Genomic DNA, 69,750 nt, shown 5'->3' with positions numbered 1-69,750 from the left:
TCCAGGGCACTGTGAAACCGTACTGTAACCCCACCTGCCTTTACCGTTATGAATACAGTTGCTGCACCAGAGATTGCTTTAAATTTGCAGTAAATTGACCTAAAAGCTCAAGGCCACAGCAAGATATGATGTAGACTTGTGGCTGCCTGTCAGCGTGGGGAGCTCTCAATCCCACCTCATGTTTGTCTTCAACAAACTGCAGAAACACCTAGGATTTGCACATCTGCTCTTAGGCATGCAGCATTAATCAAAAAACATCCTGGAGATATCTTTCCTGTTGCCTCACATTCTCTCTAATGTAAAAAAAAAACAAGATCAACCCTTTTTTTTTTTTCTTTCTTTTTTTTTTTTTTATTTTTTCTGGTGAATTACAGCAAAGCCCTTCATTACCAAGAAAGGATGCACCATGAATACAGCTCAGGATGCCTTCCAGATGAGACCTCTCATTTCAGTGTAGCTGGTATGAATGTTGAGAGACAGACCAGGGCTGTGTCTGCACTGCAGGACAGAAGCACTCCGCATTTTCACCCCCAAAGACAGGAACAGCCAGGAGAGGAACTGAGAGGAGCAGCTGGGAGAGGTTGCGCTAGAGATGCAAGGGGTGAGTGTAAACAGCAGAGAGGAACAGAAATCCACTAAGGTTTCTGGAGCATGAAATTGGTATTTGAAAATAACAAAAATGTTCATGTTGGTGATCAGAAACTGCTGTGCAGCGCTGAGATCAGTGACACACTAGAACAGCATTTTGAAGTGAATGACCAATGCTTTCACAGCCCAGATGCTACACCAGTGGTAAATGATCCACAATAAATAGTCTGGGGCACAATCCACAAGGAATACACGAGTCTCCAGGGGGGACCAAGTGAGAAATTTGTGGACTCAAATCAAAACACCGTTATGAGACTGAGATTTCTTATTTCAACCTGGCTGTCATTGTTCTACGGAGATCTGGAGGGAGATATTTTGTTCATTAACAAATACCCCAAATACTTGGGGTATTTTCACTGTGGATGGGTTTGTAGACCCTTTCTCAGCACATTAAGTGAGTAGTATGGCATTCCAGGAAATATCCTAAAAACAAATAAAAGGAGGTTCTGTTCACACCTCTCACTGAACCCTAGCATGACTCTTGCAATAGATGAAAAAAGTGGAAAATTAGAAAAGTAGAAAAGAAGAACAGTATTATTATAAGGAGGAAAAAAAAAAAAAGAAGAAAAAAATTAAAGAAAAATTAAAAAGAGAACTAACAGTGCCAGGAAGAAGAATAGAACATGGAAGAGAGCTAGACATTCACAGCTGAAGGATATCTTCTACTGTGACACATGCACAAGTCCTTATGAGAACTAGGAGCCTCTGTGCTCCAGAGGAAATATGATTACTAGTCCAGTTCAGGAACACTTTGGCCCACCTTTTGAGGATAACTGTGTTTGTGTACTGTATAATTCACCACCCTAGTATATTAAAGAAGTCAGATCAACAAGACATCAGAAGCATCTCTTGAGTGGAAGTGTTTAATCCTCAGCAGTTGCGTTATGTTACAGCTGTACAGTTATGAACTGACAAGCGGTAATTAGGATTGTACCAATGGATGCTTGGGAGAGGAGCAGCATCTTTACGTGCTTGCCCTGTCACTGTGCTTCTTTTCCTGGCCATCACTTCTGGCCACTTTGTCCATCACTTGTGTTGGTTAAAACCGAGTAATCATTTGGCAGTTTTGGATCTGGAACGACAGACTTGGGTTGCTCCTGGAGCCCATCACCATGCTTGTTTCCTTAGTATGAAGGTATCTTTACATATGTCTAAAAGAGAATGAAAATGGGGGAATTGAATAGGTCTGATCCAACATATTTAAATTCTCACATATATAGTTCTGAAAAAACAAAATAAAAAAATCCAACCTCGCAGAATGTCTTCTAGCTCCTCATAATCATTTTGGTCTGACAAACCAGTCCTGCCAATGGTTGTTACCTCGCTGCAATTGGATGGCGGGCTTTTCACAGATATAGAAATTCTGTTCTGTACATGCTGTGTTATATATGACATCATAATAAGAATATGCACAGTGTTGAAAGGAATTTAGATTCTTTGTCCTAGGAAAGAAAAGTAATTATTTTTTCATCTCACCTCATCCTTGCCCCTTCCAAAAAGAGCTGTCTTTACTTTCACAAAGAATATATACCCCCAGCAAAGAAATAAAGCATTTAGTGACACTGTGTACCAACTCCTAGGAGGCTCACTCTGTCCTGATCATGCCAACAAACACTCCCAGCAGATACCAAGGGTGGATACTAAACCATTTCTTGTGCCTGACATCGTGCTAACTCCTGGGTACCAACTGGAGGGTGTCAGTGGCTGTTTCAACAGAAATGTAGAGGATACTGCCCAATAATGAAAAGGAAAATTGGCAAAGTAGGTTTGAAAGCAAGAAGAAAAATATACCTTATTTCTGAAATAACATGCTAAACCAAAGTGAAATGATTCTAGAGAATAAATAGAGTCTTATATAGAATTAAAAAAGTATAAAATCAAAAGCATGGACTGATACACCTTTCCACTGGAGTTTTCTCCTTGTGTCTTCACTGAAGACACAAGATGCGTTTCATCACAGTGAAACAAGATGTTAAACACAGGAGAAACATATGACATTTGTGGTCAGTCTGAAACTACATTGTGGAAATAAACTTTCCAGGTTTTGCCCAGTAATAGTGCCTAGATCACCCTCCAAGCAGTTCTGGGTAAGGCCAAAAAAAATCTGATATGAAAAAGTGAGACCTGGAATCCAGAGAAAGCTGGATAGAAGTTGGCTGTTCAGTGCACCCTTTGTGTCAGAGAAACTGGGATTTGCATGGGGGTGAGGACCAACTTTACGTACCGCGGGAAAGCTGCCCACTTACCAAGACTTTTGTTCTTCTGTAAGAACTGTGTTGTCTGCCCAATACCAGTTTCTCTGTCCACCTCTAAATGTTAATCCAATCCAGTATATTTTTCTATGAAACTTTTTTACCAATTCCTATGCAGAATAAGGACAATTCAAAACAGATATTTAGGAAAATATTAAAAATAAATATTCAGGCTCAGAAGTTGAAAGCATTGATGGAAATTGCTTAAAGTACATAAATAGCACAAATTGTTAGCCTTTCAGAACAAGTTCTGCAGTGAAAGGAAAAAACTAGTGTCAAAAGAGAAATGACAGTAAAGCTGTTTTTAATCGGAGAGAAGATACACCTCTCGCTCTGAAGAGCAATGTCACCCTCATCAACCTGATTTAAACCCTCTGGGTGAAACACTGGATTGTTTTTCCCTCTTTAGTCATGAATCTCTCCTCCCCCTTTACCCTGCCCTTAGCATTTGTCAACAGCGAAAGAGAAGCCTCTGCAGGGAGCTGTTGAGTTTGGTTTGTTGAACCTTTACACTTGGCTCTAGCATCATTAACTTATTCCCAAAAGCAAGTGGACCATGACGAGTAGAGGTCTTAAGCTTCAGCACTTAGCAATAGTCTGTCCTTAAAAAAGGCTCTGAGCAGAAAGGTAAGGATGTAAACTTTAACAATGCTGCCTTTTTCACTGCTGCTTGAGGGAATTTCTAAAGATTTGAATTCCCTTTTTCTGTTGTTCTCTTCCCTCCTTCACTTATCGTCGCTGCTCCCAGTGCACTTCTCTGTTTTATCTTTTTCCTCACAGCTCTCAGTGCTGTGATTAAGGCAGCGAGAACAGGCTGCCCCTCACAATCTTTGCTGTCATCAGTTTGGGAAGGTGAGAGTAAAGCCTCTCCCCTTTACTTCTGGGAGAAACGTTACGGCCTCAGTGAAAGGGAAACTGGCATTTGTCGAGTGCTGGAGAGCAGGCAGGACCAGCCACGACTGCCATCTCTTGGGTCATCTTTTCTGCCCTCAGTCTTCCAATATGTCTGCTGGCATCCAGAGGAAAAAGGATTATTTCTCCCTACACCTGGCATTTCCTCTTCCCACCTCAGTTTGTTTTAATTTACTAAAATTAGGCCATTTTTCAACAACTTGCTACCAGGCGTTTTAATTTTGATTGAAAAGATGAGATCAACTTTGGCAGAAGGAACTTCTACAATATGGGGAGGACTATGATTTGCCTATGGGGAGACCAGGTTAAAAGAGGTTTTTGCGCTAATATCCTACCAAATCCTTCTCCGGGTCTGTAATACTTGTTAAATAAGTGAAATCACTGCCCACAACAAAACAGCCATGAATGCGCTTTCACCAGTCATCCCAGCAAGTAGCTGGCCACAGCAAGCTAAGGCAAGATGGGCTGTCTCTGACCACCACCTGCTCAAAAAGGCTGCGCCTTATGTGACGACGACCAGTCCTATGCCTTACCGCTGCCCGGGTCACCTTAATCACTGTAGAAAAACTCCAGCTCACAGTGCCATTTAAGAAAATGATGTGTGGGGTCAGTAGCTGATAAGGTGCGTGAACTCCCATGAATGAGAACCAGAGTGAGAAACCAGTCCATACCAGCTTTGCTGCCTCTTTTATCAGAAGAAGAGTGGAATTTTGTGAGGAACAAAACTGGCGACTCTCTTTGAATGACATCTTTTGCTCGGAGTGGTAGTAACACATATCATCACCTTCCCACTTCCAGTTTGCCGGGCAGAGTACACAGTTCTGGCCTGGAAAAGGAAAACCATAGCCTCGTTTCTGTTCCCAGCCTGTCCCTCAAAGAACATCACTGTTGGCCTGTGACAACAGTATCCATAGGGACTGAGGACGTTTGAGACGGCCCTCATTTAGCCAAAATCCCACTGTGGTCCCAGAAGGTTCAGGTCATGACAGAGATGAAAATTGAATCACACCCCTATCTCTCCCATTCCTTTAGCAGCGGGAGGAGGTTCAGGTGTTGCAAATGGGATTTATTTAGCCGAATTTTAGGAGTCTTCAAAGGTGACATGAGCCAACCTATCTGGATTCCCATTTTAATCAACGAACAGCAGTAGGTGTGTCTCACACTTCAGGTGTCTGTCTTGTATCCTTGCACTACTTATTTCTCTTCATTGACTGAAAGGGAGACCTAGACAGTTATCTTGTCTGTGGAACTATACCCAGAGAAATGACAGCCACAGTAGGACCCCTTTGCCCGATGCCCCTACTCCTCAGAGCATAATTTCTGAAGATAACTATCACTCTGGCTGGCTCATTGTCAGATACCAGTTAAATAACTGAGCTGTGGCAAACTGATTTCAGAAACAACCCTGCACTGGACATGGTCAGGAGACAGGGAGTCTCCAGGGAGACCAAGCTAGGTGGGAGTGTTGATCTGCTTGAGGGTCAGAAGGCTCTACAGAGGGACCTGGACAGGTTGGATCGATGGGCCAAGGCCAATGGGATGAGGTTTAATAAGGGCAAAGTGCTGGGTCCTGCATTTGGGTCACAACAACCCCAGGCAACGCTACAGGCTTGGGGAAGAGTGGCTGGAAAGCTGCCCAGCAGAAAAGGACCTGGCGGTATTGGTGGACAGCCAGCTTAACATGAGCCAGCAGTGTGCCCAGGTGGCCAAGAAGGCCAACGGCATCCTGGCCTGGATCAGGAATAGCGTGGCCAGCAGGAGTAGGGCAGTGATGGTGCCTCTGTACTGGGCACTGGTGAGGCCTCACCTCGAGTGCTGTGTTCAGTTCTGGGCCCCTCACCACAAGAAGGACATTGAGCTGCTGGAGCGTGTCCAGAGGAGAGCCACCAAGCTGGTGAGGGGTCTGGAGAACAAGTCACATGAGGAGAGGCTGAGGGAACTGGGCATGTTTAGTTTGGAGAAGAGGAGGCTGAGGGGGGACCTCATTGCCCTCTACAACTCCCTGAAAGGAGGGTGTAGAGAGGTGGGTGTTGGCCTCTTCTCCCAAGGGAATAATGACAGGACCAGAGGAAATGGTCTGAAGTTGCGGCAGGGGAGGTTTAGATTAGATATTAGGAAGAATGACTTTACCGAGAGGGTGGTCAGGCACTGGAACAGCCTGCCCAGGGAGGTGGTGGAGTCGCCATCCCTGGAGGTATTTAAGAAACGTGTAGACATGGCACTTCAGGGCATGCTCTAGTGCCCAAGGTTGTTGGGTTGTGTCTGTTTGTGGGTGGGTGCGGTGTGGGGTTGTGGGTGTTTGTTTTGTTTTGGTTTTGGTGTTGTTGGTTTTTTTGTTGGTTTTTTTTTGTTGGTTGGACTCGATGATCTCAAAGGTCCCTTCCAACCAAGAAAATTCTGTGATTCTGTGAATTCTGTGAGTGAACTCCTAGGCTGGTTTAGCTATGCTTCACCACACATCACTTCGGACTTTAGGACATTCCTGTCTTACATGGGGTTGGTACTAGCACAGTGTCCTGTGTGTGGACTGCTGTTCACATAGAGCGCAGTAATTTGTTTAATTCTCAGGCACCACTGTAAAACTGTCCATTAGAGCATGTTGTGGAAATGCCTGAACTAGTGCTGACGGGAACTGGCATGTCCGGAAGGCATCCCACAGAACCCTTTTCTTACAGAAACTAAATCCTGAAACCCTGGTACCACCGCCAGGTCCCATGCCAGAGCACGTATGGCCAGGCTGGGCACCTCTCTCCAGGCACTGCATGCGGCAGACATGCTCATTGCCCACTTTCTAGGTAGCCACATCTGAGAAGATAAAAGCCCACCTGAGGAGACAGACCTGAGTAGACACAGAAGACACATTTCTTTCTCTTCCCTGCCACGTTGAAAAATAAGCTTTTGTCAAAACTTGTTGATTTACCATTATTTTTAAGGTTTTTGTCCCCTTCCAAGCACAGCTGATTTCCTATTGCTTGCAGTATATTTGAGAAATTTGCATGCAGCTCATTCTTTGTCATGTTGAGGTCTCTAAGTTGTGTCCTGTAGACCTTGGGAATCTGAAAAACTGAAATTCACAGTAAGACATTTTCCAGTGTTATCCTTCAGAAAGAGTGGGACGTAGATAGGGAATGTCTTAGCAGATCATTAAGCATAAATAAAACATTTGGGATAAATGTTATTCCTCCCTGAACAGTTGCATGTAAGGTCTGCTGAGATGGAGAACATTTGCATAGTGGATTTCTTATTATTTGGCTGTAAGTGAACAACAAAATTAAAGTGTTATTTTTTTATCATATATTTCCATTGTGTATCTTTTTATGTTGATTTCCAGGCTGTGCTTTTTTCCTAAAAATGTAAACTTCAGTTCTGGATGGCAGTGGAAATGTTGCAGATGGGAGGTAATGGGCACAACCTATTTACTGTGACACAAAGCTTTTCCCTCCCCTTCAGATCTGGCAATATCAAAGAGGAATTCACTCCATCGTTAGTCAATACAGTAGGGATGTGGATACAGTTTTTTAGGAGACCAGACAATGGCAGCCAGAGCAAGCAGTGGATCTCCTACTCCACTCCTTTCCAGCGCCCCTCCATGTTGCTCATTTCTAGCCTCATCACGTCAGGAAGAGGACAAAGATGCTCTGACAAGGGAAAATAGGTTTGCCTGGCTGCCTGTTCTCAGCTGAACCAGAAATTGCACCGAAAGGGCATGTCAGTCTGATACTATTCAGTAGCTTGAGCTCCCCAGCAAACAGAAATGCATTAGTACTTACACAAAACGGTGAGGGTCACCAGCGCCACCAGCAATGCCAGGCACAGCACCAACAAAATCAGGACTACTGGCCAGGGAGGGCGAGATGAAGCAGGAGGAGGCCCTGGGAGGAATTCAGTCATGAAATGACATTGCGATACTACAGGAATGGTGAACACATTACCTCACTATATTGAAGCCATCTTTGTGGTGCATTGGTCAATAAGTAATTGCTTTTACTTTATGGTTGTATATTCCTGCTGCAGAGTCTTTCCACACAGCAAAAGATGCCCAAACAAAGTAAGACAGTGAGAGATCACAGCAGCTCAGTGCAGAATGTGGACAGCCTTGGGCTTTTCAAAGGCCATAGACTGTGGCAGTAAAGATATTGAGAAAGCAAGGTATTGTAAAAATCTAGAAAGTTGATTGCCCAAAGCTGAAAACAAATTTGCACTGCAGAGTTGTGGTAATTCGTGATGTGCTGCACCTATCTGTGGTAATCTGTTTAATTTGAGAGCTACAGTAAACTCCTCTGGTACTTTATGGTAGTTTGAGACTTCTAGCCAGGAATTCATAGAGAATTTTTAGGTAATAAGGGTTACAGACTAGATACAGAAATGAGTGCCCAATGAGGAGAAAAAGGAATGATCTTTTCCTGAGTAAAGGAAATTTTAAGCATGTCGGTCATCCAAAAGAGACCCTGTTCATAGGAGCTGGAAGATTCCATAGGCTAAGATGCACTGAAAGAGGGAGAAAAAGCATTTAGTTTGCTAGGGAAGCACTAAATCTAAGGCGTATATTAAAGTTGCCACTATATGGGCTTTGTGGAGATCTGCAACCATTTTGACTTAATCCAATAAAGGCAGTAGAATGGCAATGTGAAGAGGAAATTGCTAGCCTAGAAAAGGGAAAGCAGTATTTAAAACTGGGGAGTGAATTCCTGAAGTAGAAACTGAAATTTAGCAAGTCGAGCTGAAGGAACAGGAATGGAAACTATGAAGTGTGCCTCTCCTACAAATAATCTGTGGTCAGCTTCTGTGGTGAAGTAAGCCTGGGCAGAATGTTGTACAAGACCTCACTCTGCAGAAACTCAAGTAGATGAATACTCAGGTGAAAGAAGATCAAGTGATGGATGTTGCCTTGAACTGGTACACAGATCACTGCTGGCTTATATTCAACCTCCCATTTACCATAAACCCCAGGACCTTTCCAGCCTCCCCAGCCAGCCTGCTCCCAGTCTGTACCACTGCCTGGGATTAGTCCAGCCTCAGTGTACAACAACTTGTGGAGCTTCATGGGGTTTCTGCTCACCCAGTCCTCAGGTTTCTCAAGGTTCCTCTGTTTTGAAGCTCAACCACTTGGTAGCATCAGCCACCACCCCTAGTTTAGTATCGTTATGACTTTGCACTCTGTGTCATTTTTCAGGTTGTTGATGAAGATATTAAGCAACACGGGCTCAGTAACAACCCCTGAGGGACCCCTGCAGGACTCTACCACTAAACAGATGTTAAGCCTGGTAGCCCAGCCAGTTCTCAATCCACCTAACAGTCCGCCATCCAGCCCATAAGTTCCTCAGTTTTAAAATGACAATACCGTAAGAGACACTGACAAAAGCCTTGCTAAATATATATTACATCTGCCATTCTCCCCGCACCTGCATTTCATCACAGACTGCAACCCCAGTCTAAGGAAGTACTCTAACTGTTTGGTATTGCAAAAAGAAATACTGTTTGGTATAAAAAAACTGTTTCGTATAAAAAAGAAATACCCAGGCCCTTCTGCATTATTTTCCAAAGTCTGATCTCACAGGCATACAACAGATATACTCAGAGATAAAGCCTGCACAGGAGAATCACATACCTTATAGACTTAAGGATGCATTGACTGCTGGGATGTGAATATTTTTAAGGTCAAAGTGCTTCTGTATATGCTCTGAAGCTGAATATTAGGTACCTGCCTTTCTATCACTTCAGTAACAGAAATTTGACTCCCTAAGGCAGGCTCTAAATAGACATATATAGATTGCAGTGAAAGGGCAAAAATAAATTGTTCCTACCCTTACAAAGTCACAGCCCCAAGCTGAAGATTGAAAGCATTATAGTCCACGCTTCCTGGAGCTTTTAGATGAGAAGAGAAAAAGATTTTGTAGTTTGAAAGTGTGATTTCATAAACAAATGCAAGATATTTTCTGGGCAGCAATATGAATGAAGACCAAGCAGTAGTTTTAGCTTTGGCTGTTTTAATTAAAGTATTTCCTTAAGAGTTTCTTTAGGTAGTGGTTCACTGTACTTTCTAACCTCACGCTGCTTCTGTTACACCTAGCACAGCTGAAGGGGCCTTGCACTGGGTCCTCCTTTCTGTACAGGACTCCCATTACTCTAGAATGGATATATTTATTCATTGAGCTTGTTCCAATTTCATGTTTGCGAAATAATGCACAGACTGTGCTGTGCGCTCTCAGAATGGTGCTTTCTCATCACAAAATATGCGTTGTCTACCCTGGGACGTAGAAGCAGGACATCTAGAGTCGTGTGAGGATACTGGTGTCATTGGACATTAAAGGAAAGGAAGCCCAGAGTTTAACACAAAGATTAACATTCACATTTTTACTTTTTTTTTTTTATTTTTTTTTTAGCCCCTGAATTATAATTTGGCAGTGCTCAAAACCATAACATAAAAATGTTCAAAAAACATATGTTCAAAAAGCATAACATATGTTCAAGAAGCATAACAGTGTCTGAAACCACTAAACCACTGCTCTTTGATACAGAATTCCCCAGAGAATTCCTTCTGAATCACAAGCAAGTTGTCCTCCTGTCTGTAAACCTCTGCTCCACAGCCTAACCCCACAAACAGCTAGCACTTTCTATGTTCTTTGTTCCCATGAGTTGCACCACTGAAATCTAGAGTTCACCTTCACAATTTATCACAAATTAAGCAAAATTAATTTAATTTTAAATTGGTAAAAATAGTAAATTACTATTAAAAATATAGAATTTAAAGTGCCTTCATCCCTTTAATAGATACAGCCATTTACAGTGCCTTAATTCAGGCTAGAGCTTCAGCAGTGAAATAAAGTGAGTCAGTTAAAGCTAATGCACTTCTAAGCTTGAGTGAAAATGCATGGAGACATTATAAGGAACCGATCCACTTAAAAAATTAGTTCAAGTTAACTCTTTTGAGGTTTAGACAATTAGGACTATTTGTGGAGCTTACTATAACTCTTAGTTATATGTTTTTCCAAGAAATAACAAGATCAGTATTTCAGGTATACCTTTCAAACTCTAAAAAAGTTCAGGCAGAAATGACAGTAACAAAAACCTGGATACATTTATAACTAGTATAACTTTTCTGATAGTAACAAAGCTAACAAAGGTCCCTTGGGCATATAATTAAAAGTATTTGCCGTCTTACCCACTTTAGCAAGAATAAATCATAAAAGCTTCATAGGTACTACACCTTTTCCCTTAGTATCTTCAGGCTCTGGGATATTATCCACTTCATAGATGTTTCCAAATTTCAGATTAGCATATGTTATTTCTTCTGTCATAGCTGGTAAAGAGAACAGCGTCAGAACAAAAAGGTAGAAAAAGATCTAGCATTTGTAGTTGGCTAGAAAAAGATCTAGCATTCAAGCTAGGAAGTTAATCTACCCCGTTGCGGGGTTTCCTTATATTGGCAGAGACAAATGAAGCGGCAGAGACATCAAGATACATCTGAGCTTCCTCAACCACAGCACTGCCAAAAAAAACGTTCCTCTCTCACTCACTGCTATATTCTCTTTCTTCCTCTTTACCTCACTTCTGCCCTCCCTGACTGGCATATATTTCTTTCTGCCATTACTGAAGGAAACGCAGCCACTTTTGCAGAACTCTTTTCATCAGAATCCTTCTTTTGGATAGATAATATTTAATTCCTGATTACATCAGGTTCAGGCTTGAAACACAGAATTGAATAAAATGTTTTACGGCTTTGAAGCTGTCTTTTAGTTTGGGCAGCTATGTTCAGTAGCAGACTTGTGATCACACCTCAGCTTCTCTTTCCTACCGGAATCTCTGGAAAGCAAACCAGAAGGTGGGCTTGCATCTTAAAGCTGGCAAAGGGTGCTCTCATCCAAAAGAAGTAAGCGCTTGTGCTCGAGGTTATCACCTCAGCCAGGACATGTCAGGGTGTTAGCTCTTGCCTTCTGTGCCACCTTCCCAAAGTGACCATTTGGCCTGGGAGCTCAAAGGCACCCAACTAGATGGACCTCTTGACAAGGGTGACATCTCGGAAGATATTTTCTTCCACTCAGTTTTCTGGCATTCGTGTTTTATTTCCATTTCTGCAATAATTTTTTTCATTCTTTGTTTCTTTTCCAGATCTATGGCATGAGGAAAAACGTACACTAACACTCAGATTTTGAGACTGCACAGTAAAGTGAGTCTTCAAGAAAATACAATTCATGTATCTCCCTCGCAGAGATGGACACAGCTGTAGAAACTACCTTTCTCTGAGGGGAACAAACAATCCTACAGAGTAAAAGAAATTATAGGGAGACCTAGTTAGCCAAGGAGGGAGTACATGTTTCATTGCATGAGACATTGGCCACCTGCTCTACTGCCGTGTCACTGCATTCTCTGGGGACAAGCAATTCTTTGTTACCCTGGTAGGTCAGTGCTTTGCTGGACTATTGCTATTATCCAAAGAGTACCCTAGGGCAAATTTTCTAACACGCAAGTAATTTTGTAAATGGCATAACTGACACCATGAAACAGGATCTTCTAGAGCAAGAACAAAACATTCAATTGATTCCGAAATATCAGTGATTTTATCTGGAGCAGAAAGGCAGACGGACACACTCCTTGATGAAAGAAGAAGCAAGAGAATAGATTATCTGAGGAGTTTTACACAGCTGTCACGATGTTTTTTAATGCTTCCACAGTTGTGAAACCTTAAATGTGCATGACAAAAGCAGGATGTCTGAAGTTTCTGGCACAACTTTTGCAATTTAAGAAAAGTGATGAACGGAATGGAAACAGATTAGGCATGCACATTGCCACCTGAGTGATTAGTGTAAGGCTTACGTACACTTACTCTGTGTTAGGAGAGTAAAGCATTCTGAAAATGAGCAGGAGTATGAACTAATCCTCCTTTGTATTTCCGGACCTGCGTAACTGAGACTTAGGCTTTCATTTTTTGCTTTCCCTGAGAAAATTAACCAAACATTATTCTTTATATCAATGCTAAAATCAAAATGACTAGTCTAAATTAATAAAATAAATTTGGATCATTAAAATACTGGAACAGCTATGTAGATGGAACATTAAAAAATACATTTAATACAAAATATCACAAAACCAGCAAAGGTTTCAATAAACCAAACTCTACTAAAAATCAACTTGACCTGTTTGGGGGTGGGGGGTTTGAGTTATTTTTTTGTTTTGTTGTTTTTTTCCCACAAGTGTGCATGTTTAGGGAAGTGTCATTGGTAAACCATGTTTATTTAAACCATGTTTATTTGTGAATACCTAAAATGATCCACCAGCTTTGTGCACCAAAATAAATCTGGAGCTTTTGAAAGTCCCACTCTACATCCTCTTTTAGGCACCAAGTTAAAGGATTTCAACTTTCAGAGGATCTTCATTAACTTAAAGGAGTCAAGCCAGAACCCAGCACCTCTGAACGCTGTAATGTTTTCATGTAGGCATTAAGAAAAATAAACATCTGTATAATTATATCCTTTTATTTATTTATCGCATATTGTAATTTAACATTTGACTATTGCTCCAGACAATCAGAAATTATAACCATTTAAAAAAAAACATACATAAGGTCAAAAATGAAGAAAGTAAATTAAGGCTCTAACGGAAAACCTGTTCAGTCATCCTATTGCAGTAAGACTACTTGTCAGCTGAGAAATGCTGTCTCTTCTCCATTTCTTAACTGACCCTTATACAGAGTGATGAAACTTCTGGCTGTTTGAAGTAATAAAATATTTTAAAATGGCATAAATGTGAGAATTTCAACATCTGCTTGATCTAAGCAGCTGACTCCAACAGACTTCTGGACTTACAGGAAGAAGCCCTTGCTGTTTATTTAGTTGATACATAATTTGTTGTGCTGCATCTCAAAATGTGAAGATCTGGAAGGCTACAAACATCATTTGGTAGTTGACAATGCTGAAGATAAATAGGAGAAAGATTTCTTGACTGAATCTAGAACACAGAGTGTTTCTAACTTGTAAGCAAATATGGCTACAGTTCATTCTCCAGCTCATTCTTAAGGAACAGAGAAACCAAAATGGGGTGAAATTCAATAATGCAAATGGTAAGGCCACATACATGGGAACTGGTAGCCAGAACTTTCTGAATCAGAAAGGGCTCAAAAAGTGAAGGATCTGAGTATAAGAGTATAATAATATTTCCTGTGAGTGAGAGTAAGAACTAGGAATATACTGTGGCTGTGAAGATCTCATACCAGTTGCATCAGAGGAAGTATCTAGAGCAAAGGTAGTGAAATTTAAGTGCTGGTACATAAAGCAGTAGTGGCACTACATCCAGAACACTCTGCAGCATTGTTCTGATCACCAAACTTTAAGAAGGATATGATCTGTTTGGAACAGGTGAAGAGAAGGACTATCTGTAAAAACAGTCAGATAATAGATTCTGTCATAATTCAGGAGACTACATGATCTTGGATTGTTCATCCTTGCTAGAAAAGACAAATAAAGTTATTGTACTCAAGTAAGGTCCTTGTGCTCAAGAATGTCTGCCTAAGAGAAAAGGATTATAGCCTAGTTTATATTTTAAATTAGAACAAAAATATCTTACACAGGATAAGTGAAATTCTGTAAGCAGCTTTCAGATGGGAATATTCATTATAATTCAACCCTCCAAGTAAGCTGATTTTTCACTTTCATATTCTGGTTTGGGAAAATATCCCTTTCCCAAAATACAGATTGATAGTCATACATAAGCTTCATTAGTTGCTACTGTACCCATAAAAACCAGTCAGATATCATGGGAAGGATCCATTCAATTATAAGGCACCCTTTTTTTTTAAACTAAATCAGAAGCCCACTATTACAAAAGTAAAAAAAAAAGCAAACAAGGGAACCAAAAGAATCCGCACCCCCCCCCCCCAAAAAAAAACACTACAGCAGAATTAGCTGCATCCCTAAATCTCACAGCTGGCTTATCTAGGCATGTAATATAGCACAGTTGAGGCAACATATGCCTTCAGAAGAGCTGGGGCAGTAAAAAAAGTGTATCAAATCTGCTGGAATACACTCAGGTCAGCAAGCTAGTGTGAATAAGATCAACTAATTGACTGTGCATAAGCACTTCTCCTAAGACTCAACAGAACAGAAAAATTCGACAGTGCAAAATAGAAGGGAAGCTGGGAAGACTAATAGCTGGGAAGACTAATAGCTAAAAATACTGTTTGGAACAATAAGTTAATCTGCTGTGAAAGCTGGTCACGGGATGTGTATGGACCATTTGCATCCTGTGAGCATGATAAACTTTGGTAAATGTGTTCCTAACAGAAACAGAGACAAGTTGGTACTCAGGCTCTGCTTCATATGGAGTCCCCTTATGGTTAAAGCATCTCTGGTCAGAGAGAGACCAAAACTAGAGCACAGAGAGCGGCTGTACTGGTGACAGGAATGGGAGGTCTCTCTTAGAGAAGGAAGTCTGAAAATTTTGTCTCATTTAGTTTGGTAGAATGCCATCTGGAAAAGGAAATGGTTGGCTTCTTATAGATAAAGAGGGACTAAACATCAGTGGGAAATGAGTCATTTAGATCTGTGTGATCTGACATATTCTACAAAGGCATTGACTGCAGCTGGAGGAGCAGGAGAGGACACCCTCAGCTCTTCTGCATCCTACTCACCATAAGGGCACCACAATGTCACATGAGCAGTTTACTAGAGAAAATAGAGCCACCATTATTTTTGGTTTATTCTATTGCATGGAAAATGGTAGAAAAAGTAGAAAGAGAGAATTTCAGTCCTTTCTGCTAAGGCTGGCCCTGTATTTCTGAACACTGCTGAACAGCAAGAACATACTTCCTGCTGCTCTTCAAGCAGAAACTTCAGCTAGTGTCAGACCCTGGTGCTATTTAAAGTAACCCTGGTGCAAATTATCAAATCGCATCATGACTTTCTGAGGTTCAAAAAGCTTGAAGTCACAGCTCTAATAATTCCTGAATCTGAGAAACCAACACTAACAATCAAAGGATTGGTCTTAATTGTTGGAAAGTTTGAGCGCTTCCAGCTCTGATGATCAACCCGTTGATTAACTGGTTCAGTTGATGTTCTCTCTTGTACATCTCCTCTATTAGATAATGCTGATCTGCTTATTATTTTTTTTTTCTCTTTCCCCATCTTTTTTCTTCTTTCTTTTGCTTCTTCTTAGTCTGGAATTCTGTTTCCCTTTGTCATCTCAAGACTTTTTTTTTCTCCAAACAAGTTACCACACCTCCCAGCGTACAAGTATGTATAATGTGTCGTATTTTGATAGAAACCTCTTCAGTGTTATTGAGTTCAAAGAACAAAAAAAAACACGGAAGTGGTATTTCACACAAGTTTCAGAGCAGCAGGGTAGGACAAATTTCTGATTATCATCTGCACAACTAAAGTCAAGAAATTAGTTCAAGATATTATACTTCTCAGAAGAGCAATGAGTTTCTGCAGTTCCCAACAGCTCTTCTTTGGGAAATGAGTTTTAAATTCCCTTTTCCCTCATTAAAACAAACCAAAAAAAAGAATTCAGGGAGACAAAGATCACAGCCAACAATGCCTAGAACACCTTTTATTAATTAACAGTTACTGATAGAGCCAAGCTGTTATTACGAAAAGCAGGTGGCTATTCACAAAACCCATTCTCTTCCTCTCCTCGTGCAGTTCACACACTCGTTCATAGCTACCTGGTCAGAGCAGCAGCCACAAGGCCGAGCACAGGAGGACACTCAGCAGCAAAAGGGTGTATTGACACACTGTTGGCTTCTAGGCAGGTGTTCAGAAAGTCCCTCAGAGGGCCCTGAGTTTTATCAGATATATGTACAACCTTGTAGCCTGCGTTGGAACAGTCTGGGTTATTCCGCATGTTGTAGGTGCTGGTGCATGCTGGTGGCAGAGATTTAGCAGGCTGTTGGTATTCTGGGCTGACCAGGTCTTGCAGCTCCAGCAGAACTCCTGGGATCCAGAACTTACCAGTCCTCGGGAGGTTTTTGCATAGTACCTCTCAGCACATACCCTCCTCCTCCTTGTCTTGCTGTTTTCTGGTAGCTTTTTCTCCATCAACAACCAGTACTTATGGGGTCCGTTCATACAAACACCCACAAAAGGCCATTTAGGGCCACCTATTGAATTTGTTTCTCTTGCTTTATTCTTCACCACTCTTTAAATTAAAAATTATAGTGTGGGTTACTAGGTAACATTCTTAGTAAACCTATAAGAGAATTTTACTTCCCTGAACCATGTGTACCAGAGAAGTACACAGCAGGGGGTGTGTCAATGTCAATGATGCAATAAAAGGATGAGCTGCTTCCTGCGCTTGAGTAACAAAGGCTACAGCTTCCCATTGGTTCCTGTCCGCCCAGTCAAAAGGGACATTTATCCCCTTATTTAAAGACAGACTCAATCACAAAAGAAGCCTTCAATGCCCAAGAGTTGCGTAAGTGAAGAAAGCATTTCACACATAAGTAAGAATGCCAGGCAGAGAGAAATGAGCTACCCTCTAAAAAAAAAAATTTTTAAGCAAATCAGTCACACCAGAAAACAAAGTCAGGAAAGATGGAAAAAACCACAAAACCCCCATCAATATAAGATAAAGGAAGTATGTTTACAGTGTACTATCTTGCAAAATGCTTGAAAAGGAGACAGGACATGAAACTGCCAAGAGAAAGAAGTGAAGACCAAAATGAGCTGCTCTTTCAGGGCTGGGCTGGCCTTCTCTGTGAGCCACAAAGGCAGGCAGTTGTGCAAAGGGAAACAGGGAGCATGTACTGGGGCTGAAGCCCCCATGTGCCTGGTTCCTGTGCTCCAGTACTTGACATATGAGACTGTAGGCATGAACAAGGAAATTTCAGAGCAGCACATTTCTCCATTGCATATTCTCCAGACTGCCAAAGACACTCGGAATCATAGAATCATAGAATGGTTAGAGTTGGAAGGGACCTTAAAGATCATCCAGTTCCAACCCCCCTGCCGTGGGCAGGGACACCTCCACTAGAGCAGGTTGCTCAAAGCAACTGAACTTAAGAAACTCCTCACAGGCATCACCATCTGCAAGGCAAGGACACACCAAAGAAAGAAGTCGGTTGCCTCACCTCTCAAGAAGAGGTATATTAAACAATCAATCAACCATAAGAAGGATTGCACATAGGAGTGTCACCTTCAAGTGAGACGAAAGCAAAAACTCTTGCCCCCATGCTGGCAAGGCAAGGGCTGTCCCATATGCAAGGTTCTTGCCAAATCCAGTGCTATGGTCTAAGGGTACAATAAAAGCCCTTGCAATGCCATGCTGGGCCTGAGGCATGTCTCGCAGGTTTTAGGCAGCAAAGCATAAAGAGGGAGGTCAGGAGACAGCAACTGCCTCTCACCCAGTGGGAGAAAGCACGGTGTCAATTGAGAGTTTTGTTTAAATGGTGACAACAGGCACTGCCCCAGCAGGGAAGAGTCTGTGGAGGGATTGCTCAAGGTCTCTGCATTTTGGTATTTGAACACATAAGCCCCAAAGCTGAAGCAAACCTCTTCTGCTCTTGGACTCCTGCAGTCTGTTCCGCCAGCTGGAAGGTCCTCTTTGGAGTCCTCCAAGTTGCAGTCCAGCTGCACCCCATAGAAGCCAGCTGCCCTGGACCTTGGGGGACAGGCAGGAGGAGGGAAGGCAGGATGGGACATGTGGGCAGGATGGACATCCTCCTCTCAGGTCAGTCAAGCTTGCCAGCCCTCCTTGGACCCTGGCTAGAGAGTGCTCTGTTAGCCACTTCATTTAGTGTTCATTCAGCATCAGATCCTCCACGGATCACTGTTGACAATGAGTGGGAATGCATCGGTGTATTCCTGAATACTCTGCACAAATTTCTGCAACATAGGTTGCTGGCATGGCATGTCATCAGGGTCTATAGTCACTCACCAGTTGTTATAAATCACCTCTTGCACAGCCAGTTCTCTCAGGTACTTAATACCTTTCTCCATGGTCGTCCATTTGCTCAGGTGGTGTCCTGGTTTGAGGCATTGGCATTCAATATCATCCTTAAAGGGATACCTGCACTTTCCAGCTGACAAAAGTCACCTCCAGAGACCAATAGTTTGTGGCTTTCTCCCAAGCATCTTGTCGATGCCTGTCTCTGGCCAGGTTTCCCAAATGCCTGGCTTCTTTACTGTCTACATCTATGGTATCAGCCCTACTGACATTGACAGGCTTGAGAGATGGGCCCATACCAACCTCATGAAGTTCAACAAGGCCAAGTGCAAGGTCCTCCACCTGGGTCAGGGCAATCTGAAGCACAAATACAGGCTGGGCGGAGAATGGATTGAGAGCAGCCCCAAGGAGAAGGACTGGGGGTGTTGGTTGATGAGAAGCTCAACATGAGCCAGTGTCCTGGTGTGAGCGATGCAGGATTAATATCTCTTTCAGTGATTTTACATTTCAGTAAGATCTTTTATAATACTAGGGAAAAGTGAATTTTTAGAAGACTCATGTGTCTGAATTTGTGAAAATATTTTCTTTATAGCCAGCTATGCTATGTGGGTTTCAAGGTCTCAGTGTTTTCAAACTAGCCAGGTGCAGGGATGAGGAGGAGCAAGACCCAGGCACTTGACTCAAGCTGGCCAACAGGATTATTTCATACCATGAATGTCACATTTGATATAAATTAGAAAGTTTGTTGAGGAGTTTCTGCTCTTCTATGATGGCTGTGATCCTGAGAACTTCTTGCCCCAGCACTGGACCCCTGAGGCCTTCCCTTCCTCCCAAAGCAGTAGCACTCACAGTGTCCGACATCTCTGGTCCAGTGGTAGGAGTGCACAGCTTCCTACTGACGTAATTGGCTGAGTATAATCCTCGTATATTTTATACTGGTGTCAGGATCACTATTGGTTATTTAGTATTATTAATGTTAATTATATAGTATTTTTCTGTTAAATTTGTTTATATTTCAACCCTTGGGTTTCCATGTTCTTTTCTGATTCCCTTTCCTGGGTGGGGAGGGGTCATGAGGTGATAGAATAATTGTCTAAACGACAATAAGTTGTTGTGGGTTCTTCAAACCATAACAGCCAGCAATGTGTGCTTGCAGCCCAGAAACCCAACCACATCCTGGGCTGCATCAAAAGAGACATGGACAGCAGGTGGAGGGAGGTGATTCTGCCACTCTCCTCTCATGAGACTCCACACCTGGATTACTGTGTCTGATTCTAGGGCCCCCAACATAAGAAGGACATGGACATGTTGGAATGGGTCCAGCGGAGGGCCACAAAGATGATCAGAGGGCTGGAGCACCTCTCCTGTGAAGACAGGCTGAGAGAGTTGGGTTGTTCAGGCTGGAGAAGAGAAGGCTCCGGGGAGACCTTATAGCAGCCTTCCAGTACCTGAAGGGGGCCTACAAGGAAGATAGAGAGGGGCTCTTTGTCAGGAAGCATAGTGATAAGATGAAGGGTAACAGTTTTAAACTGAAAGAGGGGAGATTTAGATTAGATATTAGGAAGAAATTCTTTACTGTGGGGGTGGTGAGGCACTGGAACAGGTTGCCCAGGGAAGTTGTGGATGCCCCATCCCTGGAGGTGTTCAAGGTCAGGCTGGATGGGGCTTTGAGCAACCTGGTGTAGTGGGAGGTGTCCCCACCTGTGGCAGGGGGGTTGGAACTTGATGATCTTTAAGGTCCTTTCCAACTCTAACCATTCTATGATTCCTGCGTCTTCCCCATCTGTCGACACTGCCTAAGTGTCGACAGACTCTTAGTGCCTAAGACTCTCTCCTGGATCTACTTTAGAAGGATCCTTTCCTTTATCTGCTTTAGAAGGACCTTCTCCTGGATCTTCATCAGAAGAATTCTCTCCTGTGTGTTCTGACTTGAGCTGGTCTTTGGTATAAGGGGCAGGGGAATGAACTGACCTCATTGTTTCCTGGTCACAGGAGTGACTTGTACTGGTACTGATGGAGTTTGAGTAGTGGCGGTACTTGTCAGAGCAGCTGGAATAGTGGCAGTACTCGTTGTCAAAGCTGGTGTAGCTTGTGCTGGTAGAGGTGTTGGGGTGACTAGTGCCAGTACAGGTGGTGGAGTGGCTCGTGGGGTCTGAGTAGCAGCAGTGCATGTCTTTCACCACCTATTCCTGCACCAAAGTATGATATAAAACCCCTGAAACACATTCAGGAGAGTCAATAATAAAATCATGATTTTGAGGAAGTAACAATAATTCCCGAAATCCCCACGCTCTAGTGGAGTCGGTTTGGGATAAAAAGAAGAGGTAAACTTTCCCAAAGGCAAAATTAAAGTGTAATTAGCAACAAAATCCACTAGGTGACGTCCGAGGCTGGCGGGCAAAATCACGACCCAGATTATTCTGGCATAAATTGCGGTTTAAAACCATAGCCAAATAGCAGCACTCCGAACCAAACCACCGCAAATAAACACAAAGAACAAATGAATAATAGCACAAGACATACAGCAGGTTAAGCAGCATTGTGTCAACTAATTTTAAGCAAAACTCTATAGAGACATGATATAGTATTTAGCTCAAGAACAACATGATGCAAGCTGTCTGTTTTAATTTCCAACCCCTTGAGACTCTCAAAGGAAAAAAATCTGAAACTCTCTCAACTGAACAAGCTGGAATTTGAACTATTCAGGCAACCTGTCAGAGCCCCGGTCGGGCCCCATGTTGGGCACCAATAAATCTGTTGTGTTTTAGGCTGGGCTGGCCACTAAATGAACAACAGATGCTCTCTTTTAACCTCTCTCTCCCTTCACAGAAGAGAAGGGAAAGAGAATAAGGGAGAGGGACTTATGGATTGAAAGGGAAACGAAAACTACTTTCATGAAATATTAATAATAAAGAGAAAATATTAGAATATTAATTAAAAAATAATGAAATATATACTCTATATATACAAAACCAGTACTGAGCTCCCGGGATGACAATCATGTCACTGGCAGGCACAGGGAAAGTTCCAGACTGGATTCAGCAACAGATGAGAACTGGATTCAGGAACTGGATTCGGGAATGCACAGATCGAGATCAAAGGCGGACAAACAGACAGAGTCTTCCCTGGACACAGGCCACTGAAGAAAAGAGGCTGACCGCTTTGATCCCTCAGCTTTTATACTGAGCATGATGCAGATGGGATGGGATACCCTGTTGGTCAGGTTTGGGTCACCTGTCCTGTCTGCTCCTCCACACAGGTGTGACACTTTTATGCTCTTCTGCTTCCGACCTTCCAACAGGGCGTATAACAAAGTTAGCTGACCTTGCTTGTTACAGTAGTAAGTATAAGCAAGAGCCTCTCTGCATACCATTCCTTGGTATTCACTATAAACATCAGACCTTATCACTGCCAGGAGCAGACACTGTCTGAAAAATGTGCCCTTAATTTCAGAAAGTGTAGTTAAGTAGAAGATACTTAGCAGAAAAGTAGAATTACTGAAAATTGGTTCTGTTCTATCTCAAACCAGGAGACAAGTCAATGACATCTTATAGCTGTGCCCAGGACACGGGGCCTTTTGTGCTGTGTGTTGGACTAGAGTCCCCTGGCTGGACAAGGACACACAGCTGGATATCGGGATAAAGCTCTGCAAAGGGATGCTGACAATCATATCACATTGTGAATATTGGCTATTAATTTTAAAGGTAGATTTTTACTTTCCAGTATGATAAAGAAAGCCGGGAAAATGGAATCCAACAGATTTGTAAAATACTGACACCCAAGTATTTATTCTATTAAGAATTTCCTCTTGTTTGAGAGAAGATCATGAATATCAGGAGCCTCAATTCGTGGGGTACGTGTAAGGAACAATAAGCAAAGGCAGCAGGGTTCATAAATATTAATTTGGATCTGTGATGCTTAGAGTGAGGCATTAAAAATCAGACTATATCGATGGTAAGAACTCTGGGGAAATTGGAAAGCGACAAGAATTTACTATTAATAACAGAAGACAAATAGAGTGCATTCCTGCTAGTGGTACGGGCATTTGGGAACACTCTATTTCTGAAAGGACCTCATGCAAGAAGGATATTCATCTTTCTGTCATCCCAGAAATGGTTCCAAAACTCCACAGCTACTCCCAGAACACCAGGAAAGACACATCTCTGGGTGCGAGAAATACTGCCCTTATACGAAGCAGCATGAGCTATCCCCTCCGCATGTCTACCAATGCTAACCAGGAGAAGAGGAAAGCAGCTCCAGCTGCCACCCTTGGACAGGCACAACCTCTGCATCTCATCAGGCTGCAACATACACTTACAAAGTCATCCCTGAATGACAGAGTATAAGAGCAAACAGTGGAAAACTCAAAAAGACATGGGAGGAAGATGGGGCAAGGGAGAAGATCTGGCTTTACCACTTGAGTTGAAAGTGTGAAACTACTTTGGGCAATGTGAGGTGAGAGTGGGCTTCAAAAGGGGAAGAAGAGAAGGAGGTATTGGAAGAAGGCGGCTTAGGAAAATGTGGGTTGAAGGCCTAAGGGAAGGGACAATGTGAAGCAGTGGCAGGGCAGGGGGGCAGGAGGAGGAGGCAGAGGAGAGGAGAGCCCTCGGCCTTGTAGCGGCTGCCCCCCTGCCAGGCGCTGGGAAAGCCTCCGCCACGGGAAAGGGGAGCGGAACTGAGGGGCAGAGCTGCTGCTGCTGAGGGGCCTGGAGCATCTCCCTTACGAGGAGAGGCTGAGGGACTTGGGTCTGTTTAGTCTGGAGAAGGCTGAGGGGGTATCTGATCAACGCTTATACATACTTAAAGGGAGGGTGTCAAGAGGACGGGGCCGGTCTTTTTTCACTGATGCCCAGGGACAGGACATGGGCACAAACTTGAATATAAGAAGTTCCACCTAACCATGAGGAGGAACTTCTTTGCTGTGAGGGTGGCAGAGCCCTGGAAGAGGCTGCCCAGGGAGGTGGTGGAGTCTCCTTCTCTGGAGACATTCAAACCCCCCTGGACACGTTCCTGTGGGACCTGCTCTGGGTGTTCCTGCTCTGGCAGGGGGTTGGACTGGATGATCTCCAGAGGTCCCTGCCAACCCCGTACCATTCTGTGGCTCTGTGATTCTGCTGCCTGAGATCAGCCAGAGGGGGCGGAGCCAGTGGTGATGATGTCACAATCAGAGAGATGAGGTCACAGGGGAAGTCCTTTCCTATTGGCCCGTGCCGCCCAAGAGGAGCCCTGGCTCCCGCTGCCCGGGAGAGCCAAGGGCCAGGGCCTGCGCAGGAGAGGGGCTGAGCCCGAGCCCTTCTTCTGAGGGGAGGCTGGGCCCAAGCGGCCTGCGACCAGGCCAGAGCACGTGGGGACAGCCTGCCAGGACAAGGCTTGGCCAGGCGCAGGCAGCGCCAGCCCGGGGTCAGGAACCAGGCGCCAGGGCCAGCAAGGGAAGCGAGGGCAGGCGGGCAAGGCAGGCAGGGCAGGGGAAGGCGCCGCCTGGGGAGAGCTGCGGGAGCAAGCTGCCGGCAGCATGTCGGGGGCAGAGGAGGTCTGCGCGGCGCCTGAGCAGGAGGGGCAGTTCCAGGCCCCCACGTGTTCTCGGGGCCCCTCGGAAGGCAGGGAAGCAAAGGCCAAGAAGAGCCGCTCCTCCCGCTCCTCCCGGGCCGGGCTGCTCTTCCCCGTGAGCCGCATCGACAGGCAGCTGCGCAGAGGCCTCTTTGCCCAGCGCTTTGCAGCCAGGGCCCCCGTCTATCTGGCTGCGGTGCTGCAGTGGGTGACGCACAAGATCGTGGACGCGGCTGCCGTGGTTTGCAAGAAGAGCAAGCAGAAGCGCATCTCTCCGTGGCACTTGCGGGCGGCGCTGCAGAAGTGCTCTGTGCTCCAGCAGCTCCTGCGAGGAGCTGCGGTGCCCAGGCCCCACGGCAGGGCTGTCCCCCAAGGAAGGCGCGTGGCCTCACCCTCCAAGAAGAAGACGACCAAGAGTAAGAAGAGATGCCCCGGGCGAAGGGCTGCGCCTGCCCGTGCCACTGCTGCTGCCCACTGAGAGGAAAGCAGAAGCTCTCGCCCCACCCTGGCGTGGAGAGGGCTGCGAGACGTGCAAGGATCTTGCCAAACCCAGCTGTGCGGTCTGAGGGCACAATAAAAGCTTTTGCGGTGCCGTGTGGGACATGGGGCCTTTTGCGCTGCGTGTTGGACTAGCGTCTCCCGGCTGGCCCAAGGCAAGGAGCTGGCTGCAGGCAGAAAGCTCTGCAAAGGGGGGCGGTAGCACAGCCCTTGATGGGAAGGGGGGCAGCAGCCTGCCTGGAGGTTGCCCTGGGCTGAGCTGTGAGCAGGGGATGTGGGCACAGGAATGCTCTGGCAGAGCAGAGGGACTCGGAGGGGGCATGTCCATACCTGCTGTCAGTGGCACTGGGCATTTTCAGAGCCTTCAAGGCACGCGAAAGGAGAGAAAATGGATGCAAAGGAAGAACTCAATGAGTGCAGAGAGACTGGAGTCGGCAATGGCTCAGAGCTGCAGGTTCAATATTTTGAACAAAAGGGGATCCTGGCGCTCTGGAGAGAATTATTAGGGGCAATATGGGAAAGCGAGAGAGGACAAAGTGGCATGTTTGCCGGGGAAAGACAGAGGAAGCGGTGGAGGCAGTGACTGGGAAGAGCCCTCTGTGTTAGACCTCTCACGCCTGAAGAAGTGAAATGGGGAAGGTTGGGTCTTTCCAAAAGGGTGGCCCTTGTTTCTTGATCCTGGTTGCAGTTTAGCAATCCCACCCACAGAAACACAGTTTTGGGTTCAGCGCAACACCAACACGGGCTGAGCTTTTACTCCCAACAAGCTGCCCTTGAACCAAATGTGTAGAAGCATTTGTGGTTGTGCCTACAAACAGGAGAAGGGTTCTATTTATTACGGACATGAGAGTGGACAAGGCAAGTGAGGAGGTGCGTTCCCCCAATGCACGGGTGGAACGAGCCACTGAGGGTCCCTGGCTGGGTAGGCAGGGGGAGTCACAGGTAAAGCCTGGAGCCACCTTCTGCCGTGGCAGAGGGGCAGAGCCGCAGAGCGGGTGGTGCTGGTTGCCCGTGGCCGAGGAAGGCAGAGTAGCAGAGGTCATCATCCGTCCTTGTCTTGGGGAGGAACGGTCTGTTGTTGCGTTGGCTTTGCTCACAGCCCTGGGGGCTTGGCCAAGTATTGTCTGGGGGCCCTGCACAGCCAGCCCCTAACATTGTCACCAGGAGGCATGTAAATGCCTTGCCAAAGAAGAACTCCTAACTTTTAACAAGTCCCCCTGTGGCCCATGTCGCAGCACAACAACGGCAGCGGGAATCACCTGTGCCACTTGCAGAAGCCCCATCAGACTTGTTATCATTAAACGCTGTCTCCTTAATGACGCCTTGTGCGGCTCCTCTGCAGGTGCCATGGAACCTTCTCCTGTGCCGTTTGGGCAGGCAGAGCCTGGGCCCAATGGCTCCGTTTTCCAGAGCAATGAGTAGGGTCTGGATAGTGGGGTCATGACTAGGGTCATGAGACCCGCAAGCTCAGTGCAGGCTCTGGCAGTGCATTGCCTTTGTGGGAATCGAAGAACCACCACTGCTGCTGTAGCACTTGTTGCTCGATCGCTGTCACATAAAATAAGGCATTTCACCCTTTACTTAGAACATGTTCAGTTCCCATTTCAGCCATTTCCTCCGGTCTTCTTCCATCCACTTCTCTGTCTATAGCTGCTTCCGGGAAGAGCCATTTTGTCCTGCTCCTCCCTTTCCTGTTGTGCTCTTCAGCTGTGCTGCTTCCCTTTGCGGTCTCAGGGATGAAGTGATTCCCATTGGATATTCCCGGTGAAACCCCTCTGCATTACCCAAACCCCAGAGGTTGTCCCCCAGGCCCAAAATCAGTAGACATTGCTGCTGAGAAAACCACAGTCAAGTGTGGGGAGGAGCTGGTGAAAAGGCATCTGATTGCACAGCATACCAAAAATGATCTGCAGTGTAGGGGTTTAGATGCCCTTGTGGACCCGGCCTTTGTGAAATCGTGAAAGGGGAATTTCCTGCAGTCCTGGCCTTTGATGGCAATGAAATGCAACGCCATTTCTTATGAAGGAAGGCCTGGAAGGAAAGGCACCCCCATCTTGTGTGCTCGGCTTGGGTCAGCCATAGGGAGTCCAGTGGAACATAGCAGTGGGGTGGAGCACATTTTCTGGCCAAAGGGAGACATATTGTCGAGGAACTAAGCTCAGGAGGGCTTAAGCTCAAGATAATTTCAAAAGCAAAATGTGTGAAAGATGCACTTCCTTGTAGTGATCCCTGTCACTGTCCTAATGATTCCAGGCGAGGTTGTGCAGCTTTCTTTAAAAAGGAATGGGCAAAATCTTGCAGGATGCTTGGCAGTCAGCGAAAGCGCGTGCTCTGAGCGAGTTATTCTGATGTGTTTTGCAATGTGGTTAGAAAGAAGGTGACTTTAGCAGGGCTTAGACTGCGTGTGTGCAGGATGGGAGAATATGAGATTCAAACACCACCATTCTCAGATGGGAAAAAAAGTGCTTCCATGCGCACTGAGTAACTTGGGGTTTGCCTCTGATCTCGCTGAATCTGACCGGGCAGGAAGAACTTGAAGTTTGAAGTGGAAGTAAGCCTCAGGCATGAGCAGGAAAAGTCCCAGCCCCAGAGCAAGATGTCGGATCTGCATCCTGCAGGTAGGTACATACTGCTCCCTCAGACTCTACTGTGGCTGTGTGCAGCCAGCCCAACCTTTGGGTATGGCCGTGTTTTGCAGGGAGGCGTGACTAGGGCAGATGCTTTAGACAGAGGAGAATCAGAAACAGATCTGCCCCCAGGCGGGACTTAACAGCAGCTTTGTCTCTCTCCCACCAAGATAACGGGTGCAAGACACAATAGCAAGAGCAAATCACAGTCACTGTTGTCCTCTCCTCTGGCAGCGCTTCAGGTTGATTGACTGTAGCCTGGTGACACAGAGTGGAAGGCTGTTTCCCTGCGTTCAGCAGCTGGGCTGAAGGAGACCCATATGTCATTAAATGGCTCTACCTACCTGGATTGTAAAGACAAGACCATTCTTCTTCCCTCTACAGGGTGGTACGAAATGAGGAATCAAATAATGTTCTTCAGGACCATAATGGTGATCTCAAGACCTGCCAAGAATGATGCAGTCGTGCAAGGGAGCGTGCGTCAGGAGGTTCCCTGCTTCAGAAATGGGTTACTGGGCAACGTGATGCCCAGAGTCCCCATCCAGCCTAACTTCTTCTATGAGTCTGTGTGTGCAGGAATTCTCTCTGGCTCTCTAGTGAAAGCCAATGTCTGGATAAGAAAGGACAATAAATGCCGTGCACCTCTCTTACAGACCAAGTTATCCAAATGTTGCAGGTAGTCCTTTACTCTTCAGTATATCTCAATGGTCTTTTCAGCTCTGTTACCAGCTCAAACTGTAAGCAACATAGCTGGCAGCGAGCAGTGGCTGCAGGTCAGCTTTTAGAAATGCAATTTCTCCTGTTAAAGATTATCATAGGATAATCAATGCTGATATGCATTATTATTCCAAATGGAGGTGCACCCTGCTTTTCCAGTGCCAAAGTACAAAAATAGCCATATAACTAAAGGGAGATCCCATTCACAACAGGACTTGAAGGAGCTTCCTTCACCTCATCCATGTGCACAATTTTCTGCCCAGGCATTTACGAAGGGCCAAATGCACATCCTTGTTCCTCAGGCTATAAACCACAGGGTTCAGCAAGGGAGTCACCACAGTGTAAGTGACAGAAATCAGAGTGTCCTCCTGTAGGCAATAGGTGGATTTGGGCCTTAAATAAATGATGGAGGCGCACCCAAAGTGCACAACAACCACAGTGAGATGGGAGGCACAAGTGGAAAAGGCTTTGCCTTTCCCCTCAGTAGAGGGGATCTTGAGGATGGTGTTGAAGATCAAAAAGTACGAGAGAAGAATCAACAAGAATGAGCCAAACACCACCACCATACAAAAAATAAAGATGACTGTCTCAATTCCGTTATTTTCTGTGCAAGCTGCCTGGATGACAGGAGCCATGTCACAGAAGAAGTGATTAATTTCCTTCCCTCCACAGAAAGGCAATGTGAATACAAAGTAGGTAACTATCAGGGACAAGGTGAAGCCGGTCCCCGTTGCAAAGGCCACTAGCTGACTACAGACTCTGTCGTTCATGAGGACTTTGTAATGTAAAGGTTTACATATAGCCACACAGCGGTCATACCCCATGGCTGTTAGAAGCATACAGTTAGTGGCTCCAAAGCCAATGAAGAAAAACATCTGAACAGCACATCCAGTGAAAGAAATGGCCTTTTCTTCTGTTACTAGATTTACCAGCATCTTGGGAATGAGAGCAAATGTATAGCAAGTTTCTGAAAAAGAGAGAATGGAAAGGAAGAAATACATAGGGATGTGAAGATGATGATGAAGCCTGATAATTGTCATTAGCAGGACGTTTCCAGTGAGGGTGACAAGGTAAGTCAGGAAAAAAAAGACAAATAATGGAATCTGCAGATCTGGAAACTCTGAAAATCCAATCAGGATGAACTCCATCACTTTGGTTTCATTCATCATAAAGCTTCTGGTCTAGAAAGAGATCATTGACAGAAAGAAATCTGACGTGAATGGTGAGAAAAGTAACAAAACCACTTCCCCTTCATAATCCCCAAAGCACTGTATAGCAGCAGGGAGTAGTGCTCTGTCACAAATGGACAGTATTTCTACAGTGAAGGAATAATAACAGTAAGCAAGAGAACTTTGTTTCCTTTTAATGTCCCTGCTTCTTTGCAAACTCCCCTTTCAGGTTAGGAATATTACTGAATGTAGTACGATAAAGCATTTATTTGCTGTTCCTTCAGTATGAAGTGAAATGGTAGGAAAACCAAGTTTGGTATCTTACCCTGAAGTCAGAGAAACAGCTCAGTGTAAACAGCACTGAACGTTCAGAGTAAAAATCCCTTGGGGCTTTTTTGAGGCTGAATTCCCAATGGTTTATCTCACTCCGTGATGAAATTTTGTATTCTGGGACTAGAGGGTCTAGAAGTGCAAGAGCATTCAAAACCAGGCAGTTCAAACACAGGGGAAGGAAAAGATGACTTTATGCTTGGACAATATCGTCCCTGTTCATCTAGCATTGCGAAATAAAATCCAGCAAGCCTTTCAACAGTGGAGCCATTTCTTCCTAGGGTTGGGTATTCAAAAGCTAGTAATGTTAGATAAAACGAGCCACTGATTCATTCAGTTTCATTATTCATGCCATTAGTGCCATATATTAACACATTTAAATGCATCTTAATGTTTTAAGTAAAACCTGACTATAATTAACAGCTTCGTCACAACACAGAGTCAACTATGAGGAAAGGCAGAACCAGGGAACTGTTTCTTTCAAACCAATAGTGCTATAAATGAGAGAAACAGGGCTAAATCCTTTATCACTGACACTAGTCGCACTGCTCTGGAAATCACTGGGAACTCTATAGATCTCAGGACCCTCTGGTTCAGCTTACCTGCATGTGTAATATCAGAAACCGAAGGCTGACATGCAGAAGTCAGCCTTCAGACTGTCTGCAATTCCTCACCTAGAGAAAGGTACCTGTGATGACAACTCTAAAATCCAGACTGATGCAGCCTTTGCTCGGTCTTGCCATTGATGTCTTTCCTGAGGTGTCGGTAGCAGTCTTTCCTGTCTCGCTGACAAGGACTGGAAGAAAAGGGGGATAGACATCGTAACTACATGCCAATTAAGAGAAAAACTAGCTGTTAGAAATGCAGGGTATAGAGCACGTCTTCTGAATACCTGCCATTCAAACAAGTCACACCTTTATACATCCTGTGAGACCTCTGGGGCACAGCTTTTGTGGTACCTCAAAACCTAGGACTAATTGGTAACAGTATCATCAAGGGGACATAACAAAATGCTATGAACTTCACCGCTTTAATTCATGAAGTAAAGAAAACAAGTGAAGGAAAGCTTCACTGCGATTATAATTAGAAGCTCTTCTCCCTAAAAAAGGGGAAGTTTTGTTCAAAGTTATCAAAAGTGTCTTTTTGAATATTATGACTGGAAAGCTGTTTCATTTTCAAGTGGAGGCTGAGGAAGATTCCTGCCACACAGTCTAATGCACAAACCCAAATAAATGCACGCTTTTCAAGACTATATTAACAATTCTTTGGAATTATTTGTAAATAGCAAAGTATATTAGCATGGTAAATTCTTGTTAGTCCAACTGGAGTTGTGAGTCACGAGGCAAACTGCTGGGTCAGGAAATCAACGAGTCAACCAAACGCAATATGGCATTGCGACATAAAACGGAAACCCGTGAATTAACTTTGTTGGAATTGTCATTGCAGAGTTCAGAAAATAAAGAAATACCATCTCTCAGACCTTGTTATTTAGATTTGTTTGATAGTTCACAATCTCAGCCTTCCCTGTAAGCTTAGACGTGGTTTCGTTAGTAAGTTCTTGGTTAAATTTTTAGCAAACTACATTTTTTCTTATTTTTCATATTCTAATTTTCCGTATTCCAAAACTGAATGGATTGAAAGGAAAAAAAAAAAAAGGCATTACATTTCCGGCATTGTTCTCTGGATTAGTATAACTCAATAGCAGGAAATATAAGGATAGGCATTACTTCAGAGCTCCTACTACTGGGCGGAGGCTTGACTCCACCGTTCCACAGGCTTGACTGGCACAAAGTGGGAAGGCACTGAGAGAAATAACAGAGAAGTTTGTTCTGAACCAAGAAGGTGATACGGCAAATGGGGAATGGCAAAAGACAATAGACAGACTAAATGTCCTATAGTGCCCCAAGCAGAATAATAAGTAGATCAAGGATTTCTAAGAGGCTGGAAGTGAAACCAAGTCTTTCCTATGAGTTTAGTGACATCAGGCCTTGGGCTGCAGCCCAAGGGGTTAAAATGACTCCCATGAGAAAAAGTATGGATGGAACAGATGTATAGTTCCACACATCTAGTGTGCCCAGGAGTAATAAGTTTAGGACTTAGAAGTGCTCCTTTTACAACATACAAAACCGTAGTCAAACATGTGATTTGATACTGAATAGGATGATGAAATTCAGTAACCTCCCCAAACTTTCTTCATATGAGGATAATCATTTGATGTCACATCTGTGAATGACAGTTTGTGTTTAATCTAGAAGGCTGACCAAGCACCAGACCGCAGTGTCACAGTCCTCAAACTCCTGCTGTGCTTTTAGGCTTTATCTTTCTATTGGAAACTATTATGTGGTGTTTCTATAGTCTGCAGGACTGTAGTTCAGAAGAAGCTTCTGAACTGGGTGCGTGAAGAATCACGCTCCAGTCACTAACTCCAGCACCCAATATCATGGTCTTCCTTTCCCCAAACAGGAGGAGACTCTTAAAACCATGAGATGCATTTCTCAGTAAACTTGGAAGAGTTTAGCAGCCTTTCAGAGAGACTTGCATAATGTTTGCAAGCTTTCCTGTCCAACCATGGGCTCAAGAAATTTTGTTTTAGCTAAGATCATCAGGAAATCCAGTCATGGCATAAGCTTAGGCTTTAGGGGAACCACAAATATGAGAAGGCTTTCAAGAGAAAATAAGCACTCACAACACTGATTATCACTATAACAGTTACATAGCTGAGGTCTGAGGTGCTGTTGAACCTCACCTGTCTCACGGGTTCTTCCAAAATATCCAAGTTAGGGTTAAAAACCAGTCTGGCTCTAAGCGCTTGAAAACCCCTTGAGGGCAGCTCAGCTTGCACTCACCATACCAGCTCAAGTGGCAGCATTGACTGTCAGAGGTCAGTCTTTGACTGTAACAGGATGCATTCTGGATGGGACCATGGCCATCAAAGGGGTGTGAGGCTCACTGCTGGTCCCTTTTGGGAGGGTGAGAGCTACACTGAGTAGGTTGCACCACTGGCAAGGCTGAGGGGGTGTCAGCAGTTAAGTGGGAGCCTGGGGCATGAATAAGAGTCTGCAGAAGTCTCAGGTGGCATTCAGTGCCTGGGAGTAGAGCTGTAAAGTTCAGCACCTTGTGAATAATTGAACAATAGGGTCACTGTTTCATTGTAGAGCAGAATAAGGCCAGGATACTTCAGTTAAATTGTGCTATGGGCACACTCCAGCAGATTGATGGAGGACAGAATGGGACTAAATATCCCGGAAGGTGACATAGCATCCTATAATACCCCATCTCCATCACAGGTACTTTTCCATCACTGACTTAGAGGCTGTGTAACAGCAACAAAGATAGATTTCCACAAGCCTAGCATCAGTCCTCACCTCTGCACAATGAGCTGGTGATGTCTTGTTCTGTCTGTGTAATCTCTTCCTCCTGCTCATGGCAACACTGCAATGACAGTGGGAGCTGGCCAGAGCTTTGAAATCAAACCTTCTCCCCTCCCACGCTGCAGACAGCATCCCAAACATTACCCTTGGTAGGTTTCACTGGGGCACATCTGTTCTGCACTGGGGAGGGGAATGAGCTGAGAGAGGGAGATAGTGTGGGGCTCTTTGGATCTCAGCAAGAATGACTTAATAAATGACTTAATAAAGCTGCTGGTTTAGTAAGGCAGAATAAGAAGAGGCATATAGGTAGCAAGTAAATCTTTTGTCCTTTCAGATGCTGGGAACCCTGCATTCATGCAGCATTGGACAGATCCCAGATGGATTTTCCCTTGGCACACTATACAGATCCCGTTTGAGGAGAAGTTCCTCCTTTTTGGTCATTCAAGATATTACACAATTTTTCTTGGAAGAAAACAACTCTGTTCATAAAGGATGTTCACATGAGGACTTCTTGCTGCACTTTAGATAACCGCAGGGCCATGAAGTCCTCATGTAAGCGCAGGCACCAAGCAGGAGCTGCCTGCAGGCTCCTCTGTTATGATTCCCCAGCTAAGTTTACCCTGCAGCCAAGGCAGGTGTAGGGACACAGACTGAAGGCTGCACTGTACATACAGCACAGCCCAGACCTGCACTCAGTTAGCGGCTTTGTGGATCAGTAACTCCTCCATGCACAGTCATCTCCCAGTCAGGATCTCTACAACAGGCTGTTAAACTGCAAGGTAACTAAGTAATTAGAGAAGATCCAGATCTTGAGGGGATGGTTAACCAAAGGGACTCAAATTGAATCTCCTCTAAGCTCTTCCTGTGCGTACAGGGTTCTTGATCCTCTCAGGCACCTCCCAGGCTGTCCCATTACTCCCAGCTCCCCCATTCCTGCGTTTCCCTCCCTCCTTGCCTGCCCCACTTCGGCCCCTGCAGCAGCACTCAGCTGAGCATCCTCAGTTGCTCACAGGGAAGAAGCATCCTCCTTGCTCTCCATGGCACTCCCCCAGCACAGGGTGCTGTAGCCAGGACAAGGCAGATGCAGACACAGCCTGTTTGACAGAGCTTACTGTGCTTCTCATCGGAGTAGCTCAGAAACCAGCAGGTGAGCCACGTCTCCTGACTCTCACAAACAGCATTTTGGATTAATGACCTTCAGCAATGGACCCTCTCCAATGGCTCATTTTCCCCGTGTTGTAGGTGTGAGGTTGTGTGGTTGAAGGTTCAACTCCACAAACACAAAGGAGTACAAAGGAGCAGTGGCAGGTGGAGGAACCCCAGTAGCCTAGGCAGAGGCAATGGAGCACCCTGATGTGGCTTTTCCCAGGGCTATCACAGGGGAGGGATTGACCACATTGTCTGGATGTGAGACCCAACAGAGAAGTATTGACTCTCCTCTGCTCACTTCACAGACTGGAGGGAGGAATGCACTTCTTTGGTCATGCTCTGTACCTGAACACCTGTCATAGACAAAAAAATAATTGCTTAAACCGTGAATATTAAAAGCCAACTCATGACTGGGTTCGTGTGTATGGCAAGGTCTCTGTGTTGTGAACGTCTGAAACCGAATTCTGAACTGTCAAGCAGAAGCCTGCTACTTGCCAACTGCAACTCATATGGGCTGGGTTTGAATTTTAGTAACACCTGGAATAAGCAAAAGTGGCATGTTCGGAATCCTACAATTAAAGAGATAGGAGACAGACCCATTAATTAGGAGGCTGATCAAGCATTGTACTACTCACGTAGACAATTTAGATTGGGAAAACTGGGGGGGTGGGGTTCCAGAAAGAAGAGGTGATGTCAAAAAGAAGGGTTCCCAAAAAGAAGAAGGGATCTTGAAAAGAAAGGGAGCCAGGGGATGCCCAGGTCTTTGTGCTGTTTGTATTTGTGCAAGGGCTTTGTTTTCAATTGGTGTGGATCTATGTGACAGGGCATATGTATTTATGTATGCATATGTATGTGTGCCAGTTGGAAATCCAAAATGGATAATGGCGAGCAACAGGGCAGCAGGAACCAATGCAGCTTCCTGCCTGACCTTCCCGGATCTGCAGTAACCTCCCTGCAGCCTTTGGATTGTAGCACTGTGTATGTGCTGAACCTCATCAGCTCGCTTGTATCAGCGTGTGTGTGCACGTGTGTGTGAGAGAGCAATAATCAAGTAGGGGCTGATCTTGTTAAATAAAACCTAGAATCCAGATCCACGACAGGTGGTTGTTTATTCTGCTTTACCCATGATATCACCACGGTCAGTCCCGTCTTCTTATTAAACTCCATTTCTGTTTTCCTGAGTGAGTATGTCTCTACTTTGTGTGTAAAGTCTATGTGTCAGGAACTGGAAAGGGACCCTGGGCTGTAGGGGACTATGGAACTGAGGCACCAGCAGCTGCGGAGACCACAGTGTGTGTGCATTGTGAGGGTGTGCACGTCAGTGTGCACAACTGCTACTGAGCATCGAGCTGGACTAGTCAGCAAGTAGAATAACTAGTCAGCAAGTAGAGTAAGAGGCTTGGGACCCAAGGACTGGAGAGGCCATAGGTGTGGGCCAGGTATTGAAGAGACCAGAGGGTCTGCGAGTCAGCTACTGGAGGGACTGGGAGGCCCAAGCCAGCTCTGGGAGAGGCCAGGGGATCTGGTAAGGTTGTAGGTGTGGAACAGCTACTGAAGAATCTTGTTTGCATGTATGTGGTTTGTACCTGAGGCAGCTGGGAGACCATGGGATACCGGGGCCAAGTACTGCATAGGCTGCCTGAAGTCAGCTACTGATGCAACCCATATGGCTTCTGTGTGTACCTATGTATATATTTTCCACTGAGTGTCTTTCATCCTGATTAACCTGTCAGGGAACAGAATCAAGGCTCTTTGTGCTGTTTGTATTTGTGCAAGGGCTTTGTGGATCCATGTGACAGGGCGTATGTACGTTATGTATGCATATGTACGTGTGCCAGTTGGAAAACACATGCTCAGCCTCACTACTTGGCTGAACATGGGGACATGGAGCCGCAGCAGCGTTGTACCGCGTCGAGATACTGCATTTGGCAACTCCTAACAGAAGGGTTTCTGCTGTGCTAGTATCTCAGAAACAAAAAGCTCTATGTACGCTGTTGGAGGCAGGGAAACTCTGTGAGGCAGTGAAGGCATAAAGGGGAAAGTGATGGAGGGGACTGTGTTTAACAGAAAAGAAACCCACATGAATGGGTCGGTAAGTACAATGCCAGGTAAGTACAATGCCACGTCCCATTTCAGAATGAAGTGGTGTTTACTTTCTGGAAGGATCCCCAGAGTTCAAGGGTGAAACTCTGGGGATTTATACTTGTGACATTTTTTTTTGTACTGCCTGTTGGCAATCAAAACAGTGTCCCTTCAGACACATTGCACAGAAAAGTTTGGCTTTAAAAGCAAATGAATGTGGGGAGCTGAACAGAGTGGAACAGCTCTTTGTTTTGCTTGGTGTCTGAGAAAACATACAGAACTTTCTAATAAGATTTCCCTAATAAAAACCACGGAGCGGAACAAACCACACTTCTCCAGATGCTACAGGTAAGGAAACTCTTGTGTATAAATGTTAGTAATATTCTTTTAGCAATAATTATCTGCTCTCAGTTTGTTCAGCAATGTGAAGTGAAGTTAGATATAGAATAACGGATTGAGCAACAACACGATTCAACTCCCCCCCCCCCAAAAAAAACCCAACCCAGAAAAAGAAAGACATGGAGGGTAAGTTTGGCATTTCACTAAAGTAAAGAGGACACAGCAATGGATTTGAAATGCTAATTGGTTTAATGGTAAAATTGCAATTATTTTGTGAACTGTGCATTCATTTTAATATGGACTTAATTAAAAATAGCTGTTTTGAAGATGTTCTGACTTCACCTAAATTGACACCTACAATCTTCATCACGATAGAGACCTGTTATTTTCTCCAACAGAGAAAGCCCACCCCTGCAAAAAAAAAAAATAAATCCCAGCCCAGAAAAAGACAGACATCAAGGGCAATCTAGGCAGTAAAGTTGTGTGAAATTGCTCAAAACTGCTCAAAGTTTGTGCAGAGATTAGATCTTGCTATTCAGATCTACATCACTTACCATGGTGAGGGTAGCATGCACCTTCCAATGGAGTCAGAGGGGAAAACATGGAGAAGGGAGCTGCACTGTAAAGGACAAAACATTCTTAGGGAAACTCTCAATTTTCTTTCCTTTTCCTTGCTCCTTCCCTTCCAGATCTCCGTGATTGCAGTTTGTGCAGCTTCACCTCCAGCACAGCATGCAGAATGAAACGACTGTCACAGAATTCATTCTCCTGGGGTTCTCCAGCAACCCAGCCCTTCGGCTCTGCCTCTTTGGCCTTTTCTCTGTCCTCTACTGTGCCACTCTGACTGGAAACGCACTTGTCTTTGTGCTTATCTGCCTAGACTACCACCTCCACAGCCCCATGTACTTCTTCCTCTGCCACCTCTCCATCGTGGACATCTGCTACGCCTCCAACAATGTCCCCCATATGCTGAGGAACCTCCTTGGACGAGGCAACACCATCTCCTTTGCCGGGTGTGGGACACAGATACATCTTTATTTAATCTTTGCACTTACGGAGTGTGTGCTGCTGGCTGTGATGTCTTATGATCGCTACGTGGCAATCTGCCATCCCCTCCGCTATGCCCTCATCATGAACCGGAGGGTGTGCCTCACCCTTGCCGCGGTTTCATGGGCTTTTGGGTTCATATTTGGTACGCTACAAGCCTCTCTGGCTTTACACCTGCCTTTCTGTGGCCCCTGTGAGGTTGACCACTTCTTCTGTGAAATCCTTGCTGTCTTAAAGCTGGCCTGCACTGACACTACAGTCAATAAAGTCCTGATCTTTGCTGTTTGCGTGTGCTTCCTCCTCTTCCCTTTAGCCTTAATCCTAATTTCCTACCTGCATATCCTGGCCACAATTCTGCGCATCCGCTCTGCACCAGGATGGCAAAAAACCTTCTCCACCTGTGGCTCCCACCTGACTGTGGTGGGTCTGTTCTATGGAAATGCCATCTTCATGTACATGGGGCCTGGGAGCAGTAACTCATCTGGGAGGGAGAAAGTTCTTTCCCTTTTCTACAGTCTCGTCAGCCCCACTTTGAACCCCCTGATTTACAGTCTGAGAAACAAGCAGGTGAAGGAAGCCTTGGTGAAGCTTCAGAGAAGGAAAAGGGTGTTCAGGCTCTAGGCTTTCATCTGTCTCCTGTCTGCTTTTATTTCTTGCCATCTATGGGTATTTTTCACTGAATTTTAAGTGGTTAAAACGTAACACAAGATTATTCGAATGCATTTGTCTCTGTTTCTCTGTACAGTCGAATGAATATCATAACACAAAATGATAAATTATTATTCCTGTTATCAGAGATAATTAATTATTCTTCCTCATATGCAGCCATCCTAGGGAGGTGGTATGTTTTACCAGAACTATTGATCCATCTGGAAAAAATAGTTTGTCCTCTTGGTTCTAACTAGAAGTCAGAATAAACTACAGTGTAGCAGGTTTTTTTTTCTGAGTATATCAGCTGATCTAGTAAGATACTGTTTTTCCTGTTTTTCCCTACCATATTTGTATTTCCTAACATCCTTAGGATGCTGGACCCTCAACTCTACTATGAGAAAGAAAAAGAGAGAAATCTTGATGCTAATGGGCTTTGCTTCTCAGCAGGGTGAACGAGCCTGTGGAGGGTTTTGCTTCTGCACACTTTTGAGCCTAACACCTCCCATGCGGCAAGCGAGCATGGCAACCACTGCAGTGCAGAAACCAGCTTTGCATGGTTTTGCCAGGTTCCTACCCACAGCAGTTCCTCGGACTGGGCTAGCTGAAGTATCTGTACTGTGTATTGCATTTCTTACATTGACCCTGACTCGGGGTGTAGCCTCTTAGCGCCTTCCCGTTTACCCACATTTCAAGAGTCTTCCTGCAGCTCTATTTGCTGCCAAATACGCTTTGGAAAATCTTCCCTGGTCTCTGTGTTGACACATCTAATTAGGAGGTCTAATGGTTAAAAAGGGCCATGTATTCCACCAGTCTGTCAGCTTTCATGGAAATAATCGCCTGCAGAATCATTCCTTCAGGAAATAAGGCTGCTAACTGGGATGGGGTTTTCAAATCAATGGGCTACATTCAACACGTAATTCCTCTGGATCTTTCGACTTCACACAAGTTGAGAGGAGAAGAAAAAAATCTCCTTGCCCCTCATCCTAAACAAGCCTACAAGGTTCCTGCCATATATGTTCAGGAGAATAACTGAAGGTACCTGTTGTCAAAAACTTCATGCAAAATATCTAACAGTGGAGACAGCTGTCCTCTTTCAAAATAAGAGAAATGGGAAAGCTGCCACCTCCATGAGCAATGGGGACCAGCCATGGCTCTGTTCCCTAATGTGAACACACTAAGTGTCAAAAAATCAATTAGCCACTTACCATTTGGTTTAAACACTTCTTCATCTACCAGAGGAGACCGATGCTGATGTTCTGACTCTGAGCATCAATAAACTAATTAGTTCATTCCTACTTGAATCACATAGAAATGTAGCTTTTTCTACTAAACATGAGAAAAGCAGAAATGAAAACCAGAAAGAACACCTGAAAATCTAAAAACAACTTTAACAGTTTAATCTACAAGGCTAAATATTTAATGTAGATGCTTCTGGAACACTGGACGTAGGGGCCAAATTCCCTTTCCCAAAGCACCAAGGCCATAAGCAAAACTATAACCTATTAAAAATCTGACAGAATTTTAGAAGAGAAAAAGAGTTGAGAATACAGAAATAGCCCTTCCCAAGAGTGGATCATTCCTGATTTCAGCATGAAAAGCATCAGCATTGGTAAGGTACCTACAAGACTTGGATAACTTGGTCTGTAAGAGAGGTGCATGGCATTTATTGTCCTTTCTTATCCCCACATTGGCTTCCACTTGAGAGCCAGAGAAAATTCCTGCACACACAGACTCATAGAAGAAGTTAGATTGGAAGGGGCTTCTGGGCACCACCTTGCCCAGTACTGAAGCAGGGAACCTCCTGATGCATGCTCCTTTGCAAGACTACATAATTATTGTCAGGCCTTGAGATCACCATTATGGTCCTGAAGAACATTATGTCGTCCCTCATTTCCTACCACCCTGTAGAGGGAAGAAGAAGAATGGTCTGGTCTTTACAACCCAGGTGGGTGTAGAGCCATTCAATGACATATGGGTCTCCTTCAGCCCAGCTGCTCATGGCCTCTGCTCTGGGAATAAAGTTCCTGGAGTTTCATCAGACCTATGACACAGCATGCCTCTGGAACCCCAAGCTGATGGCTTAACAGCTCCATGTCCATTAATACTCCATTCAAGCTGAGACTGTCAGAGAGCACAGCTGGGCTTGTGACTCTTCTCCTCTTGGCCACTTGGTGTGAGACTGAGTAACACCTTGTTCGTCTGGAGCATACCAGTTCTCTGAACGCAGGGAGACAGCCTTCCACTCTATGTCACCAGGCTACAGTCAATAAACCTGAAGCGCAGCCAGAGGAGAGGACAACAGTGACTGTGATTTGCTCTTGCTATTGTGTCTTGCACCCGTTATCTCAGTGGGAGAGAGACAAAGCTGCTGTTAAGTCCTGCCTGGGAGCAGATCTGTTTCTGATTCTCCTCTGTCTAAAGCTCTTCCAGGAAGCAGCCATAGACAGAGAAGTGGATGAAAGAAGACCGGAGGAAACGGCTGAAATGGGAACTGAACGTTTTCTAAGTAAAGGGTGAAATGCCTTATTTTATGTGACAGCGATCGAGCAACAAGTGCTACAGCAGCAGTGGTGGTTCTTCGATTCCCACAAAGGCAATGCGCTGCCAGAGTCTGCACTGAGCTTGCGGGTCTCATGACCCTAGTCATGACGCCACTATCCAGACCCTACTCATTGCTCTGGAAAACGGAGCCATCGGGCCCAGGCTCTGCCTGCCCAAACGGCACAGGAGAGGGTTCCATGGCACCTGCAGAGGAGCCGCACAAGGCGTCATTAAGGAGTCAGCGTTTAATGATAACAAGTCTGATGGGGCTTCTGCAAGTGGCACAGGTGATTCCTGCTGCCGTTGTTGTGCTGCGACACGGGCCACAGTGGGACTTGTTAAAAGTTAGGAGTTCTTCTTTGGCAAGGCATTTACATGCCTCCTGGTGCCAATGTTAGGGGCTGGCTGTGCAGACAATACTTGGCCAAGCCCCCAGGGCTGTGAGCAAAGCCAACGCAACAACAGGCTCCAGGCTTTACCTGTGACTCCCCCTGCCTACCCAGCCAGGGACCCTCAGTGGCTCGTTCCACCCGTGCATCGGGGGAACGCACCTCCTCACTTGCCTTGTCCACTCTCATGTCCGTAATAAATAGAACCCTTCTCCTGTTTGTAGGCACAACCACAAATGCTTCTACACATTTGGTTCAAGGGCAGCTTGTTGGGAGTAAAAGCTCAGCCCGTGCTGGTGTCGCGCTGAACCCAAAACTGTATTACTGTGGGTGGGATTGCTAAACTGCAACCAGGATCAAGAAACAAGGGCCACCCTTTTGGAAAGACCCAACCTTCCCCATTTCACTTCTTCAGGCGTGAGAGGTCTAACACAGAGGGCTCTTCCCAGTCACTGCCTCCACCGCTTCCTCTGTCTTTCCCCGGCAAACATGCCACTTTGTCCTCTCTCGCTTTCCCATATTGCCCCTAATAATTCTCTCCAGAGTGCCAGGATCCCCTTTTGTCCAAAATATTGAACCTGCAGCTCTGAGCCATTGCCGACTCCAGTCTCTCTGCACTCATTGAGTTCTTCCTTTGCATCCATTTTCTCTCCTTTCGCGTGACTTGAAGGCTCCGAAAATGCCCAGTGCCATTGACAGCAGGTATGGACATGCCCCCTCCGAGTCCCTCTGCTCTGCCAGAGCATTCCTGTGCCCACATCCCCTGCTCACAGCTCAGCCCAGGGCAACCTCCAGGCAGGCTGCTGCCCCCCTTCCCATCAAGGGCTGTGCTACAGCCCCCCTTTGCAGAGCTTTCTGCCTGCAGCCAGCTCCTTGCCTTGGGCCAGCCGGGAGACGCTAGTCCAACACGCAGCGCAAAAGGCCCCATGTCCCACACGGCACCGCAAAAGCTTTTATTGTGCCCTCAGACCGCACAGCTGGGTTTGGCAAGATCCTTGCACGTCTCGCAGCCCTCTCCACGCCAGGGTGGGGCGAGAGCTTCTGCTTTCCTCTCAGTGGGCAGCAGCAGTGGCACGGGCAGGCGCAGCCCTTCGCCCGGGGCGTCTCTTCTTACTCTTGGTCGTCTTCTTCTTGGAGGGTGAGGCCACGCGCCTTCCTTGGGGGACAGCCCTGCCGCGGGGCCTGGGCACCGCAGCTCCTCGCAGGAGCTGCTGGAGCACAGAGCACTTCTGCAGCGCCGCCCGCAAGTGCCACGGAGAGATGCGCTTCTGCTTGCTCTTCTTGCAAACCAGGGCAGCCGCGTCCACGATCTTGTGCGTCACCCACTGCAGCACCGCAGCCAGGTAGACGGGGGCCCTGGCTGCAAAGCGCTGGGCAAAGAGGCCTCTGCGCAGCTGCCTGTCGATGCGGCTCACGGGGAAGAGCAGCCCGGCCCGGGAGGAGCGGGAGGAGCGGCTCTTCTTGGCCTTTGCTTCCCTGCCTTCCGAGGGGCCCCGAGAACACGTGGGGGCCTGGAACTGCCCCTCCTGCTCAGGCACCGCGCAGACCTCCTCTGCCCCCGACATGCTGCCGGCAGCTTGCTCCCGCAGCTCTCTCCAGGCGGCGCCTTCCCCTGCCCTGCCTGCCTTGCCCGCCTGCCCTCGCTTCCCTTGCTGGCCCTGGCGCCTGGTTCCTGACCCCGGGCTGGCGCTGCCTGCGCCTGGCCAAGCCTTGTCCTGGCAGGGTGTCCCCACGTGCTCTGGCCTGGTCGCAGGCCGCTTGGGCCCAGCCTCCCCTCAGAAGAAGGGCTCGGGCTCAGCCCCTCTCCTGCGCAGGCCCTGGCCCTTGGCTCTCCCGGGCAGCGGGAGCCAGGGCTCCTCTTGGGCGGCACGGGCCAATAGGAAAGGACTTCCCCTGTGACCTCACCTCTCTGATTGTGACATCATCCCCGCTGGCTCCGCCCCCTCTGGCTGATCTCAGGCAGCAGAATCACAGAGCCACAGAATGGTACGGGGTTGGCAGGGACCTCTGGAGATCATCCAGTCCAACCCCCTGCCAGAGCAGGAACACCCAGAGCAGGTCCCACAGGAACGTGTCCAGGGGGGTTTGAATGTCTCCAGAGAAGGAGACTCCACCACCTCCCTGGGCAGCCTCTTCCAGGGCTCTGCCACCCTCAAAGTACAGAAGTTCCTCCTCATGGTTAGGAGGAACTTCTTATATTCAAGTTTGTGCCCATTTCCTCTTGTCCTGTCCCTGGGCATCAGTGAAAAAAGACCGGCCCCGTCCTCTTGACACCCTCCCTTTAAGTATGTATAAGCGTTGATCAGATCCCCCCTCAGCCTTCTCTTCTCCAGACTAAACAGACCCAAGTCCCTCAGCCTCTCCTCGTAAGGGAGATGCTCCAGGCCCCTCAGCAGCAGCAGCTCTGCCCCTCAGCTCCGCTCCCCTTTCCTGTGGCGGAGGCTTTCCCAGCGCCTGGCAGGGGGGCAGCCGCTACAAGGCCGAGGGCTCTCCTCTCCTCTGCCTCCTCCTCCTGCCCCCCTGTCCTGCCACAGCTCTCCCTTCAGCCCTTCCCTCTCCCCTCCAACCCAAACCCATGCTGCCACTGCTGGGGAGAGGATCTCCTTCCTCTTTCCTCTTTCCTCCTTCCTCCTTCCTCCTGTCCTGGGATGCCAGAGCCACAGGCTGCCCAGACTTGGGTACTGTTGGGTCCTGGCTGTCAAGGCCGATCTCCCCAGAAGGGTGGTTTGTAGAGGCGTATTAAGCACTGACAAAACCTTGAGTCTGAAATTTCCAGCACCAGCATCCCTTCGCCCCTCCTCCGTTCCAGTCCTGTGCCTCAGCTGAGAACAATATTCGATATTTGTGTGGGTTGAGTTTCATCAAGGCATTGACACTGCGTCTGAGAAGTTGCACTGATGTAATATAAATTTTCAAAAATCTGTGACCAGGGAATGTTTGAAAACAAACCTTTGGCTAGAGGGAACAAAACCTCTTCCAGTAAGATCTCAGCATAGTTGTGATTTTCATGAAAGCTTCTCCACTTTTATCTTTGTATGTAGACCTTCTTGTCACAAAGTTATTAGGGACATGGCTTAAACTCCTCTGGAGGCTCAGTTGGGCAGCAAGTAAATAAGCTATAGTAATTTGCTATTACTATTATTACTCTTAGTGTTATTCTCATGTGAAAGACTTTTGAAAGTGTAAAATTTTTTCAGTTCTTGTAGCATTTCAAGGTATAACGGTGAATTTGGGAAAAGATGAGCTTTTCTAATGGATTAAGCTGTGTTACTATTATTTCATTCCCTTGTCATATGATCATTCATTTCAGCAGAACTCTTTTGCTTAAACGAGAAAAGAAAATCAAATCCTCACAGCAGAATTAACCCTGCTGAAATTTTCCAGTTTTCTGGGTGTGTAACTTGTGCTCTTCTGAGTTTTTTCCATCATATACACTTGCCAGAAATGTCACCATTACGGTGATAATTAGGATTCAGTGTACTCTCCCATTTATTTCTTTCCCTCTGTTCTCTCATTGTTATAGATCTGTTATTAATTAGCCATTATCCCTACTGTGTTGACAAATTTCTTAAGAGAAATCAAGATAATTTCATTTATGGAAAGAAAAGGCTGTGATATCAACTGCATTGTGGGAGAATCTTGCCTATTCAGTGTGTTCTGCAAATTAAGTGCTCCACAGGAGTCATTTTCATGCTCAAAACCCTTCAGTGAACAGAGGCTGGTAGAAAGATGACTACAGAAACACATAGAGGACAGCAGAATTTGCAAGTCTCCTTCCTAGGCACCTGCTTGAACACACTTTGTTTTCTTTCCACCAGGCCATCTTATCCCATGTAGAATGTAGTCTTTCTAGGATATTCACCTCCTTATGGCTGTTTTTAGGAAGTGATTAAGAGGAGGCCAATACCATTGGGCCTGCAACGGGCATCAGTATGGTGATGCCAGTATGCTTGGTCTGTCTGTCTCACATGTTCCCCTGCTGACCACTGAAAGCATCCTGCTCTCTCGAAATCTTCCTGACTGAAGAAGTGATTTTGACATTTGTTCTATGGTCAGAACAACTCGCTTGCTTTATGGTCCTGATTAGGATGTGGTAATCAAGGGCAGGGATGCCCAGCAGGTAGTCTTTGACAGCCCAGATTATGATTTGCATACTTTATTGTCCCATTCCTTGTCCCTCCACTGCAATCTCCTCCAGTATAAACAGTCTGCCCCCTTTTTCTCACTGATCCCAGTTTTACTGCATCTATTGCCTATTTTGAAATTTCTGATACTGTTATCCAGGCAGTTTTGGCCCTGTATGGTATTACTCATATAACCTAAGTATGGCTGGCCTCGCAAAATTCTGGCTATCAATGCCTTCCTCCAATTACCTGTGAAGTGCAATGATTTCTCACATAAACTGCCCCTTAACCACCTCAGAAATCCAGTCGTTCTTCATGGTGCTGTCTGTAACTTTTGTCAACCTCTCACACTGTTACTTGCCACGTTGGGCAGTTTCTCGTGCCATGGGCAGTACTCTCCTGTGCCTTGGTTGGTTAGTTTAACCTCAGGGCAGGGCATAGCCAGCAGTCTACATGCGCCTGCAGCCCAAATTGCCATCGGGGTATTTCAAACACAAATGTAGCCCCAAAGAACCACTCTTAGAAGAGGCAGCATAACTCTGGGGCTAGGAGTTCACCAGTCTGCAACCTGAGGAGGCAGCAGAGGGAAAGGTTTCTTAGCCTCCTCCCAAACCAATGTCACAGAGTTCTTCCTGAAAACTGGATTTCCCCATTTCTCCATTGCACAATTTCTGCTAGCTTTGGTGTTCTCCTTCATGTACTTGTCTGCTCTCATGGGCAATATCCATATAGCGGTGTTAATAAGGGTTGATTGTTCTCTCTATTTCTCCATACATTTCCCCTCTACGCTCTCGTTCTCAGAGACATAGCATACCTTTATCGTTGTCCTCAGCATGCTAGTAAATTTGGTAGGAAAGCAAAATGTCCTTTCCTTCATGGGACATGCTATTCCATGTCATTTGATGCATCAATTGCATGCTCCTAGCATCAACAGGATATCATCGTTACGCCTCAGTCACTAGGCTCTTGCAATTACCATGTCATCATAAGCCACAGGTTTTGCCTTCTGCTGGCAACTTTTCCAGCGTGGACAGGATTTCTGTTCTCAGTAAGAGCAACAGGCATTATTTATCTTTCTGCAAGTAGAAGAAAAATAGCCACTTCCTCTGTAATTTGGCACCACTTGTGTGTGCCAGGAACTGTCCCGATGAAATGGTCACTTTTATCATTTGTGTTTTGGCTGAATTTTGCTCCTTCTGCTTGATTGATTCTGCTCTCTTCCCTTCTAATTCTCAACACCATCCTGAAGATCCCTTCCACTGATAAAAGGTGGAAAGCCTTCTGCATTTACTGTGCCACTTTACTGTGGTTATTATGCACTTTCTTCCTTTTGAAGAAGAATTCTGCCACATTGGTTTGGGAGGGGGCTAAAAAACCCTTCCCTTTGCTGCTTCTTCATGTTGCAGACATGGTGATCTCTCCGGCCCAGAGCTGTGCTGCCTCCATCATCTACTTGCAGCTCAAATCCAGGATACTTCCTGATTGAGGAAGCTCTGATTTCTGTCACCTACACAGTGGTAGCTCCCCTGCTGAAACGATTGGTGTACAGCCTGTGGAACAAAGATGTGGAAATAGCTCTCAAAAAATCTTTCTTGTGAAAAACAGATCTAACAGATCTTTGGTGTCCATGAATTTTATCAGGGAGGGAAGTTGAAAAACCTGTACAGATGGAAAACCTCTATTTCAGCTAGCTGAGAGGTGTCATGAAGTCTTTTTCCCAACCCAAAGGCTTAAGACAAACAAAGAAAGAAGTTGCAAGGGGACAGCAGAGAAGCAGTGTAGTGGAAATGGGCACCACAGCCCCACAGTGGTCTTCACAGAGTGGATCACAAGTAGCAGCAGGCAGATTTCCATCTGTGGAGTATCTGGGGAGGCAGGTGAGGCATCAGCTCCTGCTTCCACATGGCCTGAGATACAGCAAATGGGTAAAGAAGAGCTGTTCAGGCATGTTTAGAGGCTAAATCAGGTCTCACAGGTAGGCATCCTGCATGACTGATGTGCAGTGCAGCCAGGTAGGCATTGGACTACTGGTGCATCCCTTAGGTTGGAGATATAAGGCACAGCCTCCTAGAAATTGTTAGGTTAATTAAAGACTCATCCCCAAAAGCACAAAGGAATACAGTAAAGCAGAAGGAAGTGGGGAAACCCCAGTAACCTGAGCAGCACCACCGGAGCACCTTGACCCTGCTCCTCCCAGGGCTGCCACTGGGCTGAACGGTGACAAAACCCATTGCTGGTGAGTGAGACCTACCAGGTGAATCAACGGGAGAGACTCACTTACAGACTGCCTAGGGGTATGGGACTCATTCTGGGATCATGGGAAGAGCATATTGAGATTGTGTGAGACATTTTACAGGATATTTAGGGGAAGATGAAAAAGGAGCGATCGAGGTGCTGTAAAGAGGAACAGCGGTGGGAAAAGAGAGGGAAAATACGATTAAAGGGGCTGATTGCTTGTAAACAGGTTGCTGGTCAGTACACTTGTCTAGCCATGCCTTGCTAGACATAAGCAGACTGGTTACCACAGTCTCTCCTGTCTTCTCACTAAACTGCAGCTCCTGACTCTTTACTGGGAGAGCGGCTCTCTATTCTGTGTGCACGTGTGCATGGAGGTCTGAGTGCCAGCCACTGCTGAGGGGCCCATTGGCCAAAAGGGGCCATGAGTCTGAGGTGCCAGCAACTGGGGAGACAGGAGAGCGTGCCTGTTGTGTGGGTGTGGGTGTGTGCATGCCAATGTGTAGTCACTAACAAATAATTGAGCTGGACTAGCCATCAAGTAGGATAAGAGATTTGAAGCCAGGTATTGGAGCAGCTGTAAGTCTGGACTGGATATTGGGGAGGCCAGAGGGCCTCTTTGGAACATGTGGAACTTTACATTTGGTGTTCCGTACTTTTTCTCATGGGAGTCATTTTAACCCCTTGCATACCTGCTTGCAGGGCTGCAGCCCAAAGCCTGATGCCACTAAGCTCACAGGAAATCTCTGGCCTTGGAGGCAAGGGGGAGGGTATGGAGAGAGGAAGTTTTTCCTCCAGTAGAGGAGGACCGGGTTCGAGACCACTTGGCCAAACTGGACATTCCTAAGTCCATGGGCCCTGATGGGATGCACCCACGAGTGCTGAGAGAGCTGGCAGATGTTATCGCTGGGCCACTCTCTATCATCTTTGAAAGGTCATGGAGAATAGGAGAGGTGCCTGAAGACTGGAGGAAGGCCAACATCACTTCAGTCTTCAAAAAGGGCAAGAAGGAGGACTCTGGGAACTACAGACCAGTTAGTCTCACCTCCATCCCTGGGAAGGTAATGGAGAGACTCATTCTAGATGTCATCTCCAAACAAGTTGAAGAGCAGGGGGTTGTTGGAAGTGGGCAACATGGGTTTACCAAGGGTAAATCATGTTTGACCAATCTGATAGCTTTCTACGATGCTATAACTGGTTGGTTGGATGAGGGGAGGGCAGCAGATGTCATCTATCTGGACTTCAGCAAGGCTTTTGACACAGTCTCCCATAGCATCCTCATTGGGAAACTAAGGAAGTGTGGGCTGGATGAGGGGACAGTGAGGTGGATTGAGAACTGGCTATGTGACAGGACCCAAAGGGTAATGATTAATGGAGCAGGTTCAAGCTGGAGGCCTGTAACCAGTGGTGTCCCCCAGGGGTCAATACTTGGTCCAGTCCTGTTCAACATATTCATCAGCGACCTGGATGAGGGGACCGAGTGTATCCTCAGCAAGTTTGATCCTCAGCAAGTTTGCTGATGATACCAAACTGGGAGGGCTGGCTGACACCCTGGAGGGCCGGCTGACACCCCGGAGGGCCGTGCTGCCATCCAGCGAGACCTGGACAGGCTGGAGAGCTGGGCAAGGAAGAACCTCATGAGGTTCAACAGGGAAAAGTGTAGGGTCCTGCACCTGGGGAAGAAGAATGTTAGGCACCAATACAGGTTAGGTGTGGACCTGCTGGAGTCAAGTTCTGAAGAGAAAGATCTGGGGGTCCTGGTAGACAGAAAAATGACAATGAGCAAGCAGTGTGCTCTTGTGGCCAGGAAGGCCAATGGAATCCTGGGCTGCATAGGGAAGAGTGTGGCTAGTAGGTCGAGGGAAGTCATTCTCCCCCTCTACTCTGCACTGGTGAGGCCACAACTGGAATACTGCATCCAGTTCTGGGCTCCCCAATTCAAGAGGGATAGGGAACTACTGGAGAGAGTCCAGCGAAGGGCAACAAGGATGATTCAAGGATTGGAGCATCTCCCTGATGAGGAAAGGCTGAGAGAGCTGGGACTCTTTAGCCTGGAGAAGAGAAGGCTGAGGGGAGACCTTATCAATGCTTATAAGTATCTGAAGGGTGGGTTGAAGGAAGAGGGAGCCAGACTCTTTTCAGTGGTTGCCAGTGAGAGGACGAGGGACAACGGGCACAAGCTGGAACATAGGAGGTTCCACTCAAATATGAGAAGAAACTTCTTTCCGCTGAGGGTGCCAGAGCCCTGGAACAGGCTGCCCAGGGAGGTTGTGGAGTCCCCTTCTTTGGAGATTTTCAAGACCCGCCTGGATGCAGTCCTGAGTAACATGCTCTGACATGCTCTGGGCAATCCTGCTTCAGCAGGGGAGTTGGACTAGATGATCTATATGGTCCCTTCCAACTCTAAAAAAATTCAGTGAAAAAATTCAGTGAAATTCAGTGAAAGACTTGGTTTCCCTTCCAACCTCTTAGAAATCTTTAATCTACTTATTATTCTGCTTGGGGCACTATAGGACATTTAGTCTGTCTATTGTCTTTTGCCATTCCCCATTTGCTGTATCACCTTCTTGGTTCAGAACAAACTTCTCTGTTATTTCTCTCAGTGCCTTCCCACTTTGTGCCAGTCAAGCCTGTGGAACGGTGGAGTCAAGCCTCCGCCCAGTAGTAGGAGCTCTGAAGTAATGCCTATCCTTATATTTCCTGCTATTGAGTTATACTAATCCAGAGAACAACGCTGGAAATGTAATGCCTTTTTTTTTTTTCCTTTCAATCCATTCAGTTTTGGAATACGGAAAATTAGAATATGAAAAATAAGAAAAAATGTAGTTTGCTAAAAATTTAACCAAGAACTTACTAACGAAACCAGGTCTAAGCTTACAGGGAAGGCTGAGATTGTGAACTATCAAACAAATCTAAATAACAAGGTCTGAGAGATGGTATTTCTTTATTTTCTGAACTCTGCAATGACAATTCCAACAAAGTTAATTCACGGGTTTCCGTTTTATGTCGCAATGCCATATTGCGTTTGGTTGACTCGTTGATTTCCTGACCCAGCAGTTTGCCTCGTGACTCACAACTCCAGTTGGACTAACAAGAATTTACCATGCTAATATACTTTGCTATTTACAAATAATTCCAAAGAATTGTTAATATAGTCTTGAAAAGCGTGCATTTATTTGGGTTTGTGCATTAGATGTGTGGCAGGACTCTTCCTCAGCCTCCACTTGAAAATGAAACAGCTTTCCAGTCATAATATTCAAAAAGACACTTTTGATAACTTTGAACAAAACTTCCCCTTTTTTAGGGAGAAGAGCTTCTAATTATAATCGCAGTGAAGCTTTCCTTCACTTGTTTTCTTTACTTCATGAATTAAAGCGGTGAAGTTCATAACATTTTGTTATGTCCCCTTGATGATACTGTTACCAATTAGTCCTAGGTTTTGATGTACCACAAAAGCTGTGCCCCAGAGGTCTCACAGGATGTATAAAGGTGTGACTTGTTTGAATGGCAGGTATTCAGAAGACGTGCTCTATACCCTGCATTTCTAACAGCTAGTTTTTCTCCTAATCGGAATGTAGTTACGATGTCTATCCCCCTTTTCTTCCAGTCCTTGTCAGCGAGACAGGAAAGACTACTACCGACACCTCAGGAAAGACATCAATGGCAAGACCGAGCAAAGGCTGCATCAGTCTGCATTTTAGAGTTGTCATCACAGGTACCTTTCTCTAGGTGAGGAATTCCTATTGAGATAAATATACTGAAGAGTAAAGGATTAGCATGGTACCTAATAGTAATTAATTGGATAATTGGGTCTGTAAGAGAGGTGCACGGCATTTATTGTCCTTTCTTATCCCCACATTGGCTTTCATTTGAGAGACAGAGATAATTCCTGCACACACAGACTCATAGAAGAAGTTAGACTGGAAGGGGCCTCTGGGGGTCACCTCGCCCAGTACCCCATTTCTCAAGCAGGGGACCTCCTGATGCACGCTCCTTTGCACAACTGGGTCATTCTTGGCAGGTCTTGAGATCACCATTATTGTCCTGAAGAACATTATGTCGTCCCTCATTTCCTAGCAAGAAGAAGAATGGTCTGGTCTTTACAACCCAGGTAGGTGTAGAGCCATTCAATGAAGTATGGGTCTCCTTCAGCCCAGCTGCTCATGGCCTCTGCTCTGGCAGTAAAGCTCCTGGAGTTTCATCGTACACAGCATGCCTCTGAACCCCCAAGCTGATGGCTTAACAGCTCCATGTCCACTAATACTCCATTCAAGCTGAGACTGTCAGAGAGCACAGCTGGGCTTGTGACTCTTCTCCTCTTGGCCACTTGGTGTGAGACTGAGCAACACCTTGTTCGTCTGGAGCGTACCAGTTCTCTGAACACAGGGAAACAGCCTTCCACTCTATGTCACCAGGCTACAGTCAATAAACCTGAAGCGCAGCCAGAGGAGAGGACAACAGTGACTGTGATTTGCTCTTGCTATTGTGTCTTGCACCCGTTATCTCGGTGGGAGAGAGACAAAGCTGCTGTTAAGTCCCGCCTGGGAGCAGATCTGTTTCTGATTCTCCTCTGTCTAAAGCATCTGCCCTAGTCACGCCTCCCTGCAAAACACGGCCATACCCAAAGGTTGGGCTGGCTGCGCACAGCCACAGTAGAGTTTGAGGGAGCAGTATGTACCTACCTGCAGGATGCAGATCCGACATCTTGCTCTGGGGCTGGGACTTTTCCTGCTCATGCCTGAGGCTTACTTCCACTTCAAACTTCAAGTTCTTCCTCCCCGGTCAGATTCAGCGAGATCAGAGGCAAACCCCAAGTTACTCGGTGCCCATGGAAGCACCTTTTTTCCCATCTGAGAATGGTGGTGTTTGAATCTCATATTCTCCCATCCTGCACACACGCAGTCTAAGCCCTGCTAAAGTCACCTTCTTTCTAACCACATTGCAAAACACATCAGAATAACTCGCTCAGAGCACGCGCTTTTGCTGACTCCAAGCATCCTGCAAGATTTTGCCCATTCCTTTTTAAAGAAAGCTGCACAACCTCGCCCGGACTCATTAGGACAGTGACAGGGATCACTACAAGGAAGTGCACCTTTAACACATTTTGCTTTTGAAATTATCTTGAGCTTAAGCCCTCCTGAGCTTAGTTCCTCGACAATATGTCTCCCTTTGGCCAGAAAATGTGCTCCACCCCACTGCTATGTTCCACTGGACTCCTTATGGCTGACCCAAGCCGAGCACACAAGATGGGGGTGCCTTTCCTTCCAGGCCTTCTTTCAAATCAAATGGTGTCACATTTGATTACCATCAAAGGCCAGGACTGCAGGAAATTCCCCTTTCACGATTTCACAAAGGCCGGGTCCACAAGGGCATCTAAGTCCCTACACTGCAGATCATTTTTGGTACGCTGTACAATCCGAGGATTTTTCCCCATCTCCACCCCCCCGCAATCAATTGTGGTTTTCTCAGCAGCAATGTCTACTGGTTTTGGGCCTTGGGGACAACCTCTGGGGTTTGGGTAACGCGGAGGGGTTTCACCGGGACTATCCAAAGGGAATCACTTCATCCCTGAGACCGCAAAGGGAAGCAGCACAGCTGAAGAGCACAACAGGAAAGGGAGGAGCAGGAGAAAATGGCTCTTCCAGGAAGCAGCCATAGACAGAGAAGTGGATGGAAGAACACCGGAGGAAACGGCTGAAATGGGAACTGAACGTGTTCTAAGAAAAGGGTGAAATGCCTTATTTTATGTGACAGCGATCGAGCAACAAGTGCTACAGCAGCAGTGGTGGTTCTTCGATTCCCACAAAGGCAATGCGCTGCCAGAGCCTGGGCCCGATGGCTCCATTTTCCAGAGCAATGAGTAGGGTCTGGATAGTGGGCTCTGCCTGCCCAAACGGCACAGGAGAGGGTTCCATGGCACCTGCAGAGGAGCCGCACAAGGCGTCATTAAGGAGTCAGCGTTTAATGATAATAAGTCTGATGGGGCTTCTGCAAGTGGCACAGGTGATTCCTGCTGCCGTTGTTGTGCTGCGAGACGGGCCACAGTGGGACTTGTTACAAGTTAGGAGTTCTTTGGCAAGGCATTTACACGCCTCCTGGTGCCAATGTTAGGGGCTGGCTGTGCAGGGCCCCCAGACAATACTTGGCCAAGCCCCCAGGGCTGTGAGCAAAGCCAACGCAACAACAGACCGTTCCTCCCCAAGACAAGGACAGATGATGACCTCTGCTACTCTGCCTTCCTCGGCCACGGGCAACCAGCACCACCCGCTCTGCGGCTCTGCCCCTCTGCCACGGCAGAAGGTGGCTCCAGGCTTTACCTGTGACTCCCCCTGCCTACCCAGCCAGGGACCCTCAGTGGCTCGTTCCACCCGTGCATCGGGGGAACGCACCTCCTCACTTGCCTTGTCCACTCTCATGTCCGTAATAAATAGAACCCTTCTCCTGTTTGTAGGCACAACCACAAATGCTTCTACACATTTGGTTCAAGGGCAGCTTGTTGGGAGTAAAAGCTCAGCCCGTGCTGGTGTCGCGCTGAACCCAAAACTGTGTTACTGTGGGTGGGATTGCTAAACTGCAACCAGGAACAAGAAACAAGGGGCACTCTTTCAGAACAAAGAACACAACTATGCTGAGATCTTACTGGAAGAGGTTTTGTTCCCTCTAGCCAAAGGTTTGTTTTCAAACATTCCCTGGTCACAGATTTTTGAAAATTTATATTACATCAGTGCAACTTCTCAGACGCAGTGTCAATGCCTTGATGAAACTCAACCCACACAAATATCGAATATTGTTCTCAGCTGAGGCACAGGACTGGAACGGAGGAGGGGCGAAGGGATGCTGGTGCTGGAAATTTCAGACTCAAGGTTTTGTCAGTGCTTAATACACCTCTACAAACCACCCTTCTGGGGAGATCGGCCTTGACAGCCAGGACCCAACAGGACCCAAGTCTGGGCAGCCTGTGGCTCTGGCATCCCAGGACAGGAGGAAGGAGGAAGGAGGAAAGAGGAAAGAGGAAGGAGATCCTCTCCCCAGCAGTGGCAGCATGGGTTTGGGTTGGAGGGGAGAGGGAAGGGCTGAAGGGAGAGCTGTGGCAGGACAGGGGGGCAGGAGGAGGAGGCAGAGGAGAGGAGAGCCCTCGGCCTTGTAGCGGCTGCCCCCCTGCCAGGCGCTGGGAAAGCCTCCGCCACAGGAAAGGGGAGCGGAGCTGAGGGGCAGAGCTGCTGCTGCTGAGGGGCCTGGAGCATCTCCCTTACGAGGAGAGGCTGAGGGACTTGGGTCTGTTTAGTCTGGAGAAGAGAAGGCTGAGGGGGGATCTGATCAACGCTTATACATACTTAAAGGGAGGGTGTCAAGAGGACGGGGCCGGTCTTTTTTCACTGATGCCCAGGGACAGGAAATGGGCACAAACTTGAATATAAGAAGTTCCTCCTAACCATGAGGAGGAACTTCTGTACTTTGAGGGTGGCAGAGCCCTGGAAGAGGCTGCCCAGGGAGGTGGTGGAGTCTCCTTCTCTGGAGACATTCAAACCCCCCTGGACACGTTCCTGTGGGACCTGCTCTGGGTGTTCCTGCTCTGGCAGGGGGTTGGACTGGATGATCTCCAGAGGTCCCTGCCAACCCCGTACCATTCTGTGGCTCTGTGATTCTGCTGCCTGAGATCAGCCAGAGGGGGCGGAGCCAGCGGGGATGATGTCACAATCAGAGAGGTGAGGTCACAGGGGAAGTCCTTTCCTATTGGCCCGTGCCGCCCAAGAGGAGCCCTGGCTCCCGCTGCCCGGGAGAGCCAAGGGCCAGGGCCTGCGCAGGAGAGGGGCTGAGCCCGAGCCCTTCTTCTGAGGGGAGGCTGGGCCCAAGCGGCCTGCGACCAGGCCAGAGCACGTGGGGACACCCTGCCAGGACAAGGCTTGGCCAGGCGCAGGCAGCGCCAGCCCGGGGTCAGGAACCAGGCGCCAGGGCCAGCAAGGGAAGCGAGGGCAGGCGGGCAAGGCAGGCAGGGCAGGGGAAGGCGCCGCCTGGAGAGAGCTGCGGGAGCAAGCTGCCGGCAGCATGTCGGGGGCAGAGGAGGTCTGCGCGGCGCCTGAGCAGGAGGGGCAGTTCCAGGCCCCCACGTGTTCTCGGGGCCCCTCGGAAGGCAGGGAAGCAAAGGCCAAGAAGAGCCGCTCCTCCCGCTCCTCCCGGGCCGGGCTGCTCTTCCCCGTGAGCCGCATCGACAGGCAGCTGCGCAGAGGCCTCTTTGCCCAGCGCTTTGCAGCCAGGGCCCCCGTCTACCTGGCTGCGGTGCTGCAGTGGGTGACGCACAAGATCGTGGACGCGGCTGCCCTGGTTTGCAAGAAGAGCAAGCAGAAGCGCATCTCTCCGTGGCACTTGCGGGCGGCGCTGCAGAAGTGCTCTGTGCTCCAGCAGCTCCTGCGAGGAGCTGCGGTGCCCAGGCCCCGCGGCAGGGCTGTCCCCCAAGGAAGGCGCGTGGCCTCACCCTCCAAGAAGAAGACGACCAAGAGTAAGAAGAGACGCCCCGGGCGAAGGGCTGCGCCTGCCCGTGCCACTGCTGCTGCCCACTGAGAGGAAAGCAGAAGCTCTCGCCCCACCCTGGCGTGGAGAGGGCTGCGAGACGTGCAAGGATCTTGCCAAACCCAGCTGTGCGGTCTGAGGGCACAATAAAAGCTTTTGCGGTGCCGTGTGGGACATGGGGCCTTTTGCGCTGCGTGTTGGACTAGCGTCTCCCGGCTGGCCCAAGGCAAGGAGCTGGCTGCAGGCAGAAAGCTCTGCAAAGGGGTGCTGTAGCACAGCCCTTGATGGAAGAGGGGCAGCAGTCTGCCTAGAGGGTAATTGGCCTTGATGAGCAGCACGTGCCTCCAGCTTATGTTTGCACTTGGCCTAAAAGCTGCTGAGAGGGGAACAAAGGGATCTGCCCCACAAAGGATTGTCAGAGGCTGTGAGGAGTTGTGTGGGTGAATGTTCCTGGAAGAGCAAAGGGACCTTCGTGTCCATCTTGTACCATCCCCAGGGGAAATATGGGAGAGACATCACCTGCCCTTCCATCCAGCCACGTTTGCCCATCTTTGGTTGGGAGGGCAAGAATTTCAATCTGGTTCTACTAACACATTCCAGAAGTGGTTTCAAGTGGAGACGGGGGGTGTGTACATCCATCTCTCATTGTATTTAATCCTCAGAGACAATGTGTAGCACATAAACAATTTCCATCACCTTTCAAATAGCTGCATGGATGGAGACTCCACAGACAATGACCCAGAGCCTTCTCTTCTCTGGGGTGAACAGCCCCAGCTCTCTCATCTCTTCTTGCAACCAAAGCCTATATTTTCCCAAGCCTCCTTCTTCATCTTCCAATGCTTCCCTTCCCTTCTTTTTCCCCTTCTCTCTCCTTCCATGTTGGGCAGGGTAGGGTGGAGAGTGACCCAGGCAGAAGGAATTCCAAGCCTTCCCCGACGCCTGCTGTAGTTTACAAAAATACAGGTATCTGGGGTGTGATTGGCTTGGGCAGGTATGTCTGGGCAAGGCTGCGGATGAGAAATTCCTTGAGAACATCCCAAGGACTGCAGAATATTCCTGTCTGCGGCACTGTGTACCCTGTACTTCACCCCAGAGTCAATGCAGGCAATGTGCTTCGCCTGGATTTGTATCCTGAGTGCCTTCCATCAAGATAAATGTGTTACAGACATTTATTTTTGATTTCTGCACATTTGGCCTTCTGGGCTTTTTATAGCAATATGAGTAGTTTTTCAGATGGAACTGAAGAGCCATTTTTTAATTTTTCCTGCTTTTTTTTTTTTTTTTTTTGCTAAAAAATCATTCCAACATATCATTTAGGTACTTTGGAAATCCGCTCCCTCCTCGCAGTGCTCAAAGTGGTTTCACGCTTTCAACTCAAATAGTAAAGCCAGATCTTCTCCTTGGCCCCATCTTCCTCCTATGTCTTTTCAAATTTTCCACTCCTTAATTCAGGGACAACTTCCTGATGATCTTCTCCCAAAATAATTGGAATGTCAGTATTTTACAATCTATTGGATTCCATTTTCCTGGCTTTCTTTATCATACTGGAAAGTAGAAATCTACCTTTAAAATTAATAACCAATATTCCCAATGTTGTATGATTCAAACAGCTTGGGTAAAATATTCTATATGGTAGGAGACTTCACATGCAAATACTTATGAAGCCATAACAGAAATTAAAATTCTGTTCTTGAGTTGTTCTCCTCATAAAGGTCTAATAAAGGTATCACTAATTTCTAGTTTTTTGGGAAGATAACAGTCTGCAATTTTTCCCAGCTCTCATGGAACTGAGTCCACTTGTTTATCAAAAAGTAGCTTCTTCAGGGTGAGTAGAAAGCACAACAGGGAGACAGTGCTGCTTCTTTGTGTAAGGAAGCTGGGGCCCAACCACCCATTCTGGGAGAGTGAAATCCCTTCAAATCTGGGGCACAAGAATTAAGATTTACCATTTTACTAATCACTCTGAAAAAAACACGTCTTAAAAATCTGCTTGCAGAAACTTCACAGGAGGAGAGCATTAAGGGTGTTCTGAAATATGAACCAGATGACAGCACCCACAGCAATGGTTTTGAGGAGCAAACCTCGTCACAGTTCATGCTTGCAAAGCACCCTTAACTGTTTGGGGCAAAACAACAGGAGGAAATGGCTTCAAGTTGTTCCACGGGAGGATTAGGTCAGATATTAGGAAAAATTTCTTCACCAAAACGGTTGTTAAGCATCGGAACAGGCTGCCCAGGGAAGTGGATGAGTCACCATCCCTGGAGGTGGTAAAAGATATGTAGACATGGTGCTTAGGGACATGGTTCAGTGGTGGACTTGGTACTGTTAGGTTAACAGTAGGACTTGATCTTAAGGGTCTTTTCAACCTAAATGCATTCTATGATTCTATGACCAGAAGGTGGCAGCAGGTCAACACTGACACTCTCCAGGGTCCCTCCGGTTCCTTTAGGAGATTCCTGGTTGGTTTGCTGTCCTACAAAGGCAGCGTTTACTGATGTCAGTGCTACACGCAGTTACAAGCAAGACACAGGGAAAAATAAAATACTAATCTTAAAAGTTCAATTCCTATTTCATCTTTCATACACTCTTGATCTTATCTAAATAAGATTTTTGCACTGATTTGCTATGGAGTAATTGGTTTAAAAGTCAGCACATGAGATTTCATATTCATATTCATAAAGAGAAACAATTTTCTCTTTGATAAGATTCTAGTAACAAACTTTAGTATCCTAAATTTACTATATTGTTATACTATACCATAGTGTAATCTTAAAATAATTAAGAATTTCTAAGTTTAAAATCCTGCTGGTTTAATTACCATGTGAGTACTATATGCCACAAAATGTGTATTTTCTAGTAAACACGGCTTTTCAAATACGTTGCTTGCAGGTCCTCTACTTAAGAGCTTTCTATAGTTGACATTCAAAGCAATGAAAAGCTATTCACATGTGCTCTATGTATTTTTCTGGGGCAAATACTGCATTAAACTGCAGATCATTGTAACAGAAATCTTGAGTTTGGAATGAATGGCATCTGAATGGAAATATGTATGGAGAGGCATTTGAATAAAGAATGGAAAAAGAGACAAAGACGTGGCATGCCTTAAGAGGTGCAGAAAGTTATTTGAATAACCAGAGAACAAGGACTGCAGCAATTTAAAGCCATAAAGACAAGGTGGCAAAGAGCTGAAAGTCAGGCTTGCAGCCATAAAATACTCAAGGAGGAAAATAAAGAGCACTGAGACTCAGCAATTTTTCCTCAGACTTGCAAGGGGCAAGAGACGATAGTCAGACAAAAGATCCCAGTAAATCTCCACTCACGGAAGATGCAGAAGATAAAACCAAAATTCAATTAATAATAAATAATAATGTTTGCCAATCAAGAAGAACCTCAACACAGATGATGAGAACTCAGCAGCTGCTGACAGCTCTCCTCTGGGGCACTGTTATTGCTTCCCAGATTACTTGGAAAAACATGGATTGGCACTTGTGATTATGAGAGAATGAGTAAGTGAAATCGGTGGCAGAAGGAGCATGAGTGAGATCAGTTCTGCTTAAAATAAAAATCACCTTCCCCTTCACATTGAGCCTTCCTACAAAAGCTATTGTAGATAACATAGTTGTTTTGTTTTTTTCCCCCCCACATCTAGGAAACCAGGAACAAAGCATAAAAATTTAAAGCACAAATTTTACCCCATAAGTTTCTCCTTTTTTCTTTGATTTTGTTTTATCCTACACCACCACTACAAGGACTTTCATTTTAAAAAGCTACTCGCCAATATGCACATTTCTAAATTAAAATGGATTTTGCATGGAAGAGAACTAAGGACAACCTAGTGCTTCCATCTTCACACTCTTCCTTTTACCTGTTTTCTTTTTTGTGTCTCTGTGCTTCAGTGCCCAAAATTCCATGCACCAAAATGGTTCAGAAAGATATGAAGTCAAGGAAAGTCAAATGTAAATAAGACAAAAAAATCTCCTAAAAGCAAAGGTTTACATGACTATGCAATTGTCTTCTGTGTGAAAATAGTGCAAGACCCAGCCTTAAAGGCACTGTAAAGTATTGAATACTGTAGGAGAATAATTTCCCTGGTCTATTCCAGCTGGGGGGGGAAGAAAGGGAAGGGCAGCAGATAATATGCTGCATTTTGTTGTTGTTTTGTTGTTCCATATTTTTTTCTGTCTGACAGAAAACATGGCCTCAGACTGTGTGTTGCTGTTCTTCTACGTAGAGCTATGTAGATGACGTGTTCAGTGGACAAAATGTAGATCCTGCCATGGAATCATGGTATCATCCCACCAAAACATCAAGTCACCTGGAACTGATTGTTACATTTAACAGACTACTTCTGCAAAATAGGTGGTATTATGTCACTTGTTTTGGAAAAATCTCCTCGCTGCATAACCCAGGAGTTGGAAAGTGGACACACACAAAAAAGTGCTTAGTCTCAATAACCAAATTTGCACTAGGGACTCACACCTGAAGGCTGCCGTTCCATGGCCAGTTTAAGCTGCTAAAAGCATTGCCACTGTTCCTTGTGTGTCACCACAAACATTTACAGCACTTACAACTGATCCAACCTAGAACTAGCCTAAAAGACTTCATTCTACCCCAGATTGCTCCGTCTGGCTGACTGCAGAGTTTATGCAAATACACAAGCTGGCACAGGAAGAGGACATGGGGTCAGTTCTGGTCACAGAGCTCATAGAAATTCTGTCTAACTTGCTATCCTAGGTTTCATTTCACTAGAAACACTTTGATTCTTGAGGGCTAAAATAATCCGATAGAAGAGTAAAATGTATGTCCGGGGCACAGCAGACATTCAGCTCTGCAGACATAGGTGAAACAAGCAGCCACAAAAGAACAACATACTATTATAAAGCAAACCACTGAACAAAGATGGATGCACATTTGGAAGTATAAATTCAAGGTTTCAAGAAAAATAGTCATATTACTCAAGGAATAACAAAGCATCATTCCCTTTGGACTGATATCTTTTCTCTCCCTTCCAGAGCTACCTGCTCTCTGTATGTCTTTGGCTTCTCTTTCAGTACTGAGCACATCCGTGCCTGGTGTACAGGGAGAATGGTCTTACAGCAAAGTTCTGAGTTGTAAATGGCACAATCCTATTGCAGATCCCAGAAAGCACACAGTATTCGGAAACCGAAATAAGAAAGTTCATTAATCTTTTGGAAGTTTTCACTGTCTCCATGAAAACTGAAGGTTCTTCAGAGAGCACGTGCCTATGTGCATAAGCATAGAGGTATGTTGACATGAACACTTGCAGAAGAAAGGGAATTTTTCATCAAGTCCAAATAAGCTTTTTCCACACCTGAAAACAAAGTTACAAACTTTATAATTTGACCTCTACTGGTTTTTATTTTGGTGTATTTAAAATCATGATTTCAGGTAATTCTAGTTTGTATAAAACATGCACTATCATGCAGATATATGCACGTGTGGCTTTTTTTTTTTTTTTTTTCAGCTGAAAATGAAAAGAGCAGCATCAAAGCCCAGAATCAGCCTCCAAAATTCAGGGGCAATGTGTCTTGGTCACCTTTCCAAATTGCTTAGCCCACAGTAATACTGCAAGACAGGCCCGTTTGATTTCTCTACAGCACCTAAGTGCCCCCGATACTCCCTCCAGTTCAGCTCGGACTGCAAACCCAGCCTATGTCACTGGCAACACTCAGTGTGTGACTGCCGAGAGAGGCCTGGAGCAATCCAGGGTAGGACAAGCCCAGCTCTGCCTCAGCATTTCCTGAGAACAGCTGCTTTAGATGGGGGCAGTACATGCGTGTCCCCTGCCAAGATTTTCACAGTTACATTCAGAAAGCTAGACACCAGGGACAGCAGTTTCTGGAATACTGAAATGCCTGAGAAGCACAACTGCAATTTCAAAGAAATCCATGTCACTTACAAATCTCCTTGCTAAAAGTCTGCCAGAATCTTAAAACTGAGGCAGTTGCTAGATAATTGCCGTATATGCTCATTTACCTCTTTAAATGAATTGTCAGATTTTCAAATAGGAAGAATACCCAGAGCTTGGGAAAGTTGGAAAACAGTATTTTCCTTTTGTCTTAGGGACAGGGCAGGAAGGAAGAAGGTCAATAGTGGTAGACAAAAGTCAATATTAAGGAACTTTTCCATCCACTTAGCACTAAGACAACAACTCCAGTTAGTCTGATCTCACAAAGCGCCTGGAACATGCTGCTCCTGCAAGTCGTATTATTGTTCTTGCAGTGACTTGTTCTTGGCATAAAACCCAAGCAGTCTCTGTCTTCAGAATAATCTTTTCATCCTGAAGGATGAGCAAAGGAAAAATAGGTTTATTAGCTGATGTTTCTAGTTGTAGCAGACAAATAGTCCCTCATCCCTTCAGCCTTGTTATGTCCTTCCTCCTGCAGTCAGATTTTGCCATTGTTTCAGAAACTGATGCCAATTTGTGCTATTGGCCAAGAGGACATCTGAAACTTCTTACATTGAAATTTTGTTTAAAAAAACTAGTCTTCTAATTAATCTCATGTGGTCCAGAGTAGCCCCAAGGAAGCAGAAAGGTTTTGAGCCTCTACTTCTGTTACCTCCTTCACTTCCACTCATGAACAGGTGATTTTCCTTAGAACTAGCTATTGTCAGAATGGTATTTGAATGCACAAAAATTTAGGTTGTGCTAGATAAGTGTTGCTAATGAGCATGGCTTACAGAGATATCAGCCTGCATCTAACGCTGCCTGAACAAGACTAGTTTGACTCCAGAACGCCTTCAGAAAAGCAGCCTATAATCATCAGGCTTGGGAAACTAGAACCCAACTGAAATGCAAATTTTTCTTACATCTTAGCTCCCAACTTCAAATCATGTTGTGACTCAGTTCCATTGATCACTTAGGGAGGAGATAATATCCTTGGGATCAAAATACATTGGCATAATAGGTATCACATTTACGAGCCCGGTACAGCCACAGTTATTTTCTGGATCTTGGCAATTATTCAAACCCAAAGACTAGAGGACGGGAGGTCCCTTCCAGCCCAAACTATTATATGATTCTATGATTCTGCAATTCTATGATTCTATGACTCTGTCAATGTCCCCCAGCAGTCAAATCCCATTTCCAATAGGTTAGGAGCAATTTGCAGCAGGAAAACTGCTGCTACACCAATAAAGATGTTAAGATGAGGATATGCAGCTGCTGGCCTGCTGCATGTGGTTTACTTACAGCACTATGGTTTCCACAAACTTATGAGAAAGGTGGGACTCAGTTGCCAATGTCCTCTCCCAAAGAACAAAAGAGATATTGCCATTTTGAAAATCTAATTGAAGCATATGAAATGACAAAAATACTGGACCCATATCTTACCCCCTGCAGATTATGCTCATTCAGAGTCAGTAGCTGGATACTGGAGCACCTACCTGTACTGAACAATGACATATTTCCAGCTACACTTCTCCTGCTATGTAAACACAAGTGCAGATCAGACTACAAGCTGTGGACAGTAAGAATTATTCAGGCTTCAATCTGGATCCTCCCAAAAGGCAAGCTGCAGAACAGTGGAATAGCGTTCCTTGTCAGATGCTAGTGCTTTACAGCAGTGACTAAGGCAACTCATAGAACCATAGAATAGTTTGGGTTGGAAGGGACCTAGTCCAACCTCCCCTGCTCATCTAGTCCAACCTCTTCTGCAATGAGCAGGGACATCTTCAACTAGATAAGGTTACTCAGAGCCCTGACCGTGAATGTTTCCAGGAATGGGGCACCTACCACCTCTCTGGGCAGCCTGTTCCAGTGTTTCACCACCCTCATTGTATAAAATTTCTTCCTTCCATCTAGTCTAAATCTATCCTCTTTTGGTTTAAAATCATTACCCCTTCTCCTATCGCAACAGGCCCTGCTAAAAAGCTTGTCCCATCTTTCTTATAAGCCTCCTTTAAGTATTGAAAGACCACAATAAGGTCTCCTGGAGCCTTCTCCTCCCCAGGCTGAACAACTGTCTCAGCCTGTCTTCATAGGAGAGTTGTTCCATCCCTCTGATCAATTTTGTGGCCCTCCTCTGGACCCGTTACAACAGGTCCATGTCTTTCCTGTGCTGAGGGCTCCAGATCTGGACACAGTACTCCAGGTGGTGTCTCACCAGAGCAGAGTAGAGGGGCAGAATCACCTCCCTCGACCTGCTGGCCACGCTTCTTTTGATGCAGCCTGGGATACAGTTGGCCTTCTGGTCTGTGAGTGCACATTGTCAGCTATGTCCAGTTTTTCATCCACCAAAACCCCCAAGTCATTCTTGACATGGATGCTCTCAATCCTTTCATCCCCCAGCCTGTACTGACACCAGGGTTTGCTCCAACCCATGTGCAGGACCTTGCAGTTGGCCTTGTTGAACCTCATGAGGCTGACATGGGCCCACTTCTCAAGCTTGTCCAGGTCCCTCTGGATGACTCACATGGTTACTCTTGCACGTTTCAAAGTATGAATAAGTTTCAAGTATGCCCAATGCAGAAAAAACCAAACCGGTCAGTGCCACAGGTGTTGAAATGTACAGACCAGATCTACAACCAGTAGAAACAGACAGCATACAAGTAAATCTCTTTCACTTATTTATGGAATGCTAACAGTTTTATATAACTGGCTATTTTAATTAAAATTTAAAACAGGAGAGAGAATTGCAAACCCAATGCCAGATCAATGAGCTGGTGATTGAAAAGAGCACTTCCTTTCCACCAATATCACAGCACTCCACATGTGGCCCATACCCCTGCTGCAGTTACTCTCTAGTTCACAGACCCTTATGTATCTACCTAAAGACAAAACACCAAAAAATGTTGCTTGCTTTTTCATCCAACTCTTTATGCAGGAGACAACTTTAACAATATGGCCAGCAGACCACAAAGTTCTACGGTCTAAGAAAATAACAAGTAGAGACACAGTTACATGAAAGGGTGGCAGAAGGAAAATAAAATAAAAAAAGGAGTCCTCATCACGCACCAGATCTCTGTATGAAAAAACAGAGCAAAGTGCATCCTAGTGAACTTTACCACTCAATCATCAATATTAGATAACAAGAGTGATTTCCACTCTGTAAAGTTTTAATTCTGAGGGTTGGTCTTCTTTTCCGCTCAGGGAAACACCTACCAGGCAACCCCCCCAACCTACTAAGAAGCATTGGGCTCAGACTATGGAGATTGCCCTGCTGACTTCTGCTTTTGGACAGACGACAATGCTACAGTCTGGCAATAATGCAGTGCATTAAGTACTGTCTGATACAGCTTATTTTCTGAAGACAAACTCAGCAGAAACAATTTCCTGTGTTCCTCATACCTTTCAATTCCATTTTAGGGAGACACTAAGGTAATTACTTTTATGTGGTTCTATTTAAAGCCTAGCTTGTCTGAAGCTGCAGGTGAAGACAGAGCTTAACCAATGCCACATGTTGAAAAGAGATACAGTGACTTGGGTACAAACATCAGAGCTCAGCTAACCAACCTGCAAGTTCTCCTTCTCCAGCAAGACGAAGAGATCAAACTCCAGAATACAACTGGGTATCGTCAAGACTCTTGGAGACCATATTTGCAGCATCTTTTTGCTGCATGTGAAACAGATCACAGATGCAGCTTTTACCAAAAACACACTCCCTGAGACATCTATTGCCCCATGCCTGCTCCAGCCTGCTGACAGGAGATGTGCTTATGGTCATCCCCGCCAATGTGCCGCTGGTCCCTCTCCTCTGTCCCCTCAGCACACTTCCCTGTCTCTCCCCTTATCAGCCATTGCCTGCAGCATTTGTCAGTATTTGCCCTGCTCTATTTGACGCAGGAACATCTATCCAGTGACAGCTTTGCCTTTAGTTTCCCTTTGCCTCCTGATTGCTTCTCCGTGCACCTCGCACCACACCCGTGGCCACCACTCCCGATTCCTGGCAGTCCCAGGACAGCTGGGGACGTCATTTGAAGAGCTGTGCGTGATTGCTCCTTAATTATTGGGTAATCATCCGCAGATTATGAAAACTGTAATCATGGTTTATAATGATGCTATTCCTGCTCATCTTGTAAGGGTGGTTTGGCACTGTTGTCCCAGAGACCCAGCTACAGCTGCAGCATCGTCTCCGTACCAGCTCTGCTTTGGACTGCGGTTGGAGGGCCTCATTCTCCTCTGTACAGGAGAGTCCTGAGCTATGTGGCAGGACTTGTTCTTGTGTTCCCTCGGGAACTGCTATTTTTATTTCCCCCTATGCAGCCTGAACGAGAATAAGAAGGCTGAAACACAACAGGGTAATCCAGGATTATAACAAATATACAACTGTCATTCACAGTAGCATGAGGAAACTACGTAGTGACTGGTGTCACTGGGGTGATAAGGGTTTATTCTTTCAGTTTCAGGATATCCTTTTACTATCTGACTCTTGCCAGAGGGGCTCTGAATTCAGTACTCTCCTTATCCACAGCAGCATCGGTCCCCAAGCAGACTAGTTGTAGACTGGAAGGTGACACAGCCTACTCCTAGGGATCTTCAGATTTTCCTGCAGTTGTCAGTGGCCCAAGGCATTTGCTTTCAGCACTGATCAAACTGTATTCACTGCTTCAAGAGGGAGATGATTTGTTCCTATCAGATTCAGGCAAATTGAAAATTAGAGTAATCACTAACCTAACAAAGTGAAGGGTTTGGGTCTTGTTTATACAATTAAAAGCACTTCTACTAAAAATAAAGATGCATACAATAAAATGCAGACTTGGTCCACAGCTAGACTTTTTCTCTTATTCTAACTATTTCTCCAAATGTCTTTCTGAGTTTTTTCTCAGGTACAAAAAAGCAAAGCTCCTACTTAGTGGTAAGCTGCCTCTAGAGACATGGTTTTCAGCTTAAGGGCTCCCTATAGAATCATAAAATGGTTTGGGTTGGAAGGGACCTTCAAGATCGTCTAGTTCCAACCCCTGCCATGGGCAGGGACACCTTCCACTAGAGCAGGTTGCTCAAAGCCCCATCCAATTTGGCCCTGAACTTCCACGAATGAGGTATATGTTCAGTTATGCAGTTACACGTGAGGTTCTCTAGGAAAACTGAATTCAAATTATATTTCAAAACATTCTTTGCTAATATAAGGAACCTTTTTTGCATTGTGGCCTTATTTTTAGCAACTCAGCAGCTAGGAGTGGTAATAATTTCCTAAGATTTATAGTGGTGAATACAGAGAGACTGGGACACTGGTGCTTTTGCTCATCTTCTTTTCCTCTTAGGAAAGGGGACCTGAGTTATAAGTTTACACGGAAGTAGTTTTCAAATAACGTAACATGCTTTTAAGCTCTGTTCATGTCTTCAACACCCTCTCTACTGAAATGTCTTCCCCAATCAGACAGTAGATAAGAGTCCTCTGCTTGCGCTTGAATCTTTAAACATAACTTATAATGGGCACGTTGCAAAAGATTCTTAGGGAGGACAGAATTTGGCAGCCCAACAGAGGTGAAATTGCTGCAGCTCCTTGCCCCTAGGTGCAACCAGTAGGAGGCTGAGCATATCATTCCCAGTAGGCACACACACACAAATGCACATGCACACCACAGATATACATACATACATGGCCACCACACAGATCTACACAGAGCACTCCCATGAACACAAACAACATCAACAGCCTCCCTCCTTTTTCCTTCCCTGACTGTGCAGGGTAGAGGTCCACTAATGCGAAATACGTATGCTTTGTATTTGTACAATGTGGATCCCACCAGCAGCTGGGCTCTTGCAAACCAAAATATGATCAGGTCAGGTAAAGCAGATAGATGATGCTCTCTATGGCTTGAATGGGCTACATAAAGACAGATAAAATTCCAAAATTAACTTTGGGACTTAAAATTGACTTTTTGATCCAGTTCTGGCCTTTGGTTCCAGATCTCGCCAGTAGAAAGTAGCTTCTTGTTCTTGTAAGAGTGAAAGCATCCAATATCAGATGAGTTTCAGCTTTGGGCTGCTGCTGTTACCTAGTCAAGGGAGCTGCTCATCAAGCTCTGCTGCTGTCGTGAATCCGCTGTGGTGCAGCCAAGTGCTCCTGTAACATCAGGTTCCAACTACAGGCTGACTAAGAAAGAACATTCCAGTAATTAAAGCATGGAAATGGGAATCTTTATATTTAACACATTTTGATCAAGATCCAGACTCTTGACTGCACTGTATTTCACTTTCCCAGTCTATAGGCTGATTTTTTTCTTTCAGACAACAAAATTAGAATGATCTGTATTGCACTTCAGAACTTGCATGTCTTATCTAAGCCTTTCCCACTGAGGTCATTGTTGGTTAGTCACTACCCCACAAGCAGACCTGCAGAGCTCAAATTGCTCAGTGTGAACTGCAGGTTTTCAGGTTAGTAACAGGGCAGAGTGACTCCACTGAGGGATGTAAATATAATCCCCCGATAGCTGCAGAGAAAACTAACCTTCCTGAATATCACACATCATGCTCCCCTATTACTTGCTGTAAACAAAACGCATTCAAAAAGAGACAACAGAGACAGTATCTCTATTGCTGAATGCGTCCTCTTTAGGGAGGGATCTCTGATCAAACCATGTGATGCTAAGTGTCCTGTGTCCATCAAATGAATGCTTTAGAACAGGCTGGAGTGGCTGAATTGCACAGTATTAGGCACAGGTCTCCTCTGTAAATACAGAAGCAACACAAGGGCTTTGCTGCAGTCCACAGTGTTGTGTTGCACGTCCTGAGGTGCACAATGGAGTGATGTGGAGATGACTGTAAGTGCAGAGCCTACTGACAAAGCAAAAAGGCGACCTACCATACTCTGGTCCAACCCATCATGACTATCAGTAGAGCCGTGCCATGAATTCCCTTCTTATGTAGTAGCTCCCTGTCATGAATCATCAAGTAGTTCCCTGCCATGAATTATCTCCAGAACTGTACCTATGCTTCTTCCTGGAAAGAACAGGTTGGTTCATTCCAAAATAGTTCCCTATAGTAAATCAACATCCGTGCAGGGTGGACAAACCAGGAGCGAGGTCATAGGAACCAAGTGCCTTGACAGCGCAGATAATATCCAGAAAGTGAGGTGTTAGCTGAAGGGGCAGGGAGTGACCATGTCAGCTCTACCTGTGGCAGTGGTATTGCATGAAGGTACACAGGGGTGGAAAGGTTGTAAAACCCTCTCAGGGTTTTGTAGCATCTAAGGTGTTTCTCCTGGAAAATACAAATTCTTCAAGGGAATGAGCTGCAGGGTGATCCCACTTGTTGGGAAAAGTGTCATGGACACAGAAAGTGATTTGAGCTGCAGAGTCTTTGGTCCCTGGTCCCTGCAAGAATGGTTGGTTCTTTAGGCAGAATGGTGAGGGATGCAAAAGCCTTGGTTTTGCTGTCTGAAGAGTCACTATTGAAGGCTTCTCCAGCTTCCCGTTGCGTACAGATTAGCTCACTGAGTGTTGCCCCTTGCAAAATTACAGTGAGTACCACAGCAGATGCATGTGGCTACTGCAGTTTTTTTTTATATCACCAGGAATGAGTTCTCAGCATCCCGTAAGCCTGTTAGATGAAGTAACACACCTGAAAAATGTCTTGTACTAAACGGAAGTCTTGGAGTTGCAAGGCATCTTGGAGTTGCCATTACTCATGCATTGTTCAAAAGACTGGGAAATCCAGATCTTAAAATACAAAGAGGGATGACATCACTTTATATGGTATCTCTTATGTCTTTAATCTGCTGATACTCCTGACTCACTGGCAGCCCACAAGACTATATTAACTTGTTCTCATCT

At 45.8% G+C, this 69,750-nt stretch overlaps 6 protein-coding genes across 6 annotated transcripts; 3 read left to right on the top strand and 3 right to left on the bottom strand.

Moving 5' to 3' along the window:
• Positions 1-1,494: 1,494 nt before the first annotated feature.
• Positions 1,495-11,345, bottom strand: LOC141471914 (C-type lectin domain family 12 member A-like). Its single transcript, XM_074158652.1, has 7 exons — positions 11,020-11,345; positions 7,583-7,684; positions 6,733-6,876; positions 4,484-4,638; positions 2,895-3,010; positions 1,899-2,090; positions 1,495-1,799 (listed from the first exon to the last, which is right to left on the bottom strand). Exons 1-6 carry the CDS (start codon positions 11,108-11,110, stop codon positions 1,928-1,930), a joined length of 771 nt encoding a protein of 256 aa, XP_074014753.1. The 5' UTR covers positions 11,111-11,345; the 3' UTR covers positions 1,495-1,799; positions 1,899-1,927.
• Positions 11,346-20,503: 9,158 nt separating this feature from the next.
• LOC141467973 (olfactory receptor 10T2-like) lies at positions 20,504-29,244 on the bottom strand. The gene is made up of 3 exons (XM_074152766.1): positions 28,350-29,244; positions 22,462-22,496; positions 20,504-20,872 (listed from the first exon to the last, which is right to left on the bottom strand). Exons 1-3 carry the CDS (start codon positions 29,242-29,244, stop codon positions 20,504-20,506), a joined length of 1,299 nt encoding a protein of 432 aa, XP_074008867.1.
• On the top strand, positions 24,202-24,714 carry LOC141466224 (histone H2A-like). The gene has a single exon (XM_074150078.1). The coding sequence runs from the start codon at positions 24,202-24,204 to the stop codon at positions 24,712-24,714; it is 513 nt and encodes a 170-aa protein (XP_074006179.1).
• Positions 29,245-37,250: 8,006 nt separating the features above from the next.
• On the top strand, positions 37,251-38,186 carry LOC141473288 (olfactory receptor 2A2-like). The gene has a single exon (XM_074160719.1). The coding sequence runs from the start codon at positions 37,251-37,253 to the stop codon at positions 38,184-38,186; it is 936 nt and encodes a 311-aa protein (XP_074016820.1).
• Positions 38,187-42,198: 4,012 nt separating this feature from the next.
• On the bottom strand, positions 42,199-42,711 carry LOC141467895 (histone H2A-like). The gene has a single exon (XM_074152642.1). The coding sequence runs from the start codon at positions 42,709-42,711 to the stop codon at positions 42,199-42,201; it is 513 nt and encodes a 170-aa protein (XP_074008743.1).
• A 12,840-nt stretch (positions 42,712-55,551) lies between these two features.
• LOC141467590 (histone H2A-like) lies at positions 55,552-56,064 on the top strand. Its single transcript, XM_074152239.1, has one exon. The coding sequence runs from the start codon at positions 55,552-55,554 to the stop codon at positions 56,062-56,064; it is 513 nt and encodes a 170-aa protein (XP_074008340.1).
• The last annotated feature ends 13,686 nt before the right edge of the window (positions 56,065-69,750 follow it).

The sequence above is a fragment of the Numenius arquata genome, chromosome 1 (genome assembly GCF_964106895.1).
Source record: "Numenius arquata chromosome 1, bNumArq3.hap1.1, whole genome shotgun sequence".
NCBI lineage: Eukaryota > Metazoa > Chordata > Aves > Charadriiformes > Scolopacidae > Numenius > Numenius arquata.
Note: the sequence above shows the minus strand (reverse complement) of the source record. Positions and strands in the feature narration are given on the sequence as shown.

What these genes read in the sequence shown, in the direction of transcription:
- LOC141471914 (XM_074158652.1), bottom strand. Translation starts at nt 11,110, where the DNA reads ATGACAGAAGAAATAACATATGCTAATCTGAAATTTGGAAACATCTAT. An exon ending in GGTGACCCTCACCGTTTTGT is followed by an intron (nt 6,877 to 7,582) that starts GTAAGTACTAAT and finishes TGTGAATTTCAG; the next exon opens with TTTTTCAGATTCCCAAGGTC. An exon ending in ACAGAAGAACAAAAGTCTTG is followed by an intron (nt 2,091 to 2,894) that starts GTAAGTGGGCAG and finishes TTTCTTTCCTAG; the next exon opens with GACAAAGAATCTAAATTCCT.
- LOC141466224 (XM_074150078.1), top strand. Translation starts at nt 24,202, where the DNA reads ATGTCGGGGGCAGAGGAGGTCTGCGCGGCGCCTGAGCAGGAGGGGCAG.
- LOC141467973 (XM_074152766.1), bottom strand. Translation starts at nt 29,244, where the DNA reads ATGAATGAAACCAAAGTGATGGAGTTCATCCTGATTGGATTTTCAGAG. An exon ending in GGATGTGCATTTGGCCCTTC is followed by an intron (nt 22,497 to 28,349) that starts GTAAATGCCTGG and finishes CTCTCAAACAAG; the next exon opens with AGGAAATTCTTAATAGAATA. An exon ending in GAATAAATACTTGGGTGTCA is followed by an intron (nt 20,873 to 22,461) that starts GTATTTTACAAA and finishes GTGCAGGAATAG; the next exon opens with GTGGTGAAAGACATGCACTG.
- LOC141473288 (XM_074160719.1), top strand. Translation starts at nt 37,251, where the DNA reads ATGCAGAATGAAACGACTGTCACAGAATTCATTCTCCTGGGGTTCTCC.
- LOC141467895 (XM_074152642.1), bottom strand. Translation starts at nt 42,711, where the DNA reads ATGTCGGGGGCAGAGGAGGTCTGCGCGGTGCCTGAGCAGGAGGGGCAG.
- LOC141467590 (XM_074152239.1), top strand. Translation starts at nt 55,552, where the DNA reads ATGTCGGGGGCAGAGGAGGTCTGCGCGGCGCCTGAGCAGGAGGGGCAG.